Raw genomic sequence first — 52890 nt, forward strand, 5'->3', positions numbered from 1 at the left:
GGGGGCCTGCCCCGTCACCGCGCGGCGGCACCGCGGAGCCGCGGGGCTCGAGCGGGGCCGTGGCAGCGCGGCTCGCCCCGCGCTGCTCTGCGCTCCTGAGGGCGGCTCCCTGGTCACCGCGTCCTGCGCCGCTCCCATGCGTGCGAGTGACAGTTGTGCTCCCAAGTCCCCGGGAATGCTGCTGGCAGCGGGCGGGAACCCCGGCTCTGCCAGGGGCCAGCTCTGAGCAAGTTTGGGAAAGATTCCCGATCRCAGTTTGGTGTTCATGATATTGCTGAGGAGTTTTTGTTCAGTTTTCCTCATGACTTCTTTTGACAGTATTGGTTTATTTTTTCCAAACTTGTTTTTTTCCTATGTAAGTGCTAGCAGTACAGCACTGTCTAGGGTATTGGGCAAGGGTCTTTTCTCTGAATAAGTGCTTTAATCTTGCTGTAGTGGTGTTAGTGTTAAGGATAATACTGAGCTTCGAATCTGTCATTAAATCTGCTCTGCTAACTCTACRACGTATTTTCACTTAAGGGAATGAAGAAATCTTTTTGTAAGATTCGTTGCTGTGTTAACGGTGGTTTGGTGCTTAGATGCGCTCAGAGCCAACGAGGGTGCTGCTTCCTTGTCCAAGTCAGCAGGTCTGCCAGGGAACTTCATCTCTGTTCTCCTTCCTTCACAAGGGCACTTGAAAAGCTGCGTTGCTGCTTAAGAAGAAGCCTGTGCTGGTAGCGGATAAACCACTAGTTCAAGTTCAATAACTCCCAACTCCATTCCAAGTGAGGAATATTGTTTCTTGACTGAGAAATCCCAAGTTTATTTTCCCCMGTGACAGGAATGCTTTGAAAATACTTGTTGAAACAACATTCCGGCAGTTATATCTGGTTAAATGGCTTCCCAGGGTTTTGCTCGCTTTGCACTTCGGTGTCTTGTCTTAAATTTTGAGGGTGAGTTGTAGTCAAAATAAATAGTTCCCATTTCTATATAATTTTTACAGGTAGAGTGATTTGGAGCACTCTTTCACCACGTAGAAATCTTTTGCAGATTTGCAGTCCAATATAAAGAATGATCTTAAATAGTTGCAGTGGGAAGGCAGTAGTTCACCTAAGAAGCTATCCTTGAAAGAAAAGGAAAGTTTCATGGACTGAAAAATAAAAGAAATGTGACCTTTTTGAAGGCTAAAAAGGTACATATATGAGAATCTAATTCTGCGCTCCAGTTGTACAGTTCTTGAACTGTAAGATTGATATGTTTTGTCCGGTGAAACAATATTATTATTTTCTCTCTGTTAACTGAAGGAATATAAAAAATGTATTTGTTTACCATGGAAATTATTCCCCGATGAATTTAACCATCCAGTAATAAATTCTATTGTTTGGGAACTAACAAGATCATTTGCCACAATCACTCTGTACTCCTATCTAAGATAATTTTATTGTTCAAGAAATAGCTTGAGTGTAGTTATGTGCATAAGTATTCATTGAGTCTTCATTCAGTCTAATCCAGAGCTCATTGATTTCRATTTTACTTGTTTCTCTAATCTCTGGGCCTTATTTGAAAATACCTCTGTTTGTTTTGACTAGATAATCGATAAAATTCACTCCTGGGCAAAGAGATGCCTGAGACTACTTTTATTACCTGAAAATGTTGTTTAAATTCATTATAAATAGTAAATGGTGGTTAAAATAGTACATAAATGAATGTGTTGCTTTTATTATGTTCTTCTGAAAAAAAAAAAAAAAAAAAAAAAAAAAAAAAAAGAAAGGAATGATTTGATTACTGATCTTTGAAAGCGTATCTGGTGAAGGTATCATTATTAAGTTAAAGTAGCTAATCCTCTCTGTTCATTTTATTAGACTTAAAGAATGCGGTGGGGTGAAGTTGGCCAGTAGAGTTACCTGGTTGCACTTCCTGCTGCTTGGGCGCACAGAGATGGTGGCTCCTTAGGTTCAGTCCCAGAAATTTGGACATGAAAAGCAAATTTATCAAGCTCATCATGCACAGTTGTACTGACAAGTTTTAACTTAAAAAGTCTAGTGGTAGAAGAGTGTGTTTCGATACCATCGTAAGCTGATCCAGGTTGGAGTTTCTGCCTTTCCAGGGTTCTTTCTTGCTCCCTTGTGCCAGTTTTCCCTTGACTCAGCTCTTTGGATGGGCTCTCCAGGCAGTTGCCTCCCTGCTGTTGTGCATGTGAGTAAAGAGGTGGGATCCAAGAGAATCAGGGGATCCAGGAGATACGGGGGATCCGTGGCCTGCACAACTGGTACCGATGTTCCAGAGCCTCAGCCGGGACCCCTGTGGCCTGTCCCAGCTCTGCCATGGGCGAACCAGGTGCTGCTGGTTCCCAGCCCTACCTGCCACCTTCTCCGTGGAGCGGGCAAATCTGTGTGTGGCTGTGGTGGATCAGGCWGGCCTTGGAGGCGACCTGGGGGAAGGGCAGGGAGGTTTAGGCCGGATCAGTTTGCTGCACAAACATTGGTGCTGGTGCAAGGATGGGGGTGGAAGCAGGCGGCAAGGGGAGCAGGGTGTGTCTGTTTCTTGCGGTGACAGTGACACATTATGCCCATTTGAAGTATATTTGCTAGTGCCCTGATGCAGTGGGGTTAAGCTCATGTGGCACTGACAGCCTCGGGATGCCGTTCACTTATGGTTCATGGGCACATCTTAAGTCTAAGACCCTTCAATCCATGGCAGCCTGTCTCTGATTTCATTTTGCACTTTGAAGGGATTTTGAGGGAAGAATCTGGCCTTTTGTATAGTAATTCCCTTGTTGTTGTTGTTATTTTTATTTGGTACTTATTGTCCCATTGAGCAGGACTTAATGGGGAAAATATGCTCCTGTTTATAGCTGGTGTTCATTCATCAGAAATGAATTCTTGAAACAATGGCTTTGTTCAGCATGTATGTTGCGTTTTCAAACTTAAAATCCTGACATCAGGAAAGATGGCAGTTGCAGCTTCTGCTAAGAAACTGCAAGATGCCTGGTAGTGAGGGGGAGTGGGTTTAAAAAAAATCCAAACCCRTGAAAATTATGAGGCTGAGCAGAGCCTTTGACTTCAGACAGTTTCTGAGGAGGCCAAGTGTGCCTCTCTTGCTTAGTCTACGATTTAGGGATTAGGGTTTTTCAAGATCTGTCTTTAAGCTTTCAGGCTATTACAGAAGTTTTACTTAACGTTTCAGGATATGGGTGGACATTTTTTTTCCCCAAAAAAATTCTGTGAGAGTTCTAGATGTTGTGTCCTTGAGCTGTTTACCACTGCTGCTCTGCAGTGTGACCTTTCCCATAGCTTTAGGCAAGATCTTTAGGCAGCTGAATGGCAAGCATTAGCTCAAGGCACCTTCTTGGCCAGTTCCCTGTGACTAATTTGGCCTGGGGTGGCCTGGTGGGTGCTGGTGACTCCTGTTGCCAGCCCGAATGGGTGGCAGCCTCTCTTTACTGGGTGCTGATGAGTAACCCTGGGCTGCGGCAGCAACTGCCAGGCTGCCTTTGCCAGGAGATATCGATCTGCAGCTTCTCATCATGTTTTCTGAGATGGACTTAATGGTTTTATTTTTGTCTGCTGCTGATAACATCATAATTCTTTATTGAACCCGTCTGAAGAGATATGGGCTGAGAACTCACGTCAGTTGTTACGGAGTTGATAATTTAATAGACAAGGTAGCAGTCATGTTAGAGCAGCCTTGAATTTTTCCACTCAAAACTACTACGTTTTTGTTGGCCCTTTTGTGGAATCAGTAGTCAGTATAAGCTTGGTGATTTACGCTGATAACTGATATACTGATAAACTGATGTGCAGTGGCTTCTCATGTGTATGTGTCTATATATGTATGTATGTAGTGTGTTTTTCAAGGTTTTTTTTTTTTGCTGTTTTCACTGCTGCTGGCTGGGTGGCAACAGCCATGACAAACAGTTAAGAGCTCTATGTGGGCAGTTGCTCTTTCTTTTTTTCTCCTCTTTGCTTTTTTTTTAAGGGCTCTCTTCCTGGAGCTGTGTGTTTCTCCAGAATACCAGTCTTTTCCCTCGAGCTCGAAATGAGAACAGAGTTATCCCTTGGCTTTAATAAAAAAGAACTAATAACTTGTTTTGATGCTTGTGCAATAAAGTTTCATGATTATTGCATGCTTGGGATTGCCTATATGCATTCTTTTCTAATTAGTAGACATGATATTGTGACTATTGACTCCTTACTTGTCTTTGATTGTGGTAATTTTATAYGTTGTTTTCTCTTTACTGAAAATGCTTTCACATCTATAAGGTGTGTGGGGAGGTAGGAAACTTTTTGTCACCTGAGCTCTGCTTCAGCTGACACTGACTTCTCACTTAGGTGGCCGAGGAAAATCCCTGAACTTTTTGCTTGAATCCCAGTTGACTTATGTAAGACTAATAWCTGTGTTACAGAATGTGTTCCTTGGGGTTACTGCAGATGTCAAATGATGACATTGCACATTGTTGCTGTCATTGCTACCTTTTACAGATGACTGACATTACTTCAGCACCTTTGGAATTTGCCATAATTACAAGACCCGCCATTTCTTCTTATAGGACTTCTGGTAGATACAGCTGCCTGTTGGTGCATAAGGTGTCAARTGTGCATTTTAGTTCGTCCTTCCATTAGTATTTATCTATTACTCTGTTGGTTTTTTTTGTGTGTGTGTGCATCTGTCTGTTACTCTTCAGGAAAATTTGCTTTCAAMATGCTTTATGAAAATGTCTACACGTGTGATACAAGTTGAGTCCTCWAGGGCAGTGTCTGAAACAGTGGTAGTTTCCCTGCACTGTGCTCCAAACTCAGGAGGGGAGTGGGTTCCTACTTTTTTTAACCTAAAGAGAAACCCTTCTCTTGTGCTTAGAGTGATTTCCGTCCTGGCAGGGCTGAGATGCTGCTGCTCCTGTTCCCATGCGGTGCTGAGAGTTGCTGTAAACCACTGATCCATTACTGTGTGCCGGCTCAGTGTGGAAAAGCTGCTGCAGTTTCCTGCTTTTCCAAGGGTGTAACAGACCCTCTATCCAGTGTGCTGCTCTCTGGATTCTTACCGCTTCTCATGGAAGATACAGATCTGTCACCAGAGCTGCAGCAAGTTGTTGTGCTCAGAATTCTGCTGRTTTGTGATGGTTGCCACTAAAACAGTTGCCCTCCTTGGTACCTCTTATTTGCTGGGATTCCTTGTCTTGATGCAAATCAAGTTACCKTTTTTCAAGAAAATTTGTCTCAAGTATTTTGAAACAGGGACTATGTCTTCCTCAGCGCATATTTCCTGAGGATAATTTAGTCACTAAAAATGCCCTTAATAATAATAATTACATTTCTTAGTATGTGAACTTTGGAAAGCTAATTTTAGATTAAAATAGAACATTTCTATTAATACCTGCTTTACTGTGTATTGTTATGAAAACATTTGTGTGAGAATTTTCACCTAAAATTAAGCTCGTTAGTATTCCTGGGGTGGAATGTCTCTTTTTCATGACTTCCRAGGTGTTTGACAAGCAGGGAGAGCTGGCTGCTTTCTCCGTGACTTAGGARGTGGTGACATCTTCCCTCCATATAGAGATGTTGAAGCAGCAGTTTCCAAGGGGAACCTCCCACTGTTCTTTGCAGCGATGCAACCTCTGGTTTTTGTATGGTTTATAGGTATAGATTTCTTCAAATGAAAAATCAATGGCCTAGTGTTAAATGTTTTCCCTGTTGGTAGCGATGTATCTTAGGCTGCACTTTTCTGGAATGACAGCAGGAGCTTTTTGCTTAGTTGCACAGCAGAGCAAAACAGAGCTGACAGTGCAGCAGTTATCCTGCAGACATGTCTAAATTTTTCAGTCTATTTATGAGTATCAACAAACACTTTGTGCATACTTTTGCCATGCGTTGAATGCTTCTATTTTCCTTTAATTTAGCTTAAAACTAGTAATGGAATTCCTGAGGTTTTCAAAGGAATAGCTCTTGGCAAGCCTGCAGTTTTGAAACCAAAGGCAAATTAAGATACCAAGCAAACACAGGGAGGGCTACTACTTCAGGGAAGCATGTTAAGATTCTTCCGACATTTTGGAGGCAGTTTCTTCCCCCCCCCCCCCTTTTTTTTTTTGAATAAATATAACTTTAAATTAGCCCTGTAAAGCTTTGTTTTGTTTTAAGGAAAATATGCTTAAAAGAATCTTATTGGGACTCGAGAGGACTCTTTTTTTTTTTTTTTTTTCCTTTTTTCCCCTTGATGTCACTCAAGAAGTTTGGCCTTTCCAGCCAACCACTGGGAGCAAAGAGCGTATTCAGGTTTTTCTTTGAATCAGGCTCTATTTTCCAGTAATACAAATATTGATTGAAGCCTGTAATTAGATTACATTTTTTTAGTTTAAATAAAATATGCTCCTGCTTTTAAATGACAGCAGTGCACTTCGAAATAGTTATCCGACATCTATCGACTCGTTCAATAATGCAGGCAAACTTCTGTTGACATTTTCTGAAGTGTACTTGTGCTGCTTTGAAAGGGTGTAACTAAGAGCCACTCTAGGCCCGTGGGATGAGGAGATGGGACATGGGGAGGCCTGTGTGGCTCTCCTGGCCTTTCTCTTTCTGGCCCCTCGGATGCATCCTGCTGCAGCCCCTTCCCCTCGGGCCAAGTGCACAGGGCCCATAGGCAACTCACAGGCTCCTCCGCTCAGGTCTCTGCATCCCCCCCCGGAGCTGCTTGGCTCTTAGGAGCCTCCCTCGTTTTCCTTGCAGTGTTTCCTATTGTCCCAAGCACTCTGAATGTCTCAGGGCTCATTATCAGCGCGTTCCAACTGAACTCATTAGCTCACCCTTTGCAGTGCTGCTGACAGCACCATAGTCCTGCTTAGTYGCCCAAGGCAGTAGTTTGGGAGTAGCCCTCTTTTCTTTTTATTTTTTTTCTCTCTCATTTTTTTTTTCTTCTCCCTGCATCCAGGGTCATGTTTTATTCATAACTTTCTTCTTCCTTGTCCAAACTGTGTTTCCACAATCACATTTTTGTTTTCGGTCTGTTTAGGCCTGTAGCTGTCACCTGGGCTACTTCAAGTTCCTCCTCCCCAATCTCCTGATACTCCTATGTGTGCAATCTGTTTTGAACACAGCTGGTAAGATTTTCTGCAGTCTACTTCACTGCTAGTTTCCCTCATCAAGTTAAAGCTTATTGTCCTTAAATCTGAAAGATCTGCATCTCATATTTGTACCTCATAATCCTCTTTTCAAGAACAGGGGGGTTCTTGACACTCAAAATCTATTTCCCCCCCCACCAACCCTTTTCTTTTGTCTCTTTTATCTTCATGTAAAGTTCATTCCCTATGTCAAAGTAGGGAAACTATATCAAGCATTTTYACAACATGATTTTAGTAGTGTTCTGTACTTTGTTTAGGAAACTTCTGAGTACACTGTGTGTTATTTATGTTAAAGATTCTATGTGAGAAAAGGATTAAACCTCTGATTTTTCAGCATGGTGTTAGACTATCCTGTTGTTTGTCTGTTTGAACAGATGAATTATCCTAGTGCTTACCCAAGCTGATAGGGATGCACATGAGTTTTTCATCYTTTTGGAGACCTGTGATATTTGTGGTGCTGTGTCTTCCAAATCTGGTTCATTTGTTCAACGACTGCACTTTTTATTTTTAAATGAGAAAAGAGCTCTGGTGATTTGCATTAAAATTGCGTGGACGCAATGTCAGCCTTGGTGGGCTACAACCATGTGTAATTTATGCTAGTGAACGTTTTTGCTGCGCTTGGTAAATTTATTTGGGGAAAAAAAAAGATGTAATCTTAATCCTTTATTTAAATTACATAAAATTCTAATGAGATTGGCAGTAAAATTAGGATCAAATGCCCTCTTTTTTTTTGCTTTATTGCAAAGCTAAAGGTAATGTTACCAAAGACAATGCTTTCCCTCAAAAAAAAAGTTTTTGAGAGTGAAACTTCTGAAACTCTTCATTATTTGAACATTTTCAGCTGATAACAAAATGAAAAATGAAAAAGGGAGGCAGTTGTAATCCATTTTAACACATTGTTTGTGGCGCCTAGTTTAGTAATGTTGCAGGATATTAGAATTAGGCTGGCACCAGTCTCTTCAGGGCCTGCTGACTGCCTTGTGTTTAATGCCTCCAAACTGAGCGTCAAGTTGCAGTTTAAATGAGCATTTGTTGGGCCTTAGCGACACCACGTATACCACAGACTTGCAGTCATAGCTTCTGGTTTTGGTAATTATGTCCACTTAGTATCTTGAAATATTGCTAGTATAAAAGGGCAAAAAGTGCCTGTAAATATTAACGTTTAAGTGTGTGTGTATTTTTTCTCTTTCTTTTTTTTTTTTTTTYCTGTGCTTATAGTGAATCTGGAGCGTGTGACCTTTACAAATGCATTTTCTTTTACTCTAACTGTAGTTCGTAAGTGTCAGTGTATTTGCTTAATAAATACGTTTTTATTCCTGCATTGGAGTTCCTCATYCTGTTAAATCCCAGTAAATTGGTCCCATAGAGCATGAGTTCATGTATGTCTGTTTGACTTAAATTCAGTTTTCTTCAAGAGTTTCAGTTTCGTATGTCAACTGTAAAATTACCTGGCATAATATAAATATGTAACAGTTTGTTGAGTAGATATAGTTGGCTAATTAAGCGGTATATTTTAAAACACTTCCATGATAAAGTTAAAAGTAGTTGAATATTAACATCAGTGGTATTAAAAAAAACCTCACACTTCTCTGAATCTTTAATAGTGCTGGAACCACATTCTTCTAGCTTTGGGTTTTTTTTTTTTTTTTTTTTGGTGAAATTTTCATTGCTAATGTATAAAAGAAAATAAATAACACCTATTTTATTAAACTCTGTCCCCTATTGTTTCTTCCCCTCCAAGGCCACAGACAGCTCTGATTTACTCTGGGACTCAACCTGAGCTGAGCCTCTGTGCCCCAGGGTAAATCAAAGCCTGAGTATTTGTGTCCTCATTTAAACATCTGAGAAGTGGTAGGGCTCACAAGAACAAGGAAAAAATTAATTGGCCAGGAGTTATGCAAAGTTTTAAAGTTTTAATGTTCACATCTCAGCTCTGGTAACTCTACTCGTAGTACAGCGGAGCACAGCTGTAAGTGGCTGTAATTTTATTTAGATCCTGATTCACGTGAAGGTTTGCTTAATGATGTTTTATTGCATTATAGCTGACAAAACGCAGGGAGATCTGTAGAGGAAATATCGTGCATCTTAGGCACATGCCAGGCTTTTTAGAATTCCCCGGTTAAAAGTTTTTCTAAGGGCAGGAAAGGCCTAGATTATAGATCATTTCTTTTTACTTCAGAATGAGAAGATGTCTGTGAAGGAGCAAACGTTCAGGCCTGAGACTTTGAGGTTAGACTGAGGCGCTTTGTGATTAAGTGTGTACTCTGGGGAAAGCTTTTAACAAAAAGATWAAATATTGACTGTCATAAGATACTTTGCGCCAGAAAGGAGACTGGTGATAACCAGTTGGTTCTGTGATAGGTCAGGCTGCACTTGTTTATTATATATTATGATGGGGTGCAGTGATGCTGTAGCTGAATCAGCCCTAAGGCTGACTTAAAGGGTGAACAGTGCATTAAGCAACTGGGGTTGGATTCCCATGTATCTTATGACATAAATTACTAAAGCTGTAGTGAGGAAAATACCATTATGTGAAGTAAATGCTTTCATCCTTTATGCCAAAAAAGAAAATTTCTCCACATACTGCATGTTTTTAAAAAGTCTTTATGAATTCCATAGTGCTTGATTACATGAAGTTTTAGAAAATTTTAAAGTAAATAAATATTTTTAAGTAAAACTAGTTTTTTGCTGCTGCTGTTGGATGTCAGAGTCTCTAGGAGAGGCAGCTCACATTTTTCCTTGTTGTTTTCAAAGGCCCTTTGTGATCTATGTGTGTGTGTGTGTATTTTTTTTTTTTTCCGCAAGGGAGTTGCTTAGCTTATATTGTTGATTAATTGGGGAGGGGTAGGATGAGGAAGGGATGACTGTGTTCATTCTTTTATAGCCAACAAATGTTCAGCTCCCTGCATCATTTCAGGAGTGCGTTCAGCTCCATCCCTAGTGCACAGAAGTGCCAGCAATCAAATTGTCCAGAATTGGACATAATCCAGGAGGAGAAAAGAATGTAAACTTTTGTCTGWTGCAATATATAGAGCGTCCCTGTTAGCTAGGGAGGAATAAGTGCAATCAATGCAGTACTTATGGTGGTTTTAAATGGTTAGATTGCAGATTTGGGGCGTATGAAATGTTATTTCTCCAGTGGGCCGTACCAAGGAAATGCAGCTTCAGAAAGCCCTTTGTGTCCTTGCCTTCAAGAGCAAACAAGGAAGTATCGCAGAAGAATGCTCTGCAAAGATGAGGTGCTGAAGCCTAGCAATGCATGCCCAACAGTACAAGTATTTATATATATATATATATATTATATATATATATAAACAGTAAATAGGCTTGCCTGGCTGTTGGAGTGAGTTGAGTCTTAGAGTGACTTAGTTTAGCTTCACTGTAAATGCTCTATGTGAATTGATTCCAGGACCAAAACCAGATTTAGTGGCATTAGATCACTGGTTACCTTCCATTATGAATGGGCTATTTTATGTGGGTAGCTGTGTGGTAWTTTATAACTTACAGGATATTAGACATAGAGGTAATTAAGATCATAAAAGAAGAAAAACTACTCTTCTTTGGCATGTAAGCTTATATAATTAAAACGAWGCTAAAACTGTCACCAAAATGTTGGATGTTAAATTCTGCCTATTAAGAGTAAGCCCTCGCCAAGTTTCTCCCAAACTTACCCTAATAACAAACTCTAAGGAGACTGTAGGTTTTCCAGTCTATCCTTGGGAGTGTATTACTTTGCTAACAGATGAGAGGAAAGGTACCATTGAACAGACATTTGGTGATAATGTCCAAAACCTTTGCTCTTAACTTTCACCTTGGAAGGTGAGTTCCTTCTGCTCTCTGCTAAAACCCCATTATATTTTCTTTCAAAACAGAAGTGGTGAAGAGAAAAAACCCACGAGAAAAATATTTTGTTAAGAGTATGTACTTTGGGAGTAAGGACTTGTTCTTTTAGTATAGAAACTCATGTGTGTAATAAGATTTGAACTTTTTCAGGTGGTGCAGGCACAAAGTGACCAGTTCATTCGCACTTTCCCTCAATATATGTAGAAGCTGTTTGACTGGTACAGTTTGTTCCAGGTGCTCCATGGCTTCCCAAGCTGTAGCCGTGGAATTGGACGTCAATAGTTACTATTTTAATTCAAGAGGAGTGCTGGGGACTGCAAGTACTTTTTTTTTTTTTTTTCTCCTGTTTGCCTTGCAGAGCCATCTGGTATGTGGCTGATGTTCCTGGGATCTGCTAAGACCCAAAGTTCGGTGGGAGCAGATAACCTTGCAGCTCAGCTGCTCCTGCTCAGTGTTTCTGTGTTGCCACTAAAGTGTTCTCTAAAGGGGCTTGTCTGCAGTAAGTTAGCATAAATTTATACTAGTTAGTAAATTAGTATAAATTAGTTGGTATAAATTTATAGCCTATCCCTAAGACCCTTCCCAGCAAGAGCTGGCACTGAACAGCAAGTACACGTGTGTAAATTTGTACCCTAGTCTGCAGTATTTTGCTGTGAGTGACCTCCTGCCCATGCAAGGCCATGGCTACGGGCTGTCGTGCGCACAGTTGCTAATGCTCCTCCTTGCAATATCTCTACCATTCCGTGCCTAGGAGACAACCCGAAGGAACCACTGACTGCYCCTGCTCTGCAGGGCCGAGGATGCATCGTGCTGGGAGCAGCATCGCGGAGACGGCATGTGCAAATTCCCAAAGGGAAGGGCGCAGCGTCCTGGGCCTCGCTGCCAGGCGCACAGAGCTGGGGGGCTGTGCAGAGCGCAGGCTGCGCAGGTCCTGCTGCCGTTCCAGAAATGAAGTATGGGTGGAAGCTGCAACACAGGTAGTTCCATCTGCACGTGAGGAGGAACTTCTTCACTGTGAGGGTGCCCGAGCCCTGGCACAGGCTGCCCAGGGAGGCTGTGGAGTCTCCTTCTCTGGAGATCTTCCAGACTCACCTGGATGCTGCCCTGTGCCCCGTGCTCTGGGTGTCCCTGCTGGAGCAGGGGTTGGACTGGATGATCTCTAGAGGTYCCTTCCAACCTCAACCATTCTGTGACCCTGTGAAAGTTTAGGTGCTCTTGAGAAGGGAGTGTTCAAGAAGGCAGTAAAAGGTGGGTTGTATGGGGGGAAGATGGACTAGTGCATGCCAGAGTGTAATGTGTATCTGGTGAATGTGGGGTAAGAAGATGGGATAAGAAAAGAATYCAGAGGAAAGGAGGAGTCATCTGCCAAAAAAATCAGAGCAAAATGGGTAGAGATAAAAATCATGTATTGTTATAAAATACCAAGGAAGAGTAGGTTAGCAGCCTCTACAGATTATATTTTGATTTTAAAGACTTTTAAAGTGAACATTTTGTGTTTTCCCTGTGTTTTCCTAGTTGCAGAGAGCATAATGTGTTTTTCTTCTGTGAAATTCCAGATTGTGAATGATCCATCTGCCCTGAAAGACGTGTCTAGAAACTTGCTGTGATTTGTAGAAATTGATAGCACTTCTGATGATAGCAAAGTGGTTTGATCAGGTTCTGCTCTTTTGTTAAGATATTCCATTTGGGAGAAAATGAACAAACAAACAAAAAACTTTTGACCTGTGTAAGTGGAAAGCTACGTTCTGCTGTGYCTAGATGAAGTGCCCTCAGGCTTGGGCTGTTTGGCCTGGCCTGTTCAGTGGTGACTGAACTAAATTGAGAGTCCTTTCCCTCCTTCCCAAAGAAGGTGCCATGAGCTCACGTGCTTTTGCATAATGTTCTTGCTTCCCTAGTGATTTTGCAGAGCACTTTTTACGCAGTGGTTGTTTCCAAGTGTAAAGCTCTGTGGCTCCTATTGTAGTTTGTGGAGCAGCATGTGTGAATTGAGCAACATCTCCAGGTGTTTGAGATATATGGGTTGGAATTTTTGAAGGAGCCAGCAAATGTTAGGAGCATTTTTAATCTATGAAATATTAAGGGTTAAATGATTTAGTTGTAGTAATACAACAACACCAAAAATGCTTAGWGTCTTTAGAATTCTCAATGGGCAATAATGGTTGGGTACTATAAAAAAAATAATTTGGCTCAGATGTAGAGTTTGACCTGTGAAAACTTGGAGGTTTTTTTGTAGGTGAGAAGCCTTAAAACTGGTGAGATTAAACAGGGGTCCAGGAGCTGGGTAAAGATAAAGCGGCAGAAAAGCAGATAGGGAACTGAAAGAGGACTGAGAAAGCTGGGGGACTGGGAAGCAGTAGGAAGAATATTCTGAATTTTGGCTGCTTGACTACTTCTTTATACATATATTTTTTTCCCCCCTTCCTGTATACAGTCCCCTTCTACCTATAAAACCAGTGTTTTGCTATCAGCTCTGGCTAGTTACCATATTTCTTAGGATTTCTTTCTAAATTTCTGCAGTATTGTTATGAACGGATAAGGAGCTTCTGTGCTGTGTTTTGGGGCAACTGTATTCCAGTGTGGGTAAAGGAGTTAAAAGAAATGGACATAGTCTCTGTGATTAAAGTGCACTATTGTAATGATGACTATTTCTGTGTTTCCTTTACCTGTRTGTGCTCTTTAGTTCCTTCCTAATTCTGTTTTAGCAAATAATGTTACTGGTGCACATTTTTTTTGTTATTGTTGTTGGAGTGCAGGTTCTGCAGCTTGCTGATGGATCAGCTGTTCTTAGATGTAATGCTTTGCTTTGACAGAAGTTTGCCTGTTGTTTGCCTGTGCAGCCTGAGCACCATTTTCGCTTGCTTTTGAATTTTCTAGATGAACTGCAGAAGTACAGAGAGAAAGAAGAGAGTCATGGTTTATCTTGGATTATCCACACTTGCTTAGAACATTATTGCTAAGGGCTTATTACGCTTAGTGATTATTATGTTTATGAAGTTGTTGTATTTTCTCAAACCACAATTCTTGTAAAAAGGATAATTAAGTTAAAGCTTGGACTATTCTTTGCAAGATCTGTGCCAGTGCCAAAATATTTTCAAACAATACTTACTTATCATTTCAAAGATTTCCTTTTAACTTGAAATACTAAGTAATGGAATCACCTCTTAAAACTCTGTCCTTCTAGTTTACTAAATGTTATTTTTAAAGTGAAAATAAGTCATTTCTCTTCCAGTGCTATGGGAAATCAGACAGACTTGACTACTAGGGTGTAGTCTGCTGTGTGATATGATGGCTTGAAGTTTATGTTCTCGCTCTGAATCAGTCTTTATGCTGYAGAGCTTTTGTAGGCTGAGGGAATCTTGCTGTTGACTAAAATGTTCAGCAACCAGAGCTGCAAATAGGCTTTAGCAAATCACCAACTTCCAGAGACTTAATGCTTTGTCCTCACATAAAATATAATTTAATCCTATGTTGTKTAAGTGCTTGAGCTGAATGTTTATAATGATGCTGGACATCCATAGTCAACTTTTTGATAAGTGATGGGAATGACTTTTGTAGGTCAAAATGAAAGTGAATTTAGAACGTCAGGAGCTTGAGCTGAATTTGAACATTCAAGTGTAGTTTTATCTCCCTCCTTGCAAGAAGATATGTAGGAGTAAGTAGAATGTTTAAAAAAGAAAAAACATATTGATTAAGTGTTCTACACTCCTCTCCCTAATCCTTGGGAACTTTGAAGCTGTACTTGGGCAGAATATTCAATACTTTTACTACAGTGTAAATAAAAGTTAAATATGCTGCTTCTGTACATCTACATATGGTAAGTCTCATCAAATTAGTTTCTCCTGTGGAACCTGAAATATGAGTAAGTTGTAATTGTGAATAGGTTGAAGAGCAGTTTCAGGGGGGCAGGYGCTTTTCTTCCCCCGAGGTAATCATAGAATCACAGAATGCCCAAGGTTGGAAGGGACCTCAGAGGTCATCTAGTCCAACCGCCCTGCTCACGCAGGGTCACCTAGAGCACGTGGCACAGGCTGTGTCCAAGCAGGTTTTAAAGATCTCCAAAGAAGGAGACTCCACAACCTCCCTGGGCAGCCTGTGCCAGGGCTCTGTCATCCTCACTGTCAAAAAGTGTTTTCTCAAGTTCCTGTGGAACTTTCGGTGCCTCAGCTTGTGGCCATTTCCTCTAGTCCTATCACTGTCCACTACTGAAAAGAGGCCGCCCCCTCCTCCTCACTGCCTCCCTTGAGGTATTTATACACGCTGATCAGGTCCCCCCTCAGCCTCCTCTTCTCCAGGCTGAACAGRCCCAGCTCTCTCAGCCTTTGCTCATAGGGCAGATGTTCCAGGCCYCTGATCATCCTGGTAGCCCTGCGCTGGACTCTCTCCAGCAGCTCCACATCCCTCTTGTMCTGGGGAGCCCAGAACTGGACGCAGTACTCCAGATGTGGCCTCACCAGGGCTGAGTAGAGGRGGATGATCACYTCCCTCGACCTGCTGGAGAYGCTYTTCTTAATGCACCCCAGGATCCCGTTGGCCTTCTTGGCCACCAGGGCACACTGCTGCCTCATGGTCAACTTGTCRTCCACCATGACACCCAGGTCCCTCTCTGCGGGRCTGCTCTCCAGCAGGTCCACYCCTAATCTGTACTGGTGTCCAGGGTTATTCCTCCCCAAGTGCAGGACCCTGCACTTGCCCCTGTTGAACCTCATGAGGTTTCTCACCGCCCAGTCCTCCAGTCTGTCCAGGTCCCTCTGGATGGCAGCACAGCCCTCAGGGCTATCAGTTACTCCACCCAGYTTGGTATCATCAGCAAACTTGCTGAGGGAGCACTCCAGCCCTTCATCCAGGTYGTTAATGAAKAAGTKGAACAGGACCGGACCGAGGCCCAGCCCCTGGGGGACACCGTTAACCACWGGTCTCCAACTGGACTCCGCKCCACTGACCACCACTCTCTGCACCCTGCCACTGAGCCAATTCCTAATCCACCTCCCCGTCCACACATCTATCCCACACCTTCGGAGCYTGCCCAGGAGGATGCTGTGAGGGACARTGTCAAAAGCCTTACTGAAGTCCAGATAGACCACATCCACCACTCTGCCCTCATCTATCCAGCTAGWYAYTCCTTCRTAGAAGGTGATCAGGTTAGTCAAGCAGGATTTCCCCTTGGTGAATCCATGCTGGCTRYTCCTGAGCACCTTCTTCTTCTCCATGTGTCTGGAGASAGCAGCCAGGATGAGCTGCTCCATCACTTTCCCGGGGATGGAGGTGAGGCTCACCGGCCTGTAGTTGCCCAGGTCCTCCTTCTTGCCCTTTTTGAAGACCGGAGTGATGTTGGCTTTCTTCCAGTCCTCCGGCACCTCCTCCGTTCTCCACGACCTTCCAGAGATGATGGCGAGCAGCTCTTCTATGACATCCGCCAGTTCCTGCAACACCCTGGGGTGCATCCCATCAGGGCCCATGGATTTGTGGGTGTCGAGTTTCCTTAGGTGCTCTCTGACCCACTCTTCCTCTACCCAGGGCAAGCCTTCCTCCCTCTGGCTCTCTTCGTGTGTCCCTAGGGCCTGGGATTCTAGAGGGCTGCCCCGACAAACACCGAAGCAAAGGTGGCGTTCAGCAGCTCTGCTTTCTCCGTGAATATATAGGTTTCTCCGTGAATATATAGGTTTCTGTAAAAGCAGTATTCAGGCAAACGTATTGTAGCAGATCCACGCAGTATCTCACATGTTATCATGAAGCTGTGTATTCCTGACCACCTTCTTATAGTCTTAAGTATGGCTTGTTGCCAAAAAAAASGTGTTGCTTCTTCCTAGGTACATGGCTTGTGGTCCTGCTTTTGGTTGGCCCTGGCAGTAGAGTGGCCTCCATCAGCTAGGTCAACACTGCAGTCTGGATTACAGTTAGTCCAGCTCAACAGAAGATTAGCTAGAGGAGTGAAAACCATGTCTTTCAACTGCAACACACACATATATTTTGAAAAGGATATTTTCATCCTACTCAGTTTGTCATTCTCTGAGCCTGCTTTCTTCACCAGACAAAAAAAAAAACCAAACTGTAGAACTATTATTAAAAAAAAAAAAAACAAAAAAACAAAAAAACCCAAAAAACTTTGACATCTCAGAAGCACAGACTTGCTTTTGGAGGGGTATTTCTGTTAACTCTTTCCTCGTCTCCATTTTATTAGGCAATTACTTTGTTGTCAAAAGAACAAATTATTATTTAACAACAAAAACATGTTTTCTGTGCTTCAGTGTCAACATAAAGAAAAGCCGTGCGTTGCCAGTGGTGCAGATGTGTAAATGTTGCTACTGAGTCATTTGGATTTCTTCGTGRTTTCACAACAGTTGGAAGGGATTTTTTTTTTTCTTTTCCCTGGGGCACAAGCAGGAATTTGTAGAGTAAAATTTGATGCAGTAGCCCAATCTTTAATCTCCAATATTTAGGATGATTTAGTGATTCTGGATATTCATTCTGTTTGGGCTTGTTTAAATAAAAATTATTGTACGGTGGTCTTAGTTGCTCCTTTTATGGAGTGAGTTTCAGCTGCTCTGGTTGAAGTGCTTGGCTGTTAATTATAATGGAATTGATATATGTATATCTGTATATAAATATATAAAAACTGGATTTTTTTAATCGTTTTTCCTTTCCCTCCCCACCTGTGGAGTCACTCAAACATTACACATGCTTAAGAGTCTCTCTGGGGAACTGGTTACCATAGACTCAAGCTGTCGATTATTTAAGATAAAGCTTTTAAAAGCTTTCATTTTGAACATAATGATAAGAAGAACATTCCTAATTTCAACTATTTTGAAAGATCTCTGTCTGTGATGTTATTTTTTTTCTGAAGTGCATAAAATGTGTGAGCACCTTATTAACATCAACGTCTATTTATAAGAAAATAAAAAGCACCATTTTTCTTTAATCCTTTTTTTCTTTTTCAGTTTGAATAACTGTTGCTACCAAGAGAAATAAATGTGCTCTCGGTTGTGTGCAGCCTGCCCTTGTTCTGTCTGCCTGTATTAGTAATGTTACTTTGATGCGCAGACTAAATTAAGATGCCAAATTATTTGAGACCTCTCCTGACTTGCTCTCAGCTTGGAGTGAGGGAATGATTATTTCACAAAACTTGATAGAACTAATAAAAGTAAATAACAAATAAAACTTAATACCAGCTTTAGTTTAAGACCAGCCTTCCAAGACAAAGCTGTTCGCAGGAATTTTAGTGTGGTCCTCAGAAATGTCCTCTCTGGCCCTGTTGCTCGAGGACTACCAAAAACCCCTGCTCAGCACTGAGGCAGCAGCGAAGCTTGTGATGTCGGCCATGTGTTAGAACATCTGCTTTTGCTGTTCTTGTTGCTGTCCTTTACATTGATTAAATAAATAAGCAAGAAGAGCTAAGGATAAAGTGTTTTAATTTGAGAGCGTCGGTTTCTTACAACTGGAGATATGACTTTTAGCGAATGATTTGGAAAAGTCCATATAAATCTGAGTTGCATTAAAAYTTGTATTACTTCCCATTACATTTCAAACTTAGTTATTCTGATACTGTTTGACATTTTATTACATAGCCTATATATATATATACTTAGGTCCATTTATTGGGTAACTTGGACAGACCATGGTATACATGCCTGTACTGTTGTTAAACTGACCATGTTTGTTATTTTTTTTGTCTAAACTCCCGGGAAATTATAGCCTTTATCAGGACAGGCCTCGGAGGGCAGTTGTGATTGGTACCTCGGCCCTCTTTCCAGCCTCCTCTGCCCTGGCAGAAGGAAGGAGAGCTCGTGTGGGATTTCTCTATGAGAACCTGTGTTTATTTTAATTGCTGACATAAAACTTGTTTCTTTTGCTTGCGCCACTAGCCAAAGCAATGGGGAGAGAGGCACAGGCCGGCCGGCGGTGCCTTGAAGTTTCTGGAGAGCTCAAAGGGTTCATTTCTTCTTCAGCTGCTTGCCTTCCTTTCCTATGTCAGAGTTAGGGGATCAATAGTGTATTTGTGTGCTCCAAGACCACACGTAAAATCTGCCCTGCTTTAAGCCAGTTGTGTTACCTGGCTGCTTTCTGCAAGCGGGAGAGCTTTGGGAAGGAAAACCAGCAGCTCTGGAAACGTTGGTGTCTGCATCATCTTACTGACCGGTACAAAAGGTTGGRTCCTTCTGCCTGTTTCTTGTGTTTAACTTTGGTAAAGATTGGCTACTTTTTCTTTCCCCAATCAAACTGTTGAATTGCATAATTCTGTGCATTATAGGACCAGCTAATTAATCTTTCAATACAACTCATGACCAAAGTTAACTTAATCAGTCAAGTCTCCTCCTTAATCTGTTTCCAAAACATGCCCAATTTACAAGGTGACAAGCCCGTTGGGCCCCTAGGGAGGACCGATGGGATCATGTTTATGTGTTTGGGAGAAAGCAGTTACACCATCCCGATGACTGTTCCTTGAAGTCTTGCCGGTCCCTACAGTGTAATCCAAACTGACATGTGTTTGAATTTGCTTACCATGCCATAACTGCCTTTTTTTTTTTTTTTTTTCTTTTAAGGTATTTGTTGTGCTCATGCTGTCCAGATTTCTTTTCTCTCCTTGCTACAGAGACTTTACCCTTGGTGAGGGAACTGCAGGAGCCTTGTAGGCAAGATGCCCTTTTTGCCTTAATATGTTAGCAAGACTCAACAGTTACGGAAAAGACTTTAATCTCTCATAATGGAAACTTCAGTAGATGGGTTTTTGGAGTTACTAGGTGTATTATCTCTAAGAATATAGTTGCTGTAGGACAAGTAAGCCCCCATGGGACTGTATGTCCTGATAGTATTTCAWGGTGCAAAGCTGTTATCTTTTCCTCTGTTTAGCCTTGTACTCCTGCAGGCCATTTATGTTAATGTTGTTTTTTTTGTTTTGTTTTGTAAACCTTTATTTAAAACCCGTAGCTGTTTATGCTCAAGTCCAGTGAGCTGTACAAGGAGTTTCTGAAAGGCCTGGGCTCCAAATGTCCTCCTTGCTCTGGCTGCCTCTGATCCTCCTATCTGGAGTAGTTGTCACCTGACTGTCTTCACTGCAGTGAATGATGATACTGGTCGCTAACGCCCAGGTTTGCTGTGAAAGGGCCAGATGCTGCTTTCTGGATATTGGCCTTTGGAGGGAAGCCCCTGTGTCAGGAGTTGGAGTGGAATAGGAAAGGCAGAAGAAAAAGTTGCTGAAAATAGAGGGGAAGAAAGATCACAGAATCACACAGAATCCCAGGATGGTTGAGGTTGGAAGAGACTTCTGGAGATGTAGTCCAACCCCCTGCTCCAGCAGGGACACCCAGAGCACGGGGCGGCATCCAGGCGGGTTTGGAAGATCTCCAGAGAAGGAGACTCCACAGCCTCCCTGGGCAGCCTGTGCCAGTAATCCCACTCTGTAATGATGCCGTCGGAGTTGGATATCACCCGGCCTGTGTGCTTCTGCAAGATTACCTGTGCCTGTGATCAGCAAGTGCAGTGATTTTATTTTATTTTTTTCTTTATTGTTCATCAAAGATCCTGGATTGCGAATACATTTTTCTACCCCAAGCTGCACACGTTTTCAAATCATGTGTGTTCACAGATATTATTTCCATTGTCCCATGTTTTAAGATAGTCAGTAATCACTTCTGTGACTTAATCGGTCACAGAATAATATGTAGCAATATAATAGAATATACTCTATGGGAGGAATATATTGCAACACTGAGTTCAAATGCCTTTTTTTTTCCTAAAACTGCTTTTTTTTTTTAATATTGGATTTTTTTTTTTTAATGTCAGCATTGCTTCTTTGCTTCTTAGCCTTAAATTGCTTAATGCTACAGTAGGATAACTTCGTTTGACTCCTTTTTGTTGTGATAAGATACTACCTTTCACCCTTTTACTGTAGGGARTTTTCAACCTAAACGTATTCCCCAAAGACATCTGACCTTGATTTCAAAGCCATTCAAGAGACCAAAGCTCCACCATTTTTTTGGTCAGTTTATTACAGACACTGATTACCATGTCTTTATTGTTTACTTATTTGTAAATACTATAATATTATTATTTGCCTTTGTTATACTTAATAATAGCCTTTAAAATACATATATATTTTTTATTCTCAGAGGTTATATCAAGTTATATTAAGAAGTGTGAACGCTTCTTTTCCATGTTGTACTAATGCTTTTGGAGTGCAGGTATTTATTAAACTGGAACTTGTAAAGCCAGAAATCTCATCATAATCCATTTGTAAAGAGCTTATTAGTTCAGGCTAGAACAGTTTAAGTATCTGGCAAAATCCCACATTGCTCTTCAACACATCAAAAATCATCAGTGTTTCTTCACAGAAATATTGGTAGTATGTGGTTTGTAGGCAGCTTGTAAGCTGCTTCCATCTGCGGTTCTTCCAGCTCAAAGAGAAACCTAAAAGACTTGATTAAAAGGCCTAAAACCATGCAGCAAACTGAAATATTTTCAGATTGGTATTTTTTCAAAAGGAGCTAGACCTGAATTTCTTCAATCTTTTGGGACTGGCACAGTGAAAGTGCAAATCTTGAATGTAAAGCACAAGATTCAAAGAAGCAAGTTAGGGAGTCGTCAGCTTTCTTAAGGAGAGTTTAACACTAACAAATACGCAGCTCTTCCTTCAATGTTATCAAGATGAGCTAGAAAACATTATTTTCTTAAGCTGATACTACTGGAGGAGTCTTGGGTCTTTCTGTTGAAATCATGTTTGAATGTCCTTAACTACCACTTTGGTGTGTGTATTCCTTTGCAATTGCTAGAAGCAATTTGATGTGATTTGTTGTTCTTTGAATTAAGTGTGAACAGTCTTTCTTTTTTTCTTATCAGTTTGTACTTGGCTGTGTTTTGTGACATTTTACCCACCCCAGCATTCAGATGCTTTCAGACTTTATTAGAAAACAGGAGTTTAATGTCAGGGGCTCTTTTCTATTGGAGACAACTTGTTTGGCCTGTAAAGAAGTTGGCTTCAAGGAATTCTTCAGAATCTGTTGACTTCTGTGGAGTTCTGCAGGGCTCTCTAATAGCACCTCTATTTCAGCTTCTCGTTTGAAGGCATTTTGGAAGATGAATAACAACAGAAGAGCTGCTGTTTGTATCTTCTAAGCCAGTGTGCTCTACCAAGTGGTACTACTTCACTATCATGTAAATAGCCCAGCTGGCACAGAATAAAGAGTGATCAGTGTGGGTAAGAGTATTGACTAAAGAGAGTTTAATACGCAGACTTACTGCAGTGTATTAGGGGAGCACATGTGCAGTGTTTTCTCCCTCTCTTTCTCTCTGTTTCTTTCTTCATTTCTTCTCCTTTTTTTTTTTTTTTTTTCCCTCTAAAGCTTTTAATGAAGGCCTTTTCCAGCAAGGGTGAGTTCTGCAGGCTTCAGTGCCAAGTAAAGGCAAGAATGTGTTCTGGAATAGCTGCTGTGTTCAAAGTGTGGCCCCTTTGACGTGGTGAAGGTAGCAAAGACTTGGCATCTTCAGCAGTCTCTAGCCTTAATCCTCTACAAATGAGAAAAGGCTCGCAGCGTAGGTATCAGATATTAGCAAGGACAAGCCTGTCCATACTAGCTGGAAACCAAATCAGCTTGTTTTCCATATATGAGAGCGTTTGAAGTCTAGTTGGGTGCTTTAAATTCTATTGACCTCATTCTTAAGATCCAGAAGTTGCAGGAGTTTACAGCACATATGATTTTTTTTTTTTTTCCCGTAAGATAATACAGAATCACAAAGTGAGTGTGAACGTGCACATAAGCTTACTCAGTGCTCTTACTGGAAAAGGAAATAAGACTTTGGGGATAATATTTGATCCTGTGTACAGTACTTAAGAATTCCCCATAGCACAAGCAGGGATGGAGGGCCTTGTGATTTGGTTGAGGCTTCTGAAACTTAAGGCTGCTGTCCCATCACCAGGAAAGTCCTTATATGTTTCTTCTTTATACATACATACATACATACAGTACTTAAGAATTCCCCATAGCACAAGCAGGGATGGAGGGCCTTGTGATTTGGTTGAGGCTTCTGAAACTTAAGGCTGCTGTCCCATCACCAGGAAAGTCCTTATATGTTTCTTCTTTATACATACATACATACATATATATATATATATATATAAAAAAATACAAATTTCTATATATGTAATATATAGAAATATACAGTTTATTTATTATATTTATCTTTTATTATTTATTATATTTTATTATCTCTGAAATATATAATTATATAAAAAAAATATATAATATATATATATTATATATATATATAAATTATCTCCTAAAAATATAATATTTTATTATATTTTATTATCTCTTTTTAAGTGACCTGAATCACTCACGTTGCTCATTCAGAGAGACGGCTGAATCTTCAAGTGCACTTACGAACACTGCTCTTTTTCAGTGTCCATTTTTCAAAGTCAGCAACTTTGCTCTGCCAGCAATCTTTCAGTCTGTAAACTTGGGAAAARAGAGTGCCTAAGAAACTTTCACTCATGTCCCAGAATTAATTCTTACATAAAGAACAAAATCAGGATTTTTCATTTTTCTCCCATCTCCGATCGTATCGGCGCAGATGCACTTTCTCAGGTAGTGGTGATATGGTTGTTGGTTAATATTTAGAAGGGTGACCAGGAGGGGGAAAGATAAATAATAGCAAATCATGAGATCTATGACCACTGGCCTTGAGGAATTTCAAAATGCCAGATTTTGTGAGTAAAGTATGTGTTCTTACATCAGAATGTTATATTGAAGAGTAGGGCAAACGGTTACTGAAGTTAGTTTTATAAGAAAACCAGAAAAATATTAAAATACTAATTAAAGAAAAATTGGTTTTATTTTAAGGAGAATCGCATGAAAAAAAAATAAGTGCAAGATCCTAAGGAAGGGGAAGGTGATATTTATTTATCTAATCCTTGAATAAGTAGACATTCATTCCCAGAAAATTCACTCGTGCTGTCCTACCCACGTGCCCAACAGAGCCAGGTGTGCCCAGCTGGGCCTGCCGGGTGCCTTGTCAGCCACACGGGGCTAGGGGAAAGGGCTGGTCCCCTTCTTGGGACACCTGTGAGTTCCTCTTGATGGTTGGTAACAAAATACTTCTTGACTTATTTCTGATATTCTTTAAGACTCATCAAACTTCATTATTTTAATCCTTGTTTGACTGTTTCATCCAGTTTTACCTTTATATGCACGCGTGCACACACTCTCTCTTCCATTCATGACATTCCAAGTCATACCAGTCTAATTTTACTTTTTTTTTGTTGTTTTGTTTTTTTTAGAGGAGAGTTGTGCAAAGGGGATAGATTGTTATGGATTCTGTATGTTTATTATCTGCTGAATGCATAGCTGTATGATCTCAACACTGGACAGCAGTTATCAAATATAGCATAACAGTCATCCARTAAGATGAAGCTTTGCAGAGCATTTGTATGGAGAGATCCAGGTCCATAGACATTTCTCTTCAGTGTTGAGCAGTTCTCATGAAGGAAACGTCTACTCTACCTTTTTTTTTTCTTAAAAGAGAAGTTTACATTTTTTTAAATTCTTTCTGTTAACATATTACAAGACTGTGTGCAGAAGGTATCAAGACATTAAGGCAAAACTTAGCCTTTCCTAAAATGCTTGAATGAACARAATTTCAGAGATGAAAACACTGCAAAAAATAAACTCAATGCCACTTATTTAATTAAAAGTTTTGGCACTTCACTGGCTTTGAAGAAATGGCAGGATCTGTGGGCATGAGGTTTTAGAAGGCATTTGTGGTTGAACATTGGAGAGCTGACTCACTATTTAAACAGTTTCAAGCCAGGCATCTTCAAAAATTGATCTTGATTCTCTCCTCATAGGCCCCATCACTTGACTTAGTTCTTGGAGCCTTCTACTTTATTTTCTCTTCTCCTTRGTCCTGGATCCAGCAAGCCTCTCTATAGCAGTGATGCTCTCAACCTGAATTCCAGTTCTGCCGTTTTTGTTGCTTCCAAAAAAAGTCTCAGTTTCTGTATGTGCTGCTCTTCAGAGGATATTCTGTAAGGGGTTTAGAGTTTCCAAGAGAAAAATAATTTAATAGTGCTTGCTTGTTTAACCTAATGTGGTTTGGAGTTTGATGTTATGGCAAAAGCATGTGCGTAAGTCACTTCAAAAATGATACCAAGTACAACTTAAATCCCCTTCTCTGGAAGTTTAGAGTAAGAGGATCGTTTTTCAGAGAGCAATTAAAGAAAATAACAAGGAATGTTTTCCCACATCCACGAGAGGATTCATGGGGATGCTGTAGTAGATGTCTTGCCTTGGCCAGTGGTGAAAGCGTCTTGAGCAGTGTCCCTGATGTGTGCCCAGGTGAGGATCTGAAACTCCATTTAATGTAGTTTATATAGCTTTATATAGTTTATATAGTGAATTAACATAGCAGCGTTACCTGCTGCACTCCCACCATAGCTTTTGGAGTTGGTCGTTAATCTTGGTTTTTACTGTGTTTGAGGGGAACATAGAGCTTTCCAATCAGAGTGAGTCTGGAGCTATGAGAGATGTTTGAGAAATAATGTTCCAGCAGATATTGAAGCAACTTAAGTAAATGTGAGCATTGTGCCAAAATAATTTGTTTTAAGAAATGAAAGGATTTAAAATATTAATATAATAGGCAATATTAATATAATAGGCAATATTAATATAATAKGCAATATTAAGAGGCAATTATTAATATGCATTACAAAATTTTATGCAGTTATTCTTCAAGATTAGCCAGCAGTTTGCTTTCATAGCAAAAATATGCTAAGCATATGCATAAGCATTTCCTTAATTTAGGAAATAAAAAATAGGTGGATCCTAGTTTTTATTTATTCATTATTTTTATTTCCTGTGCTGCTATTACTGGAGCATCTCTCTTATGAGGAAAGACTAAGTGAGCTGGGCCTGTGTAGACTAGAGAAGAGAAGACTGAGAGGGGATCTGATCAATATGTACAAATATCTGAGAGGAGAATACAGGGAGGATGGGGCCAAACTCTTCTTGGTGAACAAGGGGTAATGGGTATAAATTAAAACACAGGCAGCTCCATCTCCATGTGAGGAAGAACAACTTTCCTGTGTGGGTGACAGCGCCCTGGCACAGGCTGCCCAGGGAGGCTGTGGAGTCTCCTTCTCTGGAGATCTTCCMAACCYGCCTGGATGCCGCCCTGTGCCCCGTGCTCTGGGTGTYCCTGCTGGAGCAGGGGGTTGGACTGGGTGATCTCTAGAGGTCCCTGCCAACCTCAGCCATCCTGTGTGATTTTCTTTCCAGTCTCTGGAAACACATTTTGGCCATTGCTTTCTATAGCAGCCACTATGCTCAGAGGGGCAGAGGGACAAGAAAGAGGAATAAAAATTCAAATGCATGTGGAGAAAAAAAACCTACCTCAACCTGTGCAGCAGAGCAGAGGCACTGATTGCATTTCCAAGTGCAGAAATCCACCTCTGTTCTTAAAAGGGGGAACGAGGGGCTGCTGGGGTGGGGAGAAGTCCCCGTCACGTGGCTGAGAGGATGAGTCCTTGCCGGGGCGCGAGGGCAGCGGCGGATGGACCGCRGTGCCGCCGGCGCTTCCAGCAGCTTTGCTGTCCYGGGAGCCGCGAGGCTGGGGGTCCCRCTCGCCRCCTTGCCGAGGTTTTGCCTTGGAAAGGGCTGAAGGGAGGAGAGGGCCATACCACATGCTGTRTTCTCACTCATGAGCTCTTGATGGCCTGCGCTTTTAGTGAAAATCTGGAGGTGAAACTCCTCCTGCATCGGCGGTGCTACAAATGGGATTCTGCAGCTTCACAGCTTCACCTCTCCTGCTCACGGGTTGGTTTTCATAGTTGCAGCCAGCGGCACCAACAGTTTCTCAGCGTGTTTAGCTTCTCCTTGGACCTCCTTTGCTGCAGTTTTAGCTCTGTTACAGTTTGGTAGCGCCGCTGCCTTTCCATCCTTCCCGTACCTGCAGCGCTCTTCGTGCGCTGTTCGTCCTCGTGGTACTTACGTACCTGCAACGTGAACTTTGTAATGACCATTGCCAGGTGGGTAAGGGCAGGGATTGTGCCTGGCCGTGGTTCAGCTTACCTCACGGATTCAGGCCCATCTCTCTGAAATAGGTCCCTGTTTTGGGGGTCAGTTGTTGTCATGTCACCTTTTGTCTGACTGTGCGAAGCAGAAAGGGCTGGGAGGATGTCAGAGAGAAAAACACTGAATTTGCAGGATGGCCCCGTGTTGRGGGGAGGCAAGGAGAGCATTCATGGGCATTTTCAGTGTTTCCTGGAGGTTTTTTCCCAGTTCTGCTGAACTTTCTCCTATCCGTTTAAACTGCTCTGTTTCCACCGGGGAGCTTTCTAGCTCCAGCACTGCTTCCCTCTGTTCTGTCTCCAAATGTTCAAGTGAATTAGTCAGTCCTTGCGATTTTTTTTTCTTATTCCCTAATTATAAAGCGAAGAGGTCCGCCCTGCAACCGTTGAAGGAGCAAGTCCCTTGGAGGCGACCGCAGGCAGTAACTGCTAGTTCAGAGCAAAATCCCAGTTTGGTGCAGCCTCCCTGATGTGCATGTGAGGTCTGGTACGTGGGAGCCCCGTGTTCCAGAATCCTAAGTTTTGTTTTCCTATCGAAAGAACTTGGCAGCATCGTAGCGGACACGTGCTAGCCAAAGTAAACAGAAGGTCAAAGTACGGGCTATTTTAAGACTTAAGTAGGATACCAGGATTCTTAAATCATATAGAATTTGCCACCATGGATTACATCAAGACTCTGAAGACCCAGGATTGCCACATCAGATAAAATCCCTTATCCGTTTAATCTCTTGTATTGACTGGTTTTAAGATGAATGGTCTCTGGAGATCAGCAAAAAAGAAGTCGTCAACAAAACTCAGAGGACCGAGTKAGGTTCCGTTCCAGGCTGCTTTGCTTGTCTTCTGGAAGGAATAAAATGGCCCTGGCGTGTTTGCTCTCTTACTCAAGTAGCGTTTTCCCTGTGTGTTGTTGTGTCTGTTTGCTTGTGCGTTCCCTCTGATGTCTGTAGGGCTTTCACTTGGATCAAAAATGTGTGTTTTGTGCAGCAAAAGCTTAAGCTTTGCTGTCGCAACCTCCAGGTAGGAATCAGCAGATGTCAGGAGTGACTTGCAGGGTGTACGTGTGTTCCCGAGATGATCAGGTCTGTCCCGTCAGGTGGTACATGGTGAATGACTGTATCCTGGTGGGATTCCTTCCGTGCTATGGAAGAACCATTGGTGTCAGCATTGTAAGAAGCCTCGGGCTGAGCTGATTACTTATCAGTATGCACCTGTGGAGATTTTGGCTGTGTCTTCCTCAAGTAGTTCCAAGGATGAGAGTTTAAAAGATGGGAAAGATCACTTGGATGAGCTCTGGGCAGAGGTGGGATCTATGCTGTGAAGTTCAGCCTAGGGAAGAAGTCTGTTCTGCTGAAAAGAGCAGTTCAGGGCAGGTGCTGGCTTTCTAAGGGATGGCAGCTTGGGTTCTGTCCTTAGAAAGTTGGGGGCAGATGAGGTGGCAGGTTTTGTCACTGCTTGGTGTGAATATTATAAATGAAGGATTCAGTTCACAGTTCATAAAGTGTTTCATATTTTCCCATTTTTATAAAAGATCTAGAAAAAAATAAGATAAATTTCATTCCCATTTTGCTGGCTATATTTTTGCTTCATGAGAATTCTCTGTTAAACAAACTTAAATACACCAGTTGCGGTTACATATCAAGTGGTCTTTTGACACCATACTCAAGAATGGAAGTGGTGAAACATGAAGGATGTAGCAGGTTGTATTTGTAAATGGCAAGGGTTTTGCCTCAGTGTACTAAAGGCCATGACAAACATTGAAAACAATTTAATTTCCTTTGAAAAAACATAAAGTCCCTGTTAAGACCCCTGCACGTTTCCTATAGGAGAGTGACACCGCTGGATCTCTGGTTTCAAGCGGGTGACGTCCGTGGTGGAGCGTCCCGGGCAGGTGTGTTGACGGTGCCTCCAACAGCCGCGCGGCACCGGAGCGGGTGCTCGAGGAAACCCCAAATATCTGGATGTTGGGGTAAACAACCAAACACGGGGCACGTTGTGCACTGGGAGATGAAGTTATTGAAGCTTGTTTGCCCGTTYCAGTGTGTTGAGTGGCCTGGTAAATAGTTGTGGGGTCTCCTCCTGCCATGTAGAGTGGATGCAATGGGGATGGCCAAAATCTGGACTCTTTCCTACCCACTGCAAATATTTTGTGCGAAGTTATCTATTTCTGAGGAGACAGGTGTTGATTTTAAAGGAGTATTCTGAGGGGGCACTCTACCAATATGTGTAGGGGAGGAAAGAAGTGGCATTCAATTTTCTCCTCCTGCAATAACATTTTCAGCAGAGTGCTTACTACATTACTGCCTTCATTTCCTACCTATATCTGATGTTTCCCAGTAAATTTAACTTTTAATACCAAAAGRATGTAAAAAATTCCCTACAAAATACCATTTTTTGTCCCCCCCCAGCTGTCCCCTGGTCATGACTTGAATTTACTTCACAGAAGGCAGCAGGAATTGAAACCTTCCTAGGCCCAGTACAGATGAGAGCCATTACATTGTGTTCTTGCCTCTCCCTTCCCAAGTACTGGCTTTTTCTTTTTCARTAACATATATATGTATATATTTTARCTTGATTGATATGGGCATCAATTACGAAGTAGAGAAAGAAGCAGGTGTTGAAACCATTAATTTATCTTGTGTATTAAGAGTATGTTAATAAAACTTCCAGTTTGAACGTAGTCTTTTTGTTCCATCTTTGATAGTAAGCAGCTGTGAGAAGCCAATGCTGTAATTGGACATTTTCAAGTATTATAGTGCTGCTACAGCTGAGAAATGTCTTAAATGTGGGCCTGAACTTCACAGCTTTTTGGTGCTTGACCTCAGTGCTGGTCTAAAGCCTTGTATTTGTGACCAGCTAAACTTGTCTCAAGGTTAGATAAGCAGTGCCTGGCTCTTTGTGATGGTTATGGAACACGTTTGGGAAAATGTATTTTAGGAATGGGCAGAGCTGAAGCTCTGAGGGTTTCAGTTGTTGTTGCCAACAAAAGAGGTGCCCAGCGCCAATATGCGGRAGGCTTCAAGCTTTGTAAGTCATTAATGACTTGAAAATTGCTGTCCTGGTCACTGTGCTAGGCGGGTTTGTTTAAAGAGGTGGATAAAAGAGATGAAATACTGCCCTGGGTTTGATTGACCCACCTGAGTTTGCAATTATTAGAATACCTCCAAAGCTCTCAGTATTTTTGTTGGTTTTTGTCGGAACCATCTTAGCTTCAGAGAAAATGAAGTTAAATATAGAGCTTTTGATAATTTTTCTTTTAATCTATCTTTTAAAATAAWTATCTTCAAGAAGATTAGGAAATAAGAGCACAAAGGAGAGTCCTGTGCTTTAATGTTTGGAATTAAGTTTGTTTAAAAAAAAAAAAAAAAGTTTTAAATAGTGGAGGCGAAACAGGGATCATCCTTTGAAAATGATGGATGCTGAAACTTTAATTTTAAGGTTTAGAAAATGATGTGGTCTTCCAAAATATGGCATTTAGAACGTTGTAGGCAAAAATGATAGTGTAAGTGTATATAACTGAGCTGCAATCAAAGCATTATTGAGTGTCTGCGGAAGCGCTGACAGTCTGACGCAGGCAGCTTTCTCCACCGGCCTTTCTAGATGCTGAAATTCCAGAGAAGGACAAAGCTCAATCCCTGTCATCTTTTTCCATCTTCCTCCTCTCCCTTTCCTMCCACCTCCCAGTTGTGTGGGATAAAACAACTTAGAGTGCCGTTGGCAGCAAAGCCAGGGCCCTGCCATTACACGGTCTGCTCTGCTTTGAGGTCTGGGAACCGGCGCAAAGGATCCAGCCGTGCGGGCCCGGAAAGGCTCTGTGGCCACTCTGCCTTTGGAAGAAAGCGTGCCCAGGAGATGGCTTTCCTGACAAGGCACTTTTGCTTCTCCCTACCTCTTCACAGATGTGCTGTGGTTTGAGAGTTTTTCCTCTCTCTTTTTTTTCTTTTTTAAATGTCCTTGATTTTTTTAAAAAGATGAACGCAAGCAATTCCTGCATACGGAAAGTATCTCTGCAAGTCAATGTTTGATCCTGCAACCGGAGCACTGGGCATTCGGTTATTGCTGGGTTTTAGGTCAGCTGGGCTCCGGTTTAGATGGGACTACCAGGAGGAGGAGGAGGAAGATTGCAGTGGGTCCATGAGGCTTTCCTGCTGTGGGGGAAGCACACGCTGTTCAGCCCATTCCCAAACCAGGGCAGAGCTGCAAGCATCATTAAAATTCCCGACCTYAGTGTGGTTTAAAAGATACGTGCTGCGTTAGTGCCCGTGCCTTTTTCTTCCTTGACTTCTGAGAGATTAGCATAACTTCCTGCCATTGCAAATGCACTGGAGCTACCAGTTTAGGAGGTACCAGTTTAAAGGCTGTGGTCGCCAAAGAAAAAAGGGCAACAAAGAAACCCCAACCAACCAAAAAACCCCACACTCTTTAACTGTGCATGTGTGTGTGTTTGAGGCCTTTCTTAATCTGACAGAAGGACACATATTTAGAAATTCAGAGAATAAATCTTCCTGACGTTGTGGCTGCTCTGTGCCCAGCTGCTTTGGTGTGTGCCAAGGGCTCCCGGGACCCGTGGGGAAGAGGAGCGTTTTACACGTTGGATGGGGCCGAGCTGGGCTGGCAGGGGAGCCTGTGAGCTGTGGAGGGGCGGTCTGGCACACGGCTGCTGCCCGAAGGGCAGAWAAGTTACATGAAGGGTACGTGCCTYGCTGCAGGAGCCTGGTACCGGGGCACGGGAGGGGATCCTGGCGCTGGCTGCGCTGCGGGTTTCCCTGCGCTGCGTGTGTGCACATCCACGGAGCCCGTCTGCAGGGCCGGCTCTTTGTACCAGTGGGAAATCCAGGCTTTAGTTTCAAGTTAAATGTATGTTGTTGATTGTGCGCTTTGGTTTAGGGCTATGCATTGAAAAAAAAGCTGGGCTCTGTCTCTATCAGCCTTTTACTTTAAATAGGAATGGCTTTATTGGGCCAGGCTGGAGCTTCACTGCTCTGGGATCCTTTTTCTACTGCTAATAAATACGTAGGGGAGGGAGTCAGAAGGGGAAATGAGAAGGGAATACCCTTCTAAATACCTGCAGCTGAGGGWCTCTTGGAGCCAGAATTGTTATTCTTAAAAGCCCTTCCTGGTTGTTGGGCTTAACCTGCTGCCCGGTAACATCATCTGCTGCTCTCTGTCACTTGTGTCCAGGAAGCAGTAGTGCTCTGTGCCACTTCCCTGGGCTCCCCCTCTCCACGCTGAGGAATCCTAGTCCTCRTTCTGTGTACAGAAGGAGATCCCTGCTTTTCATTATCCTTGTTACTCTTGTCTCATTAGGCCCATCCTTTTGGGGATGGGATGTCCTGATTGCATATGTTACTTACCACTTAGATACACTGTGGATTTTATACCTTAGCCTGGTGTTTTTATTTTGGCTCTTCACTTCCAAACAGGTTTTTTTTTTTTTTTTCACTTACCTTTTAGATAGCAATTGAGCTAATGTTTCCATTGAACTATGGTCATATAATTCAGAGATTAGGTGGAGTCCCCCAGGTAACAGGCTGCTCTGCAGAAATGGGTACCAGATAGGTGCTAAAATGCTGGGAGAGCTCTAAGAGATGGGTCTCTGTGTAAGACCCGTCCTGAGGGCATGGTTCAGTCATGCCTCCAAAGTGAAAATGTGTATGTCTTTTTAGTTTAGTAGTTGTAGTTTTAATATAAATTACATTTTTTATGTACTTTTGTAGTTTTAGATCAAAAGATTACTTCTGTGACAAGACAGCATGACACTTTGAAGTATGACAGAAGTCCTGATGCTGCAGCAGAGGCTGGGAATATTAATGGCCAAATCTAGGTGAGTGATTTTAGCTCTATCAACTCCCTAGCTGTTTCACATAGGGGCCTTTCTTTCCTTWTAGCCTTGGTTCACATCTCACTTTTTGAAGAAGCTTTCCAGTCCTTCATTTTCTCAAGCATCAATATTTCAGTATTTTGGAGGCAAAATGATACAGTTGTATTTTTTTGTGTGTCTTTGGGTAGACTTCACACATCTGTGTATACTACACCATTTCCCTTGCAAATCCAGCAGTATTGCAAATTACTTTGTAGGTTTTTTTTTTTTTTCAATTAATTACTCTTTATGGTCCTTTTAAGTTTTCTGGCACCTCCTTCCAATGGATTGGATCACTGTTATCTTTATGAGGAATGCAGAGAAGCCATGATAGTATCACCGCGTGCTACAGTCTGGTTCTGTTTCCAGCTTATCCAGAGGTTGCTCGTGGCCTAAGACTGGACTTTGCCAAATATAGAAGCCTCTCTGCTTGAAGACTGTTAGGAAGTGTCTGAAACTTCAAAGTGCTTGTGGCAAGTTTAGATTTCATTCATAGTTAATCTGCACTCTGTCTGTTTCCRCCCATTGCTCTGTTGAGCAGCGTACTTCCAGAATGTCCAGGGCTGGCTACTGAGGCCAACATGGACCTTACTGCAACGAGGCATCGTGGGGTGCCAGGGCRGGAAGTTAATCATAGGTGGGTTTAGCTCCATGTCCTTTGCTAAAGAAAATGAGGCAGAAACAATCAGGAAAAAATCGAGCCATTTAAATAATGATGGGATATATGTGTGAAGACTGTTGAAGGTAGCCTGTTGGTTGAAGGTAGCTTGGGAGATTGATTGCCCAGCTTAAGAAATTCCAGGGCTTGTGTTTCAGGGATTCTTTTCCAGGGCAAAAACCAGTAGTAGAAAGAAGCAAGCAAACTCCCCAGGGTCCTCTTGGGTGGAGAAAGGGACTCTGTCATGTTATTGCAAGTTTTCTTGTTCTGATCAAAAGTGACATGAGAGGAATGCCACAATTTTGGCTACATGGCCAGCACTCGGCCTCTTCATTGCTAGCCTGATCCAAGCCCGTGTTTTATAAAAGCCTTTCACTAAAGTTCTTCCTTTGGGAAGGTTTTGGAGGCCACTGAGGGGGCTGTATAGTCTCTAGTGAAGCTGTATCTGTATTGAGTCGCTTTCCTTGYCAGGGAGAGGCCAGAGTTAGCTGCACTTCACCCTTGCCCTTGGTTTTCAGCAGGGCAGTGTTACTCGGGTACTGCCCTTTCCTGCTAATACCCGTGCATGGGGAGAAGGCAAGTCCTGGTTTTCTTAAGGTGGCATCTGATTTTCCCCCTAAGTCAAGAAGTTAAATGACTAGTTTTGTCTTCATCCTTCCTCATCTTCAATGTCATATCTCTTATTGACTCTCTTTTGTCCCACTTTTGTGTAGTGAAATTTTTGATTCCTTTCCAATCTAAAGTCCATATTAAATGTGTAAGTCTTCTCTTGCTAACTTCCTTGGTTGATCAACAGTGTGATGATGGAGGGAGTGAACTATGAGTTTTTGCTCCGTGAAAGCTCTACCATAAATATGCAACTCTAAACACAAAGAATATCAAATACATTTTTGATTTTTTTTTAGGTTTAGCCAAGCTGTTCTGTTGGTCAAATTTTTTTTATTTTTATAGTAGATAGAGTAGACTGTAGAACACAATTTAATCAAGAAAGAACTCGATAGAAATAAAAATATTAAAAAAATTAAATATATATATATATTATATATATATATTTATATATATATATAGCTTGAAAAGTTTACAAAAGCTTGTTTAGTGCCCATTGCTCTATGGGAAGTGTTTAAAAGTGTCAGGCAGACCTTTGGTGCGGCGCCGCCCGCGCAGGGGCTGCCTCCAGGGCCACGGAGCCTCCACCCTCCATTGTAAGTTCGCCCTGGAGCTGGCCAAGCCAAGGCAGCTTTTCAGGATTGCCATGTGGGCTCTTTGTGTCGCCCCTGCCTGGTAACCTCCTACACAGAGGGCTTTTATGGGAGCYGTCAGGGCTGTCTTCAGCAGTGGAGAAGCTGGGAGTCCTCATCTGGCTAGACCTGGAGCCCAGGTAGTCTCTTGTGTAAGGGGCCTGGTTTCGGGGATGAGAATTGCACCCAAGAAATGTTGTTTTTTTTCTCAAGTGTTACTATGGGAGTTAAGGTGACAAGTCAAGTGGGTCGGTTTGGCAGTAACCTCAGGTTTAAATGTTGGYAGGCCTTTTAGCAGCTTCGTACAGCCAAGTCTAACTTGAATTTGTGTGTAATAGTTATGATTCTGCAAATTTGACATGACAGTTTCTAATTTCAGAGAGTAATTTGTGTTGGGCTCTTCATTCAATTATGCTCCTTTTTCTCCTGTTTTCTTCAACCAAGTTAACCTCTTTGTTGTTTGTTTCTTGTTTCTGGCTCTAGAGATCACATGGTCTTCTGAAGAMGTCATGGGTAGCTGTTGTAGCTGTCCAGATAAAGAAACTGTCCCAGATAACCATCGAAACAAGTTTAAGGTAAGAGACTGACTTTGTATGCTGTGAATTATTTTGTTGTTATTTATTATTTTTCTGGAATCCTTTCGTAGCGTCCGTGTCAGAAGCTCTTTACCCAGGTTATGTTTGTTGTGACCTTTGGATCTTCAGGGGAGAAAAACAGCCCAGTGTTTTCRTGCTAACTCCATTCCAAGGGCTGGGGCCCCGTTCCATGCGTCACCTCTGGGAGGTTGTGGAGCTCCCCAGGCTCATGGAAAARCCATTGCACAAGCGTGACAGTGACCCTGGAAGCAGGGTCAGCAATGGGAAATTGAGGAGTGCTCATTTGACCTGAAGCTCACTATTGATAACAGCATTTTGAGAGTTTTTATTTTCTTTACTGGAAGGAGTTTCCTGCAGAGTCTGTCCGTGGGATTTCCAAGCTTGTGAACACTTGCTCCTGGGCTTACCACGAAGCTGCTGAGGGGGCAGTGACTTTAGGCAAACCCCTTTGCGTAGGCACACAAGTCAAATGTGCCTCTGTTGGCAAAGGAATGTGATGCTTCCACAGTGAGAAATGACTCATGCCTTGCCTTAGGGCAGTGCTCAGTTGAGCTTTAAAATCCACCATGGGAATTTCTCAAAATGTTTGGTACTAGCAGTATGAGAAGCGGATGGATAAAATATTTTCTTCTGCTTTCTTGCTTTTCATGCTTTTGACATCGCTTCTTGCAGTGAGRTTGTTTTTTTCTTGGAGAATTTCTCTGTTGTTTGAGTGGGTCTCCGATCTAGCAGTGGGGGAGAGAAGATGAAAGAATGTAATTTGTAAAAACTGAGGAAAATTGGCATAGGCTTCAGTGGCAGATGATACCTGTCCTAATTCTTCTTAATTAACTAGATTTCAAGTTGAAAATGCCTCTTTAAGGAGTAAAATTAGTTAATATGATAGGAAAGAGTTTTGTAGCCTTTCTTTTGAGTAGGGAAGAAACCCATTAAAAGCAGGATTACGAGATAAAATACATATGGGGGAAAATACTCTTTTTTTTTTTTTTTTTGCAAATTCCATAAAGGATGTAGAAGACTTCCAACTAGTGTAGAAGCAGAAGGATAAAAAGTTTAAACTTGTTACATGTCATGTGTTTTGCACAAAATAATCATGAGGTATTTGAATTATTTGTTGACATTTAAAAGGCAGGAAATACCTAAACCAGCCTGGTGAATTCAGCAAGGCTCTACAGGTGTGTGAGGGAAGTTTTATTTTTGGGTGCTACCTTCTTTTTCATTTCTTTACTYGACTGTGAGTGGGGTTACGTGACAAAGCAAATAGTTCCAGATAGTTCTCTGAATTTAAATAATTTCAGATAGTTCAAATAGCTCTCTGAAGGATTTATTATTTGAGATTTATGCCTTCCATGTGGATATGCTAGAATATGTACATAAAGGAAGTTTTAAAAAGGAATCCTTTTATGAATATTTTTTTCACCTCAGATCTTCCAATAGTATTTCATAGTCTTGTTCATACTACTTTTAAATATGTATTATTTTAGTCCTAGCTTGGGAGAAGCAGAGGAGAAGCTTTGGTGCAATTTTCTAAGCTTTCACTCCATGAGTTCTAACTCGGATGGTAGAGCAAACAGAGGGCATCAGTGAAGCATTGAGATAATATTGGCAGTATTACTGCTGAAAAGAGTGCTTACCTAATGGTATTTAACTTTTCCTTCCTAGGTTATTAACGTGGATGATGATGGTAATGAACTGGGTTCTGGCATAATGGAACTTACCGACACAGAACTGATTTTGTACACCCGGAAACGGGACTCGGTAAAATGGCACTACCTCTGTCTGCGGCGCTATGGCTACGACTCCAATCTTTTCTCTTTTGAAAGTGGTCGAAGGTGTCARACTGGGCAAGGTAGGTAGAAATTCTGTCTATAAAAGATTTTTAAAACATGCCTTAAAAAAAGGTCTATTTGCCCTTCTTTGGGCAAAGGTTTAAAGAATATCGCTTCATATGAATCTGGTTTCTGGAAAAAAGTAAATTGCCATGTGAGGGGAAGATGGTGTCCTGGTGAGTGACTGGCATTAGAAGTAGAGTCTTAAAGCAGATTAGTCTCAAATTGAGGATTGGAATGGTTTCCTCTTTCTGGCACTGCAGGCCTTGAGCACTTTGTGCTTGTGCATAGTGACGCTTCTGGTCAACTTTGAAGGTGGCTTTGATAGGAAAAAAATCCTGGGCTTTCAGGGAATGGCAGTGGAAGGGGCAATGTAACCTGGGAGGTGGATGTAGCCTTGGGAGTGTGCAGGGATTGTCTTAAATACTTAAGAATAGAGAAGTCTTTGAATTACACACAATCTCAGAGTGGTTGAGGTTGGAAGGGACCCGTAGAGATTATCTAGTCCGACGCCCCGCTGCTCCAGCAGGGACACCTAGAGAGCTGGGGGGCCTGGATATTCCCACCCTATTACTGTGTTCAGTAATGTTTGGGTGTCATCCTTTTCCTAAAGCAAATACTACATCCATTTATATCAGCAACAGCATACTTAAGTCTTGATATATTTCCTATGAAGTGTTCAAACTCCAGCTGAGCTCAGTTGTTTTCCGATGGTTCCCAGATCGTGGCCGGCTTTTGGCCAAGACGGGTCCCCCTGAAAAGATGATGTTCTTGATCCTTCCTCACTGCAACACTGGGAGAGGAAATATCTGTATTTGTTGAGGTCGGAGCAAGGTGTTTCTGCCCTCAGTTTGCATCTTCCCAGCACACAGYGCAGCTGAGCAGAGTAGGTGTTCTTGCATGTGGATGCTTGGTGAAATTCAAGTGCCTTTTTAGTTTGTTAATTTCCAGAGGGACCTGGACAGACTGGAGGACTGGGCGGTGAGAAACCTCATGAGGTTCAACAGGAGCAAGTGCAGGGTCCTGCACTTGGGGAGGAATAACCCTGGACACCAGTACAGATTAGGGGTCGACCTGCTGGAGAGCAGCCCCGCAGAGAGGGACCTGGGTGTCATRGTGGACGACAAGTTGACCATGAGGCAGCAGTGTGCCCTGGTGGCCAAGAAGGCCAACGGGATCCTGGGGTGCATTAAGAAGAGCCTCTCCAGCAGGTCGAGGGAGGTGATCRTCCCCCTMTACWCAGCCCTGGTGAGGCCACATCTGGAGTACTGTGTCCAGTTCTGGGCTCCCCGGAACAAGAGGGATGTGGAGCTGCTGGAGAGAGTCCAGTGCAGGGCTACCAGGATGATCAGGGGCCTGGAACATCTGCCCTATGAGCAAAGGCTGAGGGAGCTGGGYCTGTTCAGCCTGGAGAAGAGGAGGCTGAGGGGGGACCTGATCAGCGTGTATAAATACCTCAAGGGAGGCAGTGAGGAGGAGGGGGGCGGCCTCTTTTCAGTGGTGGACAGTGATAGGACTAGAGGAAATGGCTTCAAACTGAAGCATCGGAAGTTCCACAGGAACTTAAGGAAGCATTTCTTCACTGTGAGGGTGACARAGCACTGGAACAGGCTGCCCAGGGAGGTTGTGGAGTCTCCTTCTTTGGAGATCTTTAAAACCCGGTTGGATGCAGCCCTGTGCCMCGTGCCCTGSGTGAGCAGGGGGGTTGGACTTGATGACCTCTGAGGTCCCTTCCAACCTTGGGCATTCTATGATTCTATGATTAATACTTATCAACTGCAAAATGATTGATACTGATCAAAATACTAGGAAATGCTAACAATTTCTTTTAACTTCCTTCTTAAAAAAAAAAAAAAAATCACCTGGTTATCCTCATTGCCTCAGCCGAGGTGAGGCAGTTATTTTTGCAGTAAGAGTTTAAAAGGCATTCCTGGTTCTCTTCCTTTGTCCTTAGCATTCCTCATATTTTGGTGGGATAGCTGGAGGAGAAACAGAGATTTATTCAAGTGTTACAGTATACTCTGTACTTAATAAAATTTTCAGATTTTAAAAGAGAAAATCATGAAGTCCACTGAAAGAAAATGTACTTTAGTTGATTGTTCAAGTTTAATTCATGTTTCTTTAAAATTTTTAGCATAGCTACAAATGAAATTCAATTGAAAATACCGTTTTGAATGTCCTCCTTCTTGGCCTTTTAGCAAGCGTGAAGAATCTCCCATTGAATCAAATTGACTTCTCTGCCTCCCTGCCATCTGTGTTTTTAATAGAGAAGATTAAGGGGGAGCAGCAACCCTTTCCTCCCTCTTTTGTTTCTCCCTTTCCTTATGTAATATTGCTGTGGATGTTGAGAAAAGGAGGAAGAAATCTGGCAGGAACTGCTGGCCCTGCTGCCTGTTGCAGTGGGACATTGTCCCCGAGCCCCGCGCTGGGTTTTGTGGCCGCAGTTGCAACACTGGATCTTCAGCTGCGGAGACGACGGAGCGGGATTTTCTTTTGGGAATACACCAAGTAGCATCCAGTAGCTCTTACTGGTTTACTTTAGTTCATGGTCTTGTCTGTGTTCCATCAAGTTTGTGTTTTCTGTCAAATTGAACATATGGAGGTACCAAAAGGCACAATACTGCCGTTATGCTCGGTTTGGGAATCCTTAAGGATATGATTTTGGGAGCAGAGATAACACACGTAGAGAACCCGGAGGAGCTGATACGTTGCTGTATTTCCTGAGCCACAGATGGGATTGATTTTAGCGTGAGTGTAATAAAGAAAAAAATTGAGCTTTCACCAAGGTATTTTTTGTTTACACTCTCAATTCACCTTATATTTTAAAGAATTAGCAATCTGAAACGTTTTAATTTATAACAAAGGAGGCAAAGCCAGCTGAATTTCTCGGGAACAATTTGGGGGCTTTTTAAAGCTTGTAAACCTGGCTTTTTTGGTGTTGGTGGAGCAGTTATTTTGTCAATTAAAGCTGAAATATCCAGGACAGATTTGGGGTACGCRGGAGGAACTAGCCGTGGAGCATCCCTGTGCCCACAGGATGCAYGGCCAGGCATCAGCCCCTTGGCATGGTCCCACCTGGAGTCTCTCCAGGCTTTGCCCCGTGGAGCCTTCCTGCTGCTTCTCCTCTCACTCTTSTGTGTCCTTTAAAAAGAAATACAAATACTGCCTGCTGTCAACACGAACTTCGAGCCGTAGTTACACAGCAGGGAGCTGTTAGGGAGGAGTGTTTTAAGCCTGTGCCACGCGTTGTAGACCACGAGCCCGTGCAGACCCGTTTAACAAGCCTGTCAACTTTAACTTAATGCCTTCCCTGGAAGAACAACCCAAAGCTGTCACTTGGCTGCTGGGGGTAAGTCGGGGCATCCCTGCTCTTCCCGGGCAAAGCGGCACAATACGTGGGTAAAGCGCTCGGTATTGCTGCTGCCTTTGTGCGCCCTGYCTCCCCTCTGGCCCCAGCCAGCTGGTTTGGTGCTGTCTCTTTCACACGCTCGCTCCTACGACTGGCTTTGCATTTTTATCTCCTGGCAGAAACCTCGACCTTCACCCCGTGTTTGGATCCTTCTTTCCTGATGTGCTGGCGTCTTGTTTTTATGGCAATTTAGTAGAGATCCGGTTTAAAAATGTGATCTTGTAGCACCAAAGTTGTTTCATTTAGTGTTTATTTATTTATTATCTTTTTAACAGGTCTCTTAAAAGTGTGTTTAAAAAAAAAAAAAMACCCTTCTTTTTCCCTTTTGCCTCCCCATTTAGCATTTGGATTTAGGCTTGTTTTATAGTTGAATCAATTTTTCTGTTCTGACTTAACGTTCTGTGCATGGAAGTTTTTTCTTCTATCAACACTTAAAAGAGTTTCACTGTATTTTTGTGTGTTTTGATGGGAATAATGATGTGTTTCCTTCTTTAACAGGTGTTCGTTGTGTGGATTCTGGTTCTGTTCTGTAAAATTTAGCTATGTCGTGTGACACTTAAAAGATTTTTCTTTTCTTGTGTATTTATAGGAATCTTTGCCTTTAAATGTGCCCGTGCRGAAGAGCTGTTTAATATGTTGCAAGAGATAATGCAGAACAACAGCATAAATGTGGTAGAAGAACCAGTAGTAGAAAGGAATAACCATCAAACTGAGTTGGAAGCTCCAAGAACCCCTCGAACACCTACCAGTAAGTGCGGTTATACTGCCGAATGGCACGGGGTAGTTAGCTTTGAATTAGATTGCTTTAATTACTTAATGCAAATTAAATGCTATTTTCAGCTGGGAGGTGCGTGGCCATTAACATGTGTTCTTGAGATACTTTCTGAGGATTCTTGTTCCCAAATATGAAATCTTGGGCRTAAAACTGCTGGAGTCAAATTCTCCAGCTTTCAAACCTGCTCTTTAGGACCTTGGGTTTTGCTTAAGAGCACTGCTCCAGTGTGTGCTCATGCAGTTGCTTTATAAACGACCATCATACCTCTCTTTAGCAGTGTGCAGAAATGTCAGTGCTAGGCAGAGCTCCAGTTTTTTTGTTAGGAAAGCTGTAATGGTCCCGGCACGTGTGCCGTGGGCTTGGAACCTCTCTCTGGCTCTACGTGGATGCATAGGTAGAATGAAGCCCTTCCAAACTCCYAGGGGATTTCAGGTAATCCTAGTGGTGTCTGACAGCTTGAATTCCTGCTCACTGAGTACTTAGCAGAAGCAGAAGTTTCAGGAAATAAGTTCCTGTTTTTAGGAAGCATGTTAATGGTAGGAAAAGTGGTCGRGTGGGAGTTTATTGGGAAAACTGTGGGTTGTAACATGTGGATTTYAGTGGGTGCTTGGGACGTGTTTCCCAGTGAGCACTGGGATCTTCTAGGCTGGTTTGCTTTTGCCATTCCTTCCCTGCAGCAAAGCTGAGCCTTTTGACTGTTGAGAACTGTTTTACATATTCTGATTTTCTTTTCTTTTTGAAATTTGAAGATGATGATATAAAGCACTGTACTCATATACAGTAAAATGTGCCTGTTTTAATATAGTTTGCTTGTTTTCTGATTGAATCAGCTCCCGGGTTCAATGCACAAAGCCTACCTAACGGCTATCCCAGATATCCATCTTTTGGAGATGCTTCCTCACATCCCTCCAGCAGGCATCCTTCTGTTGGAAGTGCACGCCTCCCCTCTGTTGGTGAAGAGTCAACGCATCCTTTACTCGTAGCAGAGGAGCAAGTGGGTATTTTTCTTCTTCCTTTGGTATAATTCATGTTCGACGTCAGCTCAGGTTTTTAGGCTCACTCTGTATGTTTACATTTTCAGTTGTGTTGTTGAGCATCGACTGCGTTTTTTTCTGTGTGTATAATAGCTCAGAAAATAAAATTATACATTATAGGATAATTTGAAGGAGAAGAGGAACTTGTATAGTTGTGAAATTTCATCAGGTGGACATTGCTCCTTATCCTTTCACTGGACAGCTCCAAAAGGGGCTGGCTCTGTCTTCTCTTTAACCATCTATTAAGTAGTCGAAAACAGCACTTAGCTCGCTCCTTATCCCCCTTAGGAAAGTAGAGTAAGAAGGAAGGAAAAAAAAAAAAAAAAAAAATGTAGCTAGTATTGATCTTTTTTTTTTTTTTTTAATTTCTTTAACCCTTCTTTTAGGTGCACACTTATGTCAACACTACTGGGGTGCAAGAGGAAAGAAAAAACCGCTCGAGTGTGCATGTGCCAGCRGAAGCGAAGCTCCCAAACGTGGAAACGAATAAAGCGAAGGAGGATCAGGTGTGTACGGATGACAGAGATGCCCAGGTTCTCCTCGAGCCTGAAGGAGTCAAGTTTGTTTTAGGACCAACGCCTGTGCAAAAGCAGTTAATGGAAAGAGAGAAACTGGAGCAACTTGGGAGAGACCAAGTTGGCGGCAGCAGCACAAACAACACGGAGTGGGACACCGGGTACGACAGCGACGAACGGAGAGAGACGCCGTCTGGTAATAAACTGGTATATGAAAATATCAATAGGTTATCAATCCCTAGTGCCTCCGGGGTCAGGAGAGGTCGTCTGACATCGACCAGTACCTCAGATACCCAGAACATTAACAACTCTGCTCAGAGGAGAACTGCCTTGTTGAACTATGAGAACTTGCCCTCCTTGCCTCCCGTGTGGGAGGCTCGCAAGCTGAGTAGAGATGAAGATGACAGTTTAGGACCAAAGACCCCATCTCTGAATGGCTACCACAATAACCTAGATCCGATGCATAATTATGTCAATACAGAGAATGTAACAGTACCAGCAAGTGCTCATAAAGTAGAATTCTCACGACGTCGGGACTGTACCCCAACAGTCTTCAACTTTGACATTAGGCGTCCGAGTTTAGAACACAGGCAGCTCAACTACATACAGGTTGACTTGGAAGGTGGCAGTGACTCYGACAACCCTCAGACTCCCAAAACCCCCACCACTCCACTTCCACAAACTCCAACCAGGCGCACAGAGCTGTATGCTGTGATAGACATTGAAAGAACTGCTGCTATGTCAAGCCTGCAAAAAGCACTGCCCCGAGATGATGGTACTTCTAGGAAAACTAGACATAACAGTACTGACCTGCCTATGTGAGCCTGGAAAGCATTGAATCATTTGCACCTTTTTGTGAAGTTTATAAAATTGAAGATGCAAGTAGTTTGCATTTCTTAACACTAACGCCTTTTATAGACTAATAGAACTTTTTCTGCATACTTCATGTACTTGTCTAACAAAAGGGAATTAATGTAGAGCAAATACTCATTTTAATAACACTATTTCATTCTACGGTAGTAGGAATTACTGCATAGCAGCGTCGCCACCTTTCACAGTGCCTCTTTAAATGGATTAGAGCCTGAGTGACATGGCAGTTTTGAGTTTATAAATATTCTGGTCCGGTGCCTGTAGTCGTGAATGGCATTTGTAACACTTTCTAAAGCCTCTTGGTATGTGCATTATTTTCAGGTAAATCTGATTTTTTTTAAAGGTACATATCTTTACATTCAGTCTTCATTCAGATGGCTCCTCCAGAACGAGATGTATGTAATTCATTAATTCAGTTTGACTTAAACAAGGTATTTTGGTTCATCTCAAGGGATATAAGTAACACACTTTTAAATGTCTTTTTTTTTTTTTTTAAGACCACATGGGCAAGAAGGCCTCAAATTCCCAGTAGTTTTCTTAACTTGTGTGATATCTGAGAGGTCACGTCAAAGCTTGCTTGGTCGGAGCTGTAAGTGCATCTGAAAAGAGCCTTAAGTCACTTCTGCCAGAAGAATTTCGAGTGATGTATGAAGTTCCCTGTGAAAACTGACATAATTCTGATCTCCTTAGTCATTTGTGAAGGAATTCACAGGTTGGCTGTGTGAATCAAGGCTCTTTGGCCATTTCTTAGTTCACCGTGCCTTCTTTTCAGTTGTATGTTTCTTTCTCCTTGTCCTATAACGTCTTAAGCGTCTACATTTTGTACATAGCTTTAATTATTGTTCAGGGTTCTTTGTGTTCGTCGTATTCTCTGCGTTTGCCAGAGAGAGACTCTTGAAGGTCAAATGGTTGTCTCTGTCCAGTGTTGTACGTGTTTCTGCGCGACCGAAGTACCCCCCGCGTTATTGCACACCTGGAAAGGGTAACGACGCATCCAATGTCTTCCTGTGAAGCACCACACACAGGTGACGTGGGAGGCAGCGTCCTGGGCTTGGGAGTTCTCCACAGCAGTTTGTGCATTCGAGCCGTGTGCATCCAGAGGTGATAGTCGTCTTTAATTTAGAAAGAATATATAGTAAGTTATCTGAAGGTAGGGTTATCTATGAGCAGATTTCCTTTCTTTTGCAGTTGGTGAATTTTTAAGAGCTGCTCAGTGTTACAGGTACATCCAGGTATCGTGCATTTGTTGCATATGCCAGCTGCATCCTTAGCTACTTTTTTTTTTTTTTAATTTCAGAATAATTTTACAATTCTGGCACTATTTCCAGTGCACCTGGATATTAGTGGCAGCAGGGAATACTCTTGAGCCAGGGGTTGCAAAGGAGATGGCACTTGCGTGAGCTGGTGTGATTAAAACAAACAAACAAAACCTCTTGAACTGTGTGTAAGGAAAACATGTGCAAGAAAAGCTATTGGAGGAGCTGAAGAAGAATTAACTGTCTTCATGCAATATCTGARGCTTTATTAAAAGCAAAAATATTTCCAGTCTCTTAAACTGGAGGGTATTTCTGTTCCCTTGTTAACTTTTTSTTTGGTCTTCTCTCAGTTTAGTAGTGGCAACAGTTGACAGTGCCTGAAATCCCTGTTCCTTGCCATGTCTTTAAGGGATAGGATCAGGCAAGCTTTTCACTCTGTGAGGTTTTCCTTAGTCTATGGTACTGAAACACCAGCTGCACAAAGAACAGCTTGCACAAGGCAAAAACGGGAGTCACTGYGAGCATTAGGAGAGATTTAAGAGATGAAAAAAACAAACTTTTCACCGATGATTTCCCTGTCAGCCTATGCCTCATATTGTGATAGGCTTGTTGAAATGTGCGGAGTGCTCAGGAAGCTAAGGAGAAGCTAGAGCTGGACGTCTTGCAGGTCTGCAGTGCTGCTAATGCTCCTTCACACCTTTGCCATTGCCTCATACTGTGCCATAGACCAGTCSTGCTCTCTGCTGAAGAGACGTTGCCGCTCTTTGTTCTGAAATGCCTAGTGGATGAATGATACTGGGGTGATTCTTGTTCCGAGTTCATAGCTCACTTAAATTTGTGAGTCGCACTGACGCTTTAGCGTGTGTTGGAGGCAAAACTGTTGGATCTGTCTAGCCGCCTAGAAATACTTRGACCTCAAGCATAGATATCTCAGAAATATTAGTTAATTTGATCCTTTAAACATACCAGTGAGGCAGGAAATAATATTCTTAATGACAACTAGAGGAAGAGACTTTAGGTAGACCATGAGAGTTAAGAGACCTGCTGCAATTCCAGAAGACAAACATTCCTCCTTAGTTCTAGTGCATTCTCCTATGCGTTGATACTGAATAGCCTCAGAAAGAACGGATGGGCTGAGTAGTGTTTGCTGTTGCAAGTCTGTAGGTCACAGTGCTTCATGTGTGTCTGTGTGTGTGTGTTGGGGGCGGATATTTTCCTAATTCTGGTGCCTGGATTTAAGGACTAACTCARATGTCAGCTTCTGTGGTTTTTGAGTGCTTAGTCCTGACATTTTGTCAGTATCCCGAATAGCAAATGCATCCAGCAGAGTTCAAGGGAAAACCTTCTGTAGCCTTAATTATGTTAACCAGTCTGACACAGTATTTCCTAGGAATATCTTTTACCCTCTTTCATCCTGCAGGTGGGATAATGCTTTCCCTTTGTGTGTGTATGTGTGTAAGCTGGAGAATTACTGTGTAGTTTCTGTTCCCTGTCATCAGAATTATTTTTGTTTCTTTATTTTCTGCCCCTTGAAGTAGGTGTAGTTGCAATGCACTTTACCCTTGGAGACTTGGTAAATATTTTTGCAGTTCAGTCTCTTTAAAGGTTGTGATGTTAGATTCACTGTCTGTAGATTTAGGGTTCAGTTTTCAGCTGAGATCTCTCCACAGTATTTAGACCATATTTATTCGGGGCTCACAAATGTATAGAGTGAGAAGCTACAAATATGTAACAGTTTTCTTTAATGATTGAGRCTTGTTAATTTTACATAAGCCGTGTCCTGCAAAAATGGTGACATCTCCTTCGGTTCCACTTTTCATCCATAACCCGCAACTGACTGCGGCTCTTCAAGCATATGAAGTGAGGGAAAGCCTTAAGCTGTAGGTACTCCTTAAATGCTCTGACTTGTGAAAATAAATGCAACACAGAGTGTCTTTTAAACAAGGAAAATCAATTTATAGGAAAAAAAAAGCAGCAGTGGCCAAAAGTACATAATAAAACTTGCATGATACTGTTGGCGAGAGCATTAGATGCGTTAGTTGCATCAGGAAAGCGATATTTTCTTTCTCAAATAGATATCAGGAGGAGATGCAATTTAAACTTTGTAGTGTTTCCCAATGACTGACTTCATAAAACAATATAAAAAAAAGCCTGTTCTGAAAACTAACTGACCTTAGAGCACTCTGTTTTCAATAGTGTTTCTAAAATGTCAACTATACAGGTGTACTGATGAGTACGTTTGGTGTGCGGCAGGTGTTGAATGTGAGGGTGTGCATTCCAGCCGGATTCCTGCTCCTAGTTAAGCCTACAAAACCTGGTGAAAAAGCCTACATGCTCCAGCACGTTTCATACCTTAAAATCCTTCATTTATTTTTCAAGATGTTTAGTTATTTGTGTGTTTGAAACTCTGAGTAGGATTTGGGTGCAGCGAGGTCCCTGGCRAGGCTGCTGTTCTGCAGGTGCCAGCCCAGCAGCTGCTTTTGTTGGACGTGGGCCCGAGTGCATCGGCTCAAAATCTGCCTCTAATTATCCTAGTTTTATACGTGAGCATGTCCACAATGAGACCGAATCGGGAAAGAGCAGGTTGTCTTTATTCACTTCTGCTGAAGTTAAAAAAAAAAAAAAAACCAAAAAAGGCAATTTCTGATTGATTTCAGTTACTACTTGGAGCCTACAATGTTGGATCTGGTTTGGACCTCTGTTTCTTAGCAGTATTTTCTGTGTCGTGTAAGGTGGAATCAATGGTGAAAAGGCAATTCTGCACTGCACTAATTTATTTATGGCTGCAAATAAGATTAAAAAAGAAATGACTAGGAGCTAATAGTGGACTTGAGTGTGAAGTTTCCCCTGCAGGAAGCCAAAAGAAGCTTGGGCCTCCAGTTTGATGGGTAGAATTAGGTACTTCCGGAATTTAATTAGAAGATCTTTGCCATCCTTCCCTAGAGGTAGCAATACAGGAGTTTATATATGACAGTATTTGCGTAATATAAACACAAGTTCATTTATGATAACCTTATTTTAAATCCATATACACTCCAAAAAAAAAAAAAAATCCAGAAGAAATTCCACCACAAAAGACTGCGTTAAGATGGAGTCAGGGTTGCTGATGTCCTTCTTACATAATAAATACTAAAAAGACAGTCTTGAGTAAGGAGCTTTCACAATCTTTAGAAATTCCTCTTTTGGACAAGATAAGGGAATTAAAAAATAGCAACTGTAACTCTGACCACGTATATGTTATTTCTTCTAACATTGTGCTGTAAGGTTTAATCAAGTCTGTCAGATTTTTTTTTTTTTTAGGATATTAACCTGGTGTTTACTCCAGATTAACGCAGTATTTTGTTTGGAAGTCTGTAGGCATACAAATAGAGTATGGGATAGAACGTTACCTTTCAAGTTCATCAAACAAGTGTTGGATGCATCTGTATTTTTATATATTATAAAGGGCATTGAAATTTTTTCTTGCAGTTTTCATAATTATTTAGTGTGGTAAATATACCTATATCATGACAATGTCGTCTGATATATCCATTACGTTGGTGTAATTCTATTTTATGTAGCAAATACGTGTATATACAAAGGAAGTGACGTTAAAAAAGGAAGGAGGATGGTTAGAAGCAGGCGGGAGCCCTTGAGATCAGGGCCTGTGTGTGAGTGTGCGCAAGTGCTGGGAGCCTCGGCTCGAGAGGAGCCTCGGCAGGACGCGCCCCTCGCCCCGGGGGCCAGGGCATGAAGCCTGGGAGCTTTGGTGTCACCGTGGAACCGTCGCTGCTGGCGGGCAGGACCCGGGGCTCGCAGGGGCCTCCCGCAGCGTCGCTCGGAGCCGGAGGAGCTGCGCTGTTGACACGGGATGTGCTCCTACACGATCCGCTTCTGCTGCCGTAACAGCTCCGTTGCACCCGGGGACCCAGTCGGTCCAGTTCTRCAGGAATGGTCTAAAAATACTGTAAAAATATAAATATATTTAATTACACGWACCGAAGAAGATCCTGTTTGTTGTGGTCAGAGTTCAGATTACTATGTGAATTTTGATTTCTTAGTCATACTTGCATATATATTGCTTTATTCTGTATGCGAGGGGAAGTGATTCTAAAGCGTGTGAAAGATCAGGATTACACCTGTATTTTTAATGKCTATGTTACTTAGGACTGGATCTCGGCAAATTTAACTCCATATTAATGCAGTTTTTTTGCATTAGAACATGTGTATATCATACACCCCCCTTTTTATATATAATATATTATATATTTGGTACTAACTTTGTATTCCCCCCTGAGCCTTGCCAAATCCCCCACCTCGGACGTTGTCACGTGCCAGACCTTGGTCCTCAGTGCCCGAATGTATCCGCAGCGCCCTGGCACGCGAGGGGAAAGCAGCTCCGCGTCGCCATCGCTGCGTGTCCCATCTCCCTGCACCGCTTCCCGGCTCCGGAGCCGGCATCCCTGTTCCCGGCAGATCCGCGCGCCCGCCCTTCTGGCTCAGTGCGGCTCCGGCGCGAGAGCCGAACCCATAGCAGTAAAATCCGGGAGTCACCAGTGTGCCACAAATGCATTTGGTAAATGCAGCAATTCACYCGTCGACAAAGGCCAAACTCGTATGTTTGTGTGTTCTTTCCTTGTCCTTACGTTGTATGATATTGTAAGATTATTGTATGTCCTAATTCGCATTATCAAATGTTTTTTTCCTACTTAAAGGCATAAATATAGCAACTTTGTATAAAGGTAGCTTTCTAGATTTTTATTTCTTTTATAAAAAAAAATGTCTAAACAGTGGGAGTACCATTGCCAAATTGTTTATACAGTTTCAGTTAACTTGCCCTGTTGAATTAATCTTTTACAAACATTCCTTGTTTCCTTTATGACAAAAGTGATACTGTACTATGCAGAAAGAGTGTATTTTTATGCCGTTTGAAATCAACCTTAAAATTAATTTCACTTGTTTTAAAGTTTCCTTACTGAGAAAGCTTACCAAATGTGCATTTAAAAAAAAAAAAAAAAAAACATATTATGTACTATGACAGCATTGTCCCTTCTACCAGTGCCAAATTCATTTGGGAAAAAAAAAAAAAAAAAAAAAGGAATTGTAGCATGGCAATAAACTATTGATTTTACATTGAAAATAGTGTGTGGGCTACTTGGGCATTTACCAGCGGGAAGGATGTTCATTCTCAGAGTTGCTTTATTGTCCTTTTAGTAAAACACTTTTTGCTTTTTCTTAAATCACTGTTTCAGGCACCTGGCTGCTGGGTGGGATGGTTCTGTGTGTTTCTTGTTTGCTTTTCTTTCCATTCTCATTTTTCTACTACTGTTTTATTAATGGTAAGGAACTAGAAAATGATGACTYGGCCTTTGGAATTTGGAAGTCTTTCTCACAACTTTTCACAGAATCCCAGAGCGGTTGAGGTTGGAAGGGGCCTCTGGAGATCACCCAGTCCAACCCCCTGCTCCAGCAGGGACACCCAGAGCACGGGGCACAGGGCGGCATCCAGGCGGGTTGGGAAGATCTCCAGAGAAGGAGACTCCACAGCCTCCCTGGGCAGCCTGTGCCAGGGCGCTGTCACCCTCCCAGGAGAGAAGTTCTTCCTCACATGCAGATGGAACTTCTGTTTTGTTTTAACCAGTGCCTGTTCTTTATATGTTTCTCATATACGCAGACTTTGGGATTTTTTTTTCTGTGTATTGTTGCCATTAATTACCAGCCAGTGAATTATATGCCATCATATTGAATGTATTCCTAGTCAGTTAAACAACTAAGAGATTTAACAAAGCTCAAATTTTTAGTATATTGGTAAATTGAGGGGAAATAAAAAAAGGCACTAAGGAAAGAAGATGAAGCCTCTCTAGATGCCATCTTCATTTCTTAGGAGTCTAGAAAATACAGTGGTGATTGCTCAAAATTCACTGTTTCCTCTTCTCTCTCTCCTAAATCCCTCTTTTAAAGCATAACTTCAACAACGATGATGTTTCAAGCCAACAACTGAACAAAGGCTAGAGATTTCAGGAGATACTTTTTTTTTCCGGAATCTGCTAGGAAACAACCTAGTGGTCCTTGGAGAAAGTTGGTTAGATAACTCAGGAGTTTGAAGAAAACTCAGTTTTAAGGAAGTWTTGGGGCAATTCTCTGTGCCTGGCTAACAGCTTGCAGCTTCCACCCCTGAATGGCTGCTTGAGAGGCATCTTCCTTTGGAAACAAGGTGAACAAAGCTTCAGTGTTCAGAGGGAACTTTGGTTCCTTTTATCCTCGCTTCAGCCGAGCTCTTCAGCAGCACTTGGTCGAAATGCTCCATGTCGCAGTGACAATGTGCCAACAGGCAAAGCCTTCATGGTTCCTGAATTAYGTTAGCAATATGAGTGCAACTCATGCAAGGGAAACAGGAATTCCAATTAAAGCAGGCGTATAYCTCACGTTCCTGAGCTAAAGATGCTCTGCTATGCAGTAAAACTGTGAAGCTTGCTTGGAGTAGGTGGTATGAGGGATCCACAGCTTAGCTTCTAACTGTGTGTGTGTGTGTGGCAATACCATTTCCAATAATGATAGTAGCTGCCCTAAAAATTCAGTATTAATAAATTCAGTTAAATTCAGTATACATAAATCACAGTAATACATCTGTAAGTTTTCTGCTGGGAATCAAAGAATTGGATTTGGTGGAGAGTCTCTATCTTCCTTCCACGGTTTTATCTGCCTCGAGMTTGAAATGCCTGCAATGACTCAAGTAAGCCCCAGCCTAGTTTCTGTGATCACTGGCCAAGTCGTTAGCCCTGGAGAAGACAGGGAAGGGGTCTGCCCTGCACCCCCACGATGCGGAGAGCTCCACTGGGCCACGAGGACACGGGAGCACATGGGGCTCCCACTGAGACCTCCCCGAGCAGCTGCCCATGGGGCCTGAAATGCTTCACGGAGAGGAGAGCGTGTCATCTTCTAAAGGCCGAGCTGGCCAGTGGGCAGAGCTAAGCAACGCGTTACACCCGGCTTATTTGCCACTGCTTTCCTGTAGTGCTCAACTGCACGTCATCTTCCTGATTAAAGGTTAATTGCTTCATCTCTGGTTATTTTGCAGGACAGCTTAAAGCGCACAACTTGGGTTAATTGTCCAAACCCTCCTTAAGGGCAGTTTCGGAGGACATCCCAAGGCATTTTTACCCTTAGTAGACCTGCCTTTGCCAAAGGCCCTGGTCTTGCACTTTAATTACAAATTACAAATAGTGCTACTTCCATTTTTAAAACAAAAACAGAGTGTTTTTAAGCAGCTGGGAAAAGGAGTAAGGGAACAAACTATTCAATAAGGTAATTTTAAACCAGCTCTATTTGCTTGCACAAGCAGGCAACAAGCTTTTTGCGTAGAAAATGTGGCTGAACACTCGCAGAGCTACCCTCAGCACAACTACCAGTGATTTAGGATCAGAAGGATTTGTATCCAATTGTTTATTCAAGAGACAGAGCAGGCAGCAACAACCAGGCATTGCTTGTCAGGTGCCCTTAGAGGCCAGGAGCCTCTTCGAAATCAAACCAAGGGAACAGGATTTAAAATGTTTGGCCCTCAAACGCAGTGTGGAAGTTACCCTCCCGCTGCGGAAGGTTGTTTAGGAACAGTGGGGACTAACGGGCAGCGCGGCGCTCTGCCATGGCCGCAACGGCCGCTAACGGCCGCTCCAACGGCCGCCTCCCGGCAGGCCGCGCGGCGGCGCCGCGGGCGGAAGCGGCCGCTCCTCTGACGCAGCTTCCTGGAGCGCTCGTGGGGCGGCGGTCGCGCGTGTCTCTGCTGCCGTGCGGGAGGAGCGGCGGCGCCGGCGCCATGGTGAGTGCCGGGCGGCAGCCCCGCTCCGCTCCGCTCCGCTCCGGCCCGCGCCTCCCCGCGCGCGCGTTGCC

The 52890-nt window shown here is 42.5% G+C and overlaps 2 protein-coding genes across 2 annotated transcripts in view; both read left to right on the forward strand.

Annotated features, from left to right (window-relative positions):
- The first annotated feature begins 35249 nt into the window (after window positions 1–35249).
- FRS2 (fibroblast growth factor receptor substrate 2) lies at window positions 35250–49247 on the forward strand. Its single transcript, XM_026052779.1, has 5 exons — window positions 35250–35315; window positions 36999–37185; window positions 41164–41322; window positions 42180–42343; window positions 42770–49247. Exons 1-5 carry the CDS (start codon window positions 35250–35252, stop codon window positions 43718–43720), a joined length of 1527 nt encoding a protein of 508 aa, XP_025908564.1. The 3' UTR covers window positions 43721–49247.
- Window positions 49248–52766: 3519 nt separating this feature from the next.
- CCT2 (chaperonin containing TCP1 subunit 2) overlaps window positions 52767–52890 on the forward strand; it is an 11570-nt gene continuing 11446 nt past the window's right edge. The window contains exon 1 of the mRNA XM_026052770.1: window positions 52767–52819. Coding sequence (XP_025908555.1) covers window positions 52817–52819 — 3 coding nt within the window. The 5' untranslated portion in view covers window positions 52767–52816. The remainder of the gene's footprint in view (window positions 52820–52890) is intronic.

Source organism: Nothoprocta perdicaria, unplaced genomic scaffold (genome assembly GCF_003342845.1).
Source record: "Nothoprocta perdicaria isolate Ctin4 unplaced genomic scaffold, notPer1 scaffold_91, whole genome shotgun sequence".
Taxonomy (NCBI): Eukaryota; Metazoa; Chordata; class Aves; order Tinamiformes; family Tinamidae; genus Nothoprocta; species Nothoprocta perdicaria.